The 72,089-nt window shown below is 43.7% G+C and overlaps 2 protein-coding genes and 1 pseudogene across 3 annotated transcripts in view; 1 reads left to right on the top strand and 2 right to left on the bottom strand.

Moving 5' to 3' along the window:
* The window catches only part of LOC112234711 (type II inositol 3,4-bisphosphate 4-phosphatase), a 266,070-nt gene extending 258,078 nt beyond the window's left edge, over positions 1–7,992 (top strand). Inside the window, exon 21 of one of the 2 annotated variants that reach the window (XR_006084508.1) lies at positions 7,027–7,992. Coding sequence is in view for 1 of the 2 variants with exons in the window: in XM_042329620.1 (XP_042185554.1) it covers positions 7,027–7,030 (4 nt within the window). In the remaining variant the exon portion in view is untranslated. The remainder of the gene's footprint in view (positions 1–7,026) is intronic. The other variant, XM_042329620.1, reaches the window with a different exon arrangement.
* Positions 7,993–21,085: 13,093 nt separating this feature from the next.
* Positions 21,086–28,389, bottom strand: LOC112234708 (zinc finger protein 330). The gene is made up of 10 exons (XM_024402958.2): positions 28,272–28,389; positions 27,733–27,878; positions 27,625–27,644; positions 27,162–27,232; positions 26,871–26,947; positions 26,265–26,391; positions 25,990–26,094; positions 25,676–25,722; positions 22,414–22,531; positions 21,086–22,088 (listed from the first exon to the last, which is right to left on the bottom strand). Exons 2-10 carry the CDS (start codon positions 27,850–27,852, stop codon positions 21,805–21,807), a joined length of 969 nt encoding a protein of 322 aa, XP_024258726.1. The 5' UTR covers positions 27,853–27,878; positions 28,272–28,389; the 3' UTR covers positions 21,086–21,804.
* Positions 28,390–38,614: 10,225 nt separating this feature from the next.
* Positions 38,615–64,658, bottom strand: LOC112234707 (annotated as a pseudogene).
* Positions 64,659–72,089: the final 7,431 nt, after the last annotated feature.

The raw sequence follows: 72,089 nt of genomic DNA, 5'->3' as shown, positions 1-72,089 counted from the left end.
GGATGACGACGTTCTGGTTGCCATGGGGCAGGATGAGATGGCTGAAACGTCCCTTTGGGCTGTCCGTGGTCCCCGAGATGTATCAACGTAAGCAACGTGAACTGCTGGGGGACCTCGAGCCTATCGCAGATGATATTCTTGTTGCCGGATGCGGGGACTCCAATGAAAAGGCAGAGCGTGAAAACGCCAACAATCTGCAGTAGGCACTGATGGAGCGGTGCCGGGAGGTGAGACTCAGGCTCAGTGTGCTAAAGCTGCAGTTCAGTTTCATGGACACGAGGGCCTGAGAATAGACCCAGAAAAGACCAGGGCTGTACTGAACATGCTGGCGCCCACGGATGCCAAGGTAGTACAGCTCTTCATTGGATTTGTGACATACCTGGCCACGATCCTGCCCAAGCTGTCTGAAGTGTTTGAGCCACTCCAACGGCTGCTGGACAAGAACAGTGTGTGGCACTGGCTCCCTAAACTTGACCAAGTTGTACAGGAAATAAAACGCCTGAAGTCTATCACGCCTGTTCTGAGGTACTATGACGTCTTGAAACCGGTCACTGTGCAGAGCGACTCAAGAAAGAATGGCTTGCTGCCTAACGCAACAGGGACAGCCCGTGGAGTTTGCTTTGTGAGCATTGACGCCAACGGATCAAAAATAGACAAGGAATGTTTGAGTATTGTATTTGCTTCGTAGAGATTTCATCAGTATCTCTCTGGCAGAGGGTTAATAACAGCTGAGACAGATCATAAACAGTGGTCACTCACCTGTGCCCCTAAGCGTCTCCAAGGTATGTTAAGGCAGCTGCAAAAACTACAACTTGGGTGTCATCTACAAGCCTGGGCCCGAAATGTACATCAGCAACACTCTGAGAAGAGCAACAACAGAAGGCAGGAGGACAGACGCACCACACACACACATACAACACACTGTGAGCAACGCAGAGAGTGAGCAGGCTGCATTCACACACATTGACCAGGCACGGCATCTCAATATTACAAACCACAGGTTCTGTCCGATTTTACACTGAGGTCGATGAAGAATTTACAAGACTTAAAGTCAGTTGTTCTCTCAGGATGGCCAGCTGTGAAAGAGGACACCTCTCTGAGTGGAAGAGATTATTAGTCATTTTGTGATGAAATCAACATGCAGAACGGGGTGCTGTACAGAGGACAGTGTGTTATTATTCCAAGGGCACTGAGGGTGGAAATGTTGAGCCGCATACATGCTAGCCACAATGGCGGAGAGGCATGCTATAGACAGGCAAGTGACACTTTACTGTCCGAACATGAGCGAGGAAATCAAGGACTATGTATCCAACTGCTCAGCCTGAAATGAATATGCACGAGCACAGCAAAACAAATCCACGGTGTCACATGACATCCCAGAGCGCCCCTGGCAAACAGTGAGCATGGACCTTTTTGCCTATGCAGGGAAGGACTTCCTGATCATGGTTGATCGTTACTCAGATTACTGGGAGGTGAAGCCACTGCTAAACGTGTCAGCTGACACAGTGTAAATTCCAGTTTGCCCGCCAAGGGCAACCAGACTGTGTAATCACGGACAATGGCGGGTGCTATGAATCAGCCAGATTCAAAACATTTGCAGAGAAGTGGAGATTCACTCATATCACCTCCTCCCCTCACCATCCACAAGCCAATGGAAAGGCAGAGTCAGCGGTCAAGAAAGTGAAAGGCCTAGACAGTACGGACGTATAGTCAGCTTTTCTGCAGTGGCGCAACACACCCACGGAGGGGATGGACAGTAGCCCAGCATCTCATGTCACACAGATTCAAGTCATCGCTGCCGGTGGCACCCAGCCTGCTGCAGCCCTCTGTGGTTGTGTGTGTCACTGAGAAACGTAGACAGAAAAGGAGGATTGCCAAATCACACTAACGTGGCTGCCAGAGACCTCCCTGATTTGAACGTTGGAGATCAGAATGTGACCGTTATCAGGTGACCGCACAGGACGGTGGCGGCTCGGTTCCTGTCCGAAGAGGGTCGCTCCTCAGTCATTTCTTGTGGACGTTTCTTGTGGATGGCACACTCTACAGATGCAACAGAGTGGACCTTCGAGTGGCAGAACAGGCCACACAGAGGCACAGGGATTCAACTAATTTAACACCACAGCATGAGAAATTTGAGCGTGGTCAGCCAGACTCAGACAGGGCAGTCAGAACTGGAAAGTCTGGAAATGAGGCTGAGAAGCTGAAGGACTGTGAAGAAGGGCATATGGGGGAATGCCATTAATTATGGCTGAATTATCAGCCTCCACAAGGACTGTGAGGGGACGGAGCCCATTGATTTCTCTGCTGCCATTATCCCCTCCTTACTGGGTAAAGAACATTTTGGTGAACCTCTGGATATTGAACGGGCACACAGGTCACTCGCCCATCCCCTGATCAGAACCCACAACCCTTATACGTTTGGTTCCTGAGGTTCCAGGACAGAAAGAAAGTTATGATCCAGAACAACGGGGAGGCAATTCTTTCCAGACATCAGTCCCGAAATGGTGAAACGCAGGAAGGAATTCGAACATTTGAAAAAAATAACTTACCTCCAAGAACATTCCCTTTGAGCTGCTTCAACCTGCAACGATGAGAATCATCCATGAGAGAAGATTCTTCAAAATCACAGAGAAGATTCTTCAAAACGAAGGCGCAACTTTTCTCCTCAGACTGCAGGCAATCGGCTCAGGACATGGTTGATTGGCTTAGCAGACCGGGTTAATTTAACTGCTAGCTGGGCTATGTCCCACTAGCCTGTCTTATTACTGGCATAACCGGTAGGACTACTTTGCTGGATTATACCCTAGTTTACTGACAGATCAATGAGGTAAGATCCCGGGTATCCATGTAAACAAACAATTTGTTTTTACCAGAGTGACATTGTTTTAAAGTTGTTATTTGGAGACGCGTTCTGTCTCCTAGAGATGAATGTACTTTGGTGCAAAAAGTGAAAATCAATCCCAGGACAACAGCAAAGGACTTTGTGAAGATGGTGGAGGAAACAGGTACAAAAGTATCCATATCCACAGTAAAATGAGTCCTACATCGACATAACCTGAAAGGCCGCTCAGTAAGGAAGAAGCCACTGCTCCAAAACCACCATAAAAAGCCAGACTACGGTTTGCAACTGCACATGGGGACAAAGATCGTACTTTTTGGAGAAATGTCCTTTGGTCTGATGAAACAAAAATGTTTGGCCATAATGACCATCGTTATGTTTGGAGGAAAAAGGGGAAGGCTTGCAAGCCGAAGAACCCTTTTCGGGCATCTAGAGATGCTGCTATACTCGGATCGCTCCTCACACTGGCCATGTGAATTATGTTGAATAACCTGTGCAAATGATATTTTCTGTGTAAAGCTTGTTTGAGCGGTGTTAATCAGGCTTGGTAAATATTGTCCTAATCTATTAGCCATCACCTTAGAAACGGATTACTAGTCGGCATTGAAGGTCAAGATCTGCCTATAGGAAGAGGATCTTTATTTTATAACTGTTATAATAGCCGTGGAAAAGGAGTCTGGTAGGCTCTGCATCCCAGCAGCTAAATTTAGAACAATGATCAAGAGAGGAATAATCAAATCCTTACACGCTTCATAAAACTCTGGGGGAAAGCCATCGTCTCCTGGTGATTTTCCAGGTTGGTAGTGGGGATTGTTTTTTTCAATTTCTGTTTTTGTAAAGGGGCGATCTAGTTAGTTTTGGGCTTCCTGTATGAGGTGCAGTAGTTCAATAGTAGATAGAAATGTGTCTCATTGCTGGTTCTGTTCCATCAGAAGTGTGTAACTTAGAAAAATATTGTTTAAATTAATCATTAATCTCTTCCTGGTTGTGAGACACTTGACCGTTCTGTGTCCTCAGCTTTTATCTGCCAGGCCAAGACTTTGTGTGTTTTCTCCCCCAATTCATAATATCTTTGCCTAGATCGAAGTTTTGTATGTACTTAGGGTATTTTATTTAAATGTTTTATTCACCAATGAGCGGTATGTTTCTTTAGAGACAGATTTGTTATTTTTGTAGTAGGATTTAATTATCTAATTCCTTCAATTCAGCATTGTATTTATTTTTGAGACCTTTGGTATAGGAAATTATTTGACCCCTAAGAAAGGCTTTTATTAATGTATCCCAGAGTACAAAATGGGAGAGTACGGACAGTTTGTTTCACAGAAAAACGTAATTTGGTCTCTGATAAATTGACAAAATTCTGCCTGTTTCAAAAGAGTTGGGTTTAGGTGCCATCTATAGGTCCCTTGAACTCCACCCGGCATCCAAACAGAAAGTGTGAGAAGAGAATGATCTGTTTCCAAAACTCTATGGGTTACCTGTACTGATGGGAGAAAATATTAAATCTGGGTATGAGAGTAATGAGGGCAGGAGTAGAATGAATAATCCCAATCTTGGGGGTGGAGCTGTCTCCATGTCTTTCAAATGTAAGTCTTTCATTAAAGATAGAGTGCATTTGGCTGACTTAGTCAACGAGGTTGCTTTTGTTGAGGATCTATCCAGAATAATTTTTTAAGTCGCCCCAACTTAGTGTTCCCTGAAATTCTGCTACCTTGAGGAATATATTTTGATAAAAAAATATAATTACAGTTGAAGTCGGAAGTTTACATACACCTTGACCAAATACATTTAAACTCCGTTTTTCACAATTCCTGACATTTAATCCTAGTAAAAAGTCCCAGTCTTAGGTCAGTTAGGATCACCACTTTATGTGAAATGTGAAATGTCAGAATAATAGTAGAGAGAATGATGTATTTCCGCTTTTAATTATTTCATCACATTCCCAGTGGGTCAGAAGTTTACACACACTCAATTAGTATTTGGTAGCATTGCCTTTAAATTGTTTAACTAGGGTCAAACATTTTGTGTAGCCTTCCACAAGCTTCCCACAATAAGTTGGGTGAATTTTGGCCCATTCCTCCTGACAGAGCTGGTGTAACCGAGTCAGGTTTGTAGGCCTCCTTGCTCGCACACGCTTTTTCAGTTCTGCCCACAAATGTTCTATAAGGTTGAGGTCAGGGCTTTGTGATAGCCACTCCATTACCTTGACTTTGTAGTCCTTAAGCCATTTTGCCACAACTTTGTAAGTTTACTTGGGGTCATTGTCCATTTGGAAGACCCATTTGCAACCAAGATTTAACTTCCTGACTGACGTGTTGAAATGTTACTCCAATATATTCACATGATTTTCCTCCCTCATGATGCCATCTATTTTGTGAAGTGCGCCAGTCCCTCCTGCAGCAAAGCACCCCCACAACATGATGCTGCCACCCCCGTGCTTCACGGTTGGGATGGTCCTTTGATAGGCTGGAGCAGCCATACCTATTCAAGGTCCTTGCTAAATTTAACTTAGGTCCTTTGTTTGCCAACTGGGTTAAGATTTTATACCATAAACCGCAAGCCAAGATCACAACTAATGGTATGATGACAGCCACATTCCCACTCTTAAGGAGGTAGTAGACAGGGCTGTTTACTTGCCCCACTTTACTTTCCCTACTCCTTTTTGTGCGAGCCTTAGAACCCCTGGCGGAGGCCATAAGAACAGATCCTGGCATAAAGGGCTTTCAGGTTGGCCAGATAACACGTAAGATCTCATTGTTTGCAGACAGCATTATTTTGTTCCTCGCTGACCCGACCCCTCTCAAAGCTACAGACGCTTTTGGATACATACAGCTCGATATCAGGTTACATAGTCAACATGGGCTAAAGTGAAATACTTCCACTGACTCGCTTTGACTATAGTGTCTGTGAACGAACAGGTCCCTTCAGATGGTCGCCACAGGGGTTCAAATATCTAGGAATCACAGTTGACAATGACTTAAGAAATGTGTACAAGCTTTAACTACTCTGTCTTGGTTCAGAAGCTGGTGGACAACTTGAATAGATGGATAGATCTGCCTCTTACAGTATTTGGGAGAATTAGCTGTATTAAGATGAACGTTATGCCTAAAATGATGCACCTATTTCAATCTTAACCCATATCCCTACCCAAAAGTTTCTTAAAGTCCCTTAACAAGACCATAAGACAATTTGGATGGAACTGTAAAACTCCAAGGGTGAGCCAGGACAAATTAACATGGGATTATAGTCTAGGAGGTCTCTGCCTACCAAATTTCAAGATGTATTACTGGGCAGTGCAAATTAGATTCATTTCATTCTGATTTGAACCTGAACCAGTCCCTTTCTTGGGCTCAGATGGAAATGTTAGCTCTTAATGAAGAGGTTGGGAGTAATATTATCTACAAAAATGAGCAATCCCGGTACCATCAATTTAGTAAGATCTTGATATGAAATTCGTAAGTTATTTGGTCTGAAACAAGACTTGTCACCCAAAACAACCCTGTGGCAAAACAGACTCCTGCCAATGATCTTGGATAGCAACCTTTTTCAACATTGGCATGAGAAGGAAATAACTGTTAAAGGAATTTAATTCCTATATGTTCATCAACCAATTCAATTAAAAGACTCTGCCCATTTCTAAGAATTTGTAAGATACTTACTTGTATAAAATAGACAGAGACCCGTCTCAAAATCAATCAATAGCGTTTATTCTCGAGAGTACTGATCATAGTACAATATACATCAGGTTATATACTAGAAATGAGGTCATAGGTTTTAAAATGTCCTTCCTCCACTCCAATACAATGGCAGTATAGTTCACAAGCCTTCCCACATTGTCTGCCACCTGTTAAATAATCTACTACTAGCCGGTCTGACGATAACTCCATTTGTTTCTAACAAGGAACAGACAGTCCTTGTTCCAATTCTTGATTATAATTACACACATTATATTCAGTACTATGATTATAATAAGATTCATACATCCATACAGTAACATAGTAGTATTCTGTTTAGTTATAGTTTTAAGCTAAATGTATACATAATTTAGTCATTATTCATCAAAATCCCATGACAATAACGCATTTAGAACATTGTCATATTATTATTATTATACATTGCTTATGTCATTTGAGCAACTGAAAAATAAATACCAATTATCCAATAATCATTTATTTTGTTATTTACAGATAAGAAACTCTCTCAGAAGCAGTCTTGGAGATATGACTTCACCAAATCAACTACTCCATGACTCATATAGATGTATATCCAGTGTACTCCTTGCTAATGCAACAATGCCCAAAACCAGATGTACATAAGTCAAGAGAGTGATGGGAATCCGATTTTAATACTACAATTGATGAGGGGCTATGGTTCAGACCTGTGCCAAGATAGTGTGTCAGCAACCATCAACTCTAGATACAGACTTCTACATTACAACTTCCTCCACCAACTCCATCTGACACCTCAGAGTTTACATAGATATCACCCTGAAATATCAGAAATGTGTTTTAGATATGGAACAACAGAAGGCACTTTTTGTCATTCTACTTGGCAGTGTACTAAATTACAAGCCTGCTGGCATGATGTTTGTGATACCCTGACCTTTATTATAGAGGTCCTTTCCCCACTTGACCCTGAAATATGCCTTCTGGGTAACTTCACAATTGTGAATTTGAGGAATAACTTCCAACATAAAATGTACAGAAATCACCCTTGCCACTGTAAGAAATTGTGTTAGATTGACATGGAAATCAGATTCCTCTCTCAATTACAAGATGGCTCTACAAAATAAGTGTATTCCTATGGAGATTACCTATGATTTAACAAATAAATGTAACTACTTTGTGAAAATACGGCAAACCTTCCTGGACCATATGGAAACACGTCGTTTGGAGTTGGTGGATGTGAGCTTGGAGATCAATGTAGATTGATGTAGCTATTGTCTCTCTGTAATGTACTGTTTCTATTGTAATGTTGGTATCTCTTGTCATTTGTCTTATTTAGTCATTATTAGTATTATTACTATTCTAATTGTATTTCTTTTTCTTTTGTGATTTGTCATTGTTTCAATATTCTTTTTATTCTGGGGGGTGGGGAGGGTTGAATGACCTTTTGTTGTATTTACACTTGCTGTATTGTATTGTTCTGCTGTTAAACAATTAAAAAATAAAATATTTAAAAAGTATTAAAGTAATAATAGTACTCAGAGCCTTTACTCAGTACTTTGTTGAAGTACCTTTGGCAGCGATTACAGGCTCAAGTCTTCTTGGGTATGACGCCACAAGTTTGGCACACCTGTATTTGGGGAGTTTCTCTCATTCTTCTCTGCAGATCCTCCCAAGCTCTCAGGTTGAATGGGGAGCATCAATGCACAGCTATTTTCAGGTCTCTCCAGAGATGTTCCATCGAGTTCAAGTCCGGGCTCTGGCTGGGCCACTTAAGGATATTCAGAGACTTGTCCCAAAGCCACTCCTGTGTTGTCTTGGCTGTGTGCTTAGGGTCGTTGTCCTGTTGAATGGTGAACCTTTGCCCCAGTCTGAGGTCCTGAGGTCTCTGATGCAGGTTTTCATCAAGGATCTCTTGAGAAGTAACGCTTGGCCAATGAATTCAATCTTGGTTTCATCAGACCAGAGAATGTTGTTTCTCATGGCCTGAGAGTCCTTTAGGTGCCTTTTAGCAAACTCCAAGCAGGCTGCCATTTGGATTTTTACTGAGGAGTGGCTTCTGGCAAATCTAACATAAAGGCCTGATTGGCGGGGTGCTGCAGACATGGTTGCCCTTCTGGAAGGTTCTCCCATCTCCACAGAGGAACTCTGTAGCTCTGTCTGAGTGACCATCGGGTTCTTGGTCACCTCCCTGACTAAGGCCCTTCTCCCCCGATTGCTCAGTCAGCCGCACCAATGTGTCGGAGGAAACACCGTATACCTGGCACCCATGTCAGCGTGCACTGTGCCCGGCCCGCCACAGGTGTCGCTAGTGCGCGATGGGACAAAGGCATCCCTGTCGGGCCAAACCATCCCCTAACCCGGACGACACTGGGCCAATTTTGCGCCGCCCATGGGTCTCCCAGTCACGGCCGGCTGCAACAGAGCCTGGACTCGAACCCACAATCTCTAGTGGCACTGCGATGGGGAAATGTTGTTGCAGTGTCATGTACACATTTAAGGTGGCGTTTTAAATACAAAACAAATTACATACCAGTTACATACCAATAAAAAGAGACTAGCCTGCTGGTTTTACTGGGTTGATAGCAACATTAGCCCAGATAGCAATTCAGGAGGGATATCACACCTGGCACAAATTATTGTCTAGTTCTGTTTTTCCTGCCGAGGGGTGCCCTATACCTGCACCCAGAGGGGAGTAGTTTAAAGTCCGGGTACAGGGGGTGGCTTGTGTCTAAAATGATTTTGTGAGCCTTGGGGAGGGCCCTGACCTTAAAGATCTCATCCAGGCCTGTTTGACTCCAAGTACCTTGCTTGCTTTGGTGATAATGCTTCTCAGCACATTTCTCTGGCTGACAGTTGCATTGTCAAACCAACAAACAATACAACAACTTAAAATACTCTCAATAAAAGATTTGTAAAACAGAGTCAGTATAGTACAGTCGTGGTCAAAAGTTTTGAGAATGACAAGTATTCATTTTCATAACGTCTGCTGCCTCAGTTTGTATGATGGCAATTTGCATATACTCCAGAAAGGTATGAAGAGTTTTCAGATTAATTGCAAAGTCCCTCTTTGCCATGCAAATGAACTGAATCCCCCCCAAAAATTCCACTGCATTTTAGCCCTGTCACAAAAGGACCAGTTGACATCATGTCAGTTATTCTCTCGTTAACACAGGTGTGAGTGTTGACGAGGACAAGGCTGGAGATCACTCTGTCATGCTGATTGAGTTCGAATAACAGACTGGAAGCTTCAAAAGGAGGGTGGTGCTTGGAATCATTGTTCTTCCTCTGTCGGCCATGGTTACCTGCAAGGAAACACGTGCCGTCATCATTGCTGTGCACAAAAAAGCTTCACAGGCAAGGATATTGCTGCCAGTAAGACTGCACCTAAATCAACCATTTATCGGATCATCAAGAACTTCAAGGAGAGTGGTTCAATTGTTGTGAAGACGGCTTCAGGGCACCCAAGAAAGTCCAGCAAGCGCCAGGACCGTCTCCTAAAGTTGATTCAGCTGCAGGGTCGTGGCACCACCAGTACAGAGCTTGATCAGGAATAGCAGCAGGCAGGTGTGAGTGCATCTGCACGCACAGTGAAGCAAAGACTTTTGGAGGATGGTCTGTTGTCAAGAAGGGCAGCAAAGAAGCCACTTGTCTCCAGGAAAAACATCAGGGACAGACTGATATTCTGCAAAAGGTACAGGGATTGGACTGCTGAGGACTGGGGTAAAGTCATTTTCTCTGATGAATCCCCTTTCCGATTGTTTGGGGCATCCGGAAAAAAGCTTGTCCGGAGAAGACAAGGTGAGTGCTACCATCAGTCCTGTGTCATGCCAACAGTAAAGCATCCTGAGACCATTCATATGTGGGGTTGCTTCTCAGCCAAGGGAGTGGGCTCACTCACAATTTTGCCTAAAAACACAGCCATGAATAAAGAATGGTACCAACACATCGTCCGAGAGCAACTTCTCCCAACCATCCAGGAACAGTTTGGTGACGAACAATGCCTTTTCCAGCATGATGGAGCACCTTTCCATAAGGCAAAGTGACAACTAAGTGGCTCAGGGAACAAAACATTGATATTTTGGGTCCATTGCCAGGAAACTCCCCAGACCTTAATCCCATTGAGAACTTGTGGTCAATCCTCAAGAGGCGGGTGGACAAACAAAAACCCACAAATTCGGACAAACTCCAAGCATTGATTATGCAAGAATGGGCTGCCATCAGTCAGGATGTGGCCCAGAAGTTAATTGACAGCATGCCAGGGCGGATTGCAGAGGTCTTGAAAAAGAAGGGTCAACACTGAAAATGTTGATTCTTTGCATCAACTTCATGTAATTGTCAATAAAAGCCTTTGACACTTATGAAATGCTTGTGATTATACTTCAGTATTCCATAGTAACATCTGACAAAAATATCTAAACACAATGAAGCAGCAAACTTTGTGAAAATTTATATTTGTGTCATTCAATACTTTTGGCCACGACTGTACAGTCAACATTCAAATATCACAGCTTTCTGAGAAAGTACAGTCTCTGTTGACTCTTTTTGTAGATCAGGTCTGTACATTTTCTCCACTGAAGCTTATTGTCCAAAAGGACACCCAGATATTTATAATCCTCTACAATCTCTATGTTCTGACCTCTGATAGATGTTGCAGAGGTAGGTGTTGTACGCTTCCTGAAGTCTATATTCTGACCTCTGATAGATGTTGCAGAGGTAGGTGTTGTACACTTCCTGAAGTCTATGCACATATCTTTGGTCTTGTTGGTATTGAGAACCAAGTGTGATTCCTCACACCACTGTACAAAGCCATCTAGGACCGGGCCATGATGTTCCTCGTCATCATGCAACAGGCTGATCAAGGCAGTGTCATCAGCGAACTTAACGAGGTGTCTGTCAGGATGTGAACTAGTACAACTATTAGTGTACAAGACGTACAGGAGTGGGGACAAAACATGAGCCTGTGTTGGCGGTGCGTACGTTCCACATGTGGGGACATACTTTCACCCGCTGTGACCTCTGGCTCAGGAAGTCCAACAGCCACAAAACCAGCCCCCCATCTAAGGAGAGGTCCCGAATGAGTCTCTGTGCCAGAATGTAGGGCTGGATTGTGTTGAAGGCAGAAGAAAAGTCAACAAACCGTACCCTGCCATGGGATTTGGCACCATCTAGATGTCTATAGAGCATACTGATGAGAGTAAGAATGGCATCATCAACTCCTCTGCTGGGCTGATAGGCAAACTGAAACGGGTCAAGGAGCTTCTGGGTGGCGCTGAGAAAAGGACTTTTCACAATTTTTTCAAAGCATTTCATTACTAAGGATGTAAAGGCGACAGGGCGGTAGTCATTCAGCACAGAGGGAATAGATGCTTTAGGAATGGGTATAGTTATTGAGTTTTTCCACAATACTGGCACGTGTTGCTAGTCGAGCGAGGATTGTAACATGTCTAAAAACACCAGCCAATTATTCAGCACAGTAGCTCTCCCTATGACTATATCCTCCATAATCTATACTCTCAGACGCAGAGAAGAGACAACAGCTCAGCTCATCAAACTGTCCAATCTCTGGAGGGGCCAACAGACATTGCTCAATCTATGCTTGATTAGGCCCATGTGCCACCCAGCCAAAACGGACTAATACATAAATCCTTTAGCTATTGTATTTTAACATTTTGTGTGAATTTCATACAAGCTTGCAAGTTGTTACATTATTGCTTTGTAACTCCCAGACAAAAATAATATCCTGTAACCGTGTCCCTCGGGGCTACAATGTTAAACGTCAAACTCCATTCTCTTATATGCCAAGGTGGTGGACAGTGGCCCAGCTGCACTCAGTATGTAACCTGACACCACTGGAGGTGAACTGATGGATAGTGGCCCAGCTGCACTCAGTATGTAACCTGACACCACTGGAGGTGAACTGATGGATAGTGGCCCAGCTGCACTCAGTATGTAACCTGACACCACTGGAGGTGAACTGATGGATAGTGGCCCAGCTGCACTCAGTATGTAACCTGACACCACTGGAGGTGAACTGATGGATAGTGGCCCAGCTGCACTCAGTATGTAACCTGACACCACTGGAGGTGAACTGATGGATAGTGGCCCAGCTGCACTCAGTATGTAACCTGACACCACTGGAGGTGAACTGATGGATAGTGGCCCAGCTGCACTCAGTATGTAACCTGACACCACTGGAGGTCTTGATGGTATTTGTGTAGAACAAGAAAGAAAACCAGTAGGTGGCCGTTACAAGCAGACAACTTTAGTGAATTATTTACAGATTTATATTTTAGTCATTTAGCAGACGCTCTTATCCAGAGCGACTTACAGTAGAGAGCATACATTTTATTACATTTTAAATACTGGTTTAAATACTGGTTGTGGGAACCCACAACCCTGGCGTTGCAAGCGCCATGCTCTGGACAAGATCGGCCTATAGTTTACAGCACCATGAACGTGACCATATCCCTGGCCAACGGCAGTAGCTCAGACAGCTTCATCCCAAGGCCGATGTCCACGTACCCCAGACCTCCCTCATCCCCATACCACTCTTCCCGTATGTCCTGCTTGCCCATCAGGAGGGCCCACTGAAGATCCCCACCAAAATTCCACCAGGGTGCCGGTGGAGGGCTGGCAGGTCATCCAAAATAGACAAAGCAAGGATATGTGTAAACTATGTGCTGGTAACATTTGTTCAGGGTTTGGTAGGGCACTGGGTACAAAACATAACAGCCCTGTCCTAGTTCTGTGACAGCATTTGTTTCACCAATAGGGAAAATTATATTGATATGTTTTAGATGCCATCCACCATTGCTTTAAAGAGTTAATGTATAGAGAGAAGCACATCATAGACCAGGGCTATATGTTTTATATGAGGATGCGGGATGTTTTGACATTTTTCCCTTCCATTTCATTTAATTACATTTCTTGCAAAGTTGTTCTTATTTAAAATACTCTTCTTTTTTTTTTTTACATAAATATTATTTGAACCAATCTTACTCTGATTAAGCAATTGATTGTTTTGGAATAGCAGGACATAAAGTACCCCATGCTGTACTCATATTGAAGAGACAGGTTGAAGATACAGGAGGGGGCTAGAGAGGAAGGTAGTCACAGAGAACTTAATCAGACATCGCTCCTAACATTGGTTTGACGTTACTCACAGTGTCGGTGGCTACACATAATGTTGTTGTGAGCGTCTTATAGTATCCTGTTGGAGATGATAAACCAATACCACAAAAGCTTTTAGCAAATACTATATGCCTACATTTCTTCACATTCTGTTATACGGGGTGACTGTACTGATTGCTAGACTGATTAATTGGGACACAGCTCGAATTATAAGCTTGGTTTGTTAATAGGTCACAATTGCATATGTTTTTAGTAACGTTTTCAATAACTTCCTTCTGAAACAAGTCGTGATTGTGGGTTAAACAGAACATATCATCCAACTGTCTCATGAGGTGCACATATAGAGCAACCTGCAGCAGTCCTCTTAGTCCTGAATCATTTACTTGCAAATACACAAAAACATTTGATTTTACTCTGCTGCTACTCGCTGTTTATTATCTATGCATAGTCACTTTACTCCGACCTACATGTACAAATTACCTCGACTAACCAGTACCCCGCGGTTATAGCCTCTGTATTGTTTATTTTGTTACTTTAGTTTATTAGTAAATATTTTCTTAACTCTATTTCTTGAACTGCATTGTTGGTTAAGGGCTTGTAAGAGAATTTCACGGTAAAGTCTACACCTGTTGTATTCGGCACATGTGACAAATACAATTTGATATGTTCATGTTTCCAATGGGTTTGTTTTTTTCCCCCAGTGGTTATGTCAGTGTTGTGTGGTGGTGCTTCCTGCCTGCAGATTTCCCCTCCTCCACTTATCCAGATACACAACCCTGCTCTTAGCTCTCGCATACATGCGGTTGGCTGAGCTCAGTGCTAGTGGGCATGTACTAATGGGCTCCTGTAACCAGAAATAGCAAGATGCCAGCCCGCACGAATCAGCGTATGCGACCCTGAGTAGATTACGTTGAAAATAATGGTTGACCATTTGAGGCTGTCTCTAGCTCTTATTCTAGTTCAATGGGAGCTACATTGCCAATGAATCAATCAGGAACATCACTTGCAGCTTGGGTCAAAGCAGCCAGGCCTTATGAGGAGTGGAGTTTTTATTCAATCAGATCCGCATGGCGGTGTCGGAGGTGGAGCTTCAAATCCACAAGCGGCTATTGGCATTACACCTAAAGTGGACATTGCTCTTAATGCAAGTCCGTGCAGTCAATGGCAATCTCATACAAAAATCCCTGAACACTGGAATGTGAGATGTAATCTACACCTGGATTAGTTTAATAGAAATCCTCATTTAGTTTAAAGGCCCCATGGAGTCTTTGTAAATGTACTTTAAAATCATCACTGTATGTCTAATAAATGAAAAACAACCCAACATTTATTTTTTATCATTTATTTCCCTGAGCCTCCTTTGGCCTTTGAAATGCTCAGTCTGATTGTGTGGGCATTAGGAAACACAATTTTAAGATATTTACATACACAGCCCTGATTGGCTGATAGGATGGTCTAGAGCCCATACCCCAAGCGACTTACAGCTGTAACCGCAGCAAAAGGTGGCGCTACAAAGTATTAACTTTAGGGGGCTGAATAATTTTGCACGCCCAATTTTTCAGTTTTTGATTTGTTAAAAAAGTTTGAAATATCCAATAAATGTCGTTCCACTTCATGATTGTGTCCCACTTGTTGATTCTTCACAAAAAAATACAGTTTTATATCTTTATGTTTGAAGCCTGAAATGTGGCAAAAGGTCGCAAAGTTCAAGGGGGCCGAATACTTTCGCAGGGCACTGTAGGTAGCAATGGTAAACGTGCATAAAGATGGCAGAATTACGGTATTGATTTCGCTCTATCCACGCATACTTTTTAAAACTATGGCGTTTCTAGTGTACTGATGATTTCCAAGAGCATCCATGGGGAACTGAAAGAAATATGGAACTACCCGGACTCTGCCTAGAGCTGGCCATCTGACCAAACTGAGCAACTGGGAAAGAAGAAACTTGATCAAGAACACAATGACCACTGACAGAACTACAGAGTTCCTTGGCTGAGACGGGAGAACCTGCCAGACGGACAATAGTCTCTACAACACTTTACCAATCTGGGCTTTATGGGAGTGGCCAGACGGAAGCCACTCCTGAGATAAAAAATCATATGGCAGCCTGCCTAGAGGCATGTGAGACAGACACTGGTGAGGATAGAGGGAACAATGAATGAAGCAAAATATATATAAATCTTCTTCAGAGTGCAAATGACCTTAGACTGGGTGAAGATTTATGTTCCAACAGGACAACCCCAAGCATACAACCAAAGCAACACTTGAATGGCTTCAGAAGAAGAATGTGAGTCATTGAGTGGCCCAGCCAAAGCCCAGAATAGTCTCATTGAAAATCTGTGGAAAGATTTGAAGTTTGTCATTCATCTAACTTAACAGAGCTTGAGAAAATCTGAAAGGAAGAACGTGAAAAAAATTCCCCAAATCCAGAAGTGTAAAGCTGATAGACATACCCAAAATGACTCAAAGCTGTAATTGCCGCCAATGGTTCTTCTACAAAGTATTGATTCATGGATGTGAATACTTATGTAAATGAGAGATCTGTATTTTAATTTCAATATCTTTGCTAAAATTTAATTATGGGGTGTGTGTAGATGGGTTAGGAAAAAACAAAACATTTAATCCATTTTGAATTCAGACTACTAACGAAACGTGGAATAAGTCAAAGGGTATGAATACGATCTGAAGGCACTGTACTCTTGCTAATGACCATACAAAATGATTAATGTAACTGATCATAACATATTGTTGAATAAACTTAGGTTATGGATTGAGAGATAACTTTCTCATAAAACAAAGGGTTTTCGTTGACAGAAGCCTCTCTCATGCAAATTCCATTGAGTGTGGTGTACCACAGGGCAGCTGGCTAAGGACATTGTTTTCAGTTTTTACAAATGACCTTCCCCTGACCTTGAACAAAGCCTATGTGCCTATGTGCCTGATGACTCAACAGTATACATGACGGTTGCAACAGTAAAATAAATAACTGAGACACGCAACATACCCATTCTAAAACTGACTGGAGCTGTAACTAGCAATAGGCTTGTGCTAAATATCTCAAACTAAAAGCATCATTTTAGGACAAATCACTCGCTTAACCCTAAACCTCATTTAGATCTATTATTGAATAATGTTGCTATTGAGCTAACCGAGGAGACTAAAATGCTAGGTGTAACTCTAAATAACAAGCTTCCATGGTAAAATCATATAGACTCAATGGTTGCTAAAAATGGGAAGAAGTCTGTCCATGATAGGGCGTTACTCTGCCTTCTTGACATCTCAGTCGACCAGAAAGCTCCTACAGGCCCTAGTTGTCGCACCTAGACTACTGCCCTGTTGTGTGGTCATGTGTGGCAAAGAAGGAAATAGGTAAATTGCAGTTGTCCAGAACAAAGCAGCACGTATCGCACTTAGATGTACACGGATGTGTCAGTTTCTCCTGGCTCAACATTGAGAGATTGACTGCATCACTATTGGTCTTTGTGCTAGGTATTGATGTGTTGAAGGTACCGAACTGTCTGTTCAAGCAGTTGGCACACAGTTCAGACACTCATCGGTACAACACAAGACATGCAACAGGAGGTCTCTTCACAGCCCCCAGGTTCAGAACAGAGGCTTGGAAACGCAAAGCATTAAATAGAGCCATAACTACATGGAACTCTACTAGGGTGCCCATATTACTTCCACACCTGCGGTCAAATTCCATGTAATTAGGCTTCTCCAAGCTCTGATGCTGCTGGTCAGTAGTAGCCTACCAAACTTGATAAATGTCTTGTACTCAGCACTCTATTGTCCCTCTAATCACTCTGACATCAATGAAAATCTAATCGAAAATCTAATCAAACACTTCATGAGAGCCCATGAGCTCACGTTGCGCAACATTTCAATAGGCTAATGGCATCAGCTTTCTATAGGCTAAGCAGAGGATGGCATCAGCTTTCTATAGGCTAAGCAGAGGATGGCATCAGCTTTCTATAGGCTAAGCAGAGGATGGCATCAGCTTTCTATAGGCTAAGCAGAGGATGGCATCAGCTTTCTATAGGCTAGGCCTGCTGTATTGATCTACCAACTTCTCTAATATTAAGCACATTGCTTCTCTTTACAACAGCATTATAGCACACCTGGCCTGAATGAAAATGAACCACGGAAAAAGCGTCCTCCCTTCCATATTTAAGTGCATAGATGACATGTATTTTTTTCCCCATGCCCCAGTTGAGACAGGTGCATGATAACGGTCCATTCTAAATCAAAATAAATTTTACACATATTATTTAGTATATGTAAAGACATTCAATTAAAAATAATCTAATCGGTGACAATAGCCTATCACTTGTTTATTTCACCTTTATTTAACCAGGTAGGCAAGTTGAGAACAAGTTCTCATTTACAATTGCGACCTGGCCAAGATAAAGCAAAGCAGTTTGACACATACAATGACACAGAGTTACACATGGATTAAAACAAACATACAGTCAATAATACAGTATAAACAAGTCTATATACGATGTGAGCAAATGAGGTGAGATAAGGGAGGTAAAGGCAAAAAAAGGCCATGGTGGCAAAGTAAATACAATATAGCAAGTAAAACACTGGAATGGTAGTTTTGCAATGGAAGAATGTGCAAAGTAGAAATAAAAATAATGGGGTGCAAAGGAGCAAAATAAATAAATAAATTAAATACAGTAGGGAAAGAGGTAGTTGTTTGGGCTAAATTATAGGTGGGCTATGTACAGGTGCAGTAATCTGTGAGCTGCTCTGACAGTTGGTGCTTAAAGCTAGTGAGGGAGATAAGTGTTTCCAGTTTCAGAGATTTTTGTAGTTCGTTCCAGTCATTGGCAGCAGAGAACTGGAAGGAGAGGCGGCCAAAGAAAGAATTGGTTTTGGGGGTGACTCGAGAGATATACCTGCTGGAGCGTGTGCTACAGGTGGGAGATGCTATGGTGACCAGCGAGCTGAGATAAGGGGGGACTTTACCTAGCAGGGTCTTGTAGATGACATGGAGCCAGTGGGTTTGGCGACGAGTATGAAGCGAGGGACAGCCAACGAGAGCGTACAGGTCGCAATGGTGGGTAGTATATGGGGCTTTGGTGACAAAACGGATTGCACTGTGATAGACTGCATCCAATTTGTTGAGTAGGGTATTGGAGGCTATTTCGTAAATGACATCGCCAAAGTCGAGGATTGGTAGGATGGTCAGTTTTACAAGGGTATGTTTGGCAGCATGAGTGAAGGATGCTTTGTTGCGAAATAGGAAGCCAATTCTAGATTTAACTTTGGATTGGAGATGTTTGATATGGGTCTGGAAGGAGAGTTCAGTCTAACCAGACACCTAAGTATTTGTAGTTGTCCACGTATTCTAAGTCAGAGCCGTCCAGAGTAGTGATGTTGGACAGGCAGATAGGTGCAGGTAGCGATCGGTTGAAGAGCATGCATTTAGTTTTACTTGTATTTAAGAGCAATTGGAGGCCACGGAAGGAGAGTTGTATGGCATTGAAGCTTGCCTGGAGGGTTGTTAATGAATGATTGTGAATGATGCCCAGCTTGTGTGCAGTAAGGCAAGAAACAGCTTGCCTTTTTTTGCTACTTTTTAAATCATAGTCACACCTACCTCATGTAGCCTAGCCTATAGACCTATATGTTTTGATAAGGTTTGTAAAGTGGCCAAATAACTTCTTATACTTGGAGCACATTTAATATGCTTTATAACCAGTGCAGAGCCTAACTGGCATACACAGGATGCGTGTGAGTTTCAAGTTTAATCGCATTTGTCCTCACTATTAAGAACAGTGCGAATGCAATCGAAAAATCACATCAAAACATCCTATCATACTTTTAAAACTCACCTCACTGTGATGATCAATTTAAAGAAGTTCCACAGCAGGCTGAAGCAGTGTAAACAAAATGGACAGCACTTTAAGGTGATAATTAATTCAAAACAACCATATGCATATTAGTTTATGGATAGGTTTATGAGCCCAAGGCCGAATCAATAACCCGAATTAAAATTATGATTGTGCCATTATACAATACATAGCCTACCGCATATTATGCATGGCAGAAAAACAAAACAGATTTAAGATGTCTTTGATACATAATTTGTGGAATTTCTTTCCTTAATGCAGTTGAGCCAATCAGTTGTGTTGAGAAAAGGTAAGGGTGGTATACAGAAGATAGCCCTAATTAGTAAAAGGCCAAGTCCATTTCATAGCAAGAATAGCTCAAATAAGCAAAGAGAAACGACAGTCCGTCATTACTTTAAGACACGAAGGTCAGTCAATGCGGAAAATGTCAAGAACTTTGAAAGTTTCTTCAAGTGCAGTCGCAAAAACCATCAAGGGCTATGATGAAACTGGCTCTCATGAGGACAACAGGAAAGGAAGACCCAGAGTTACCTCTGCTGCAGAGGATTAGTTCATTAGAGTTACCAGCCTCAGAAATTGCAGCCCAAATAAATGTGTCAGAGTTGAAGTAACACACATCTCAACATCAACTGTTCAGAGGAGACTGTGTGAATCAGGCGTTCATGGTTGAGCTGCTGCAACAACAAAAAACCACTACTAAAGGACACCAATAAGGAGAAGAGACTTGCTTGATCTAAGAAAAACGAGCAATGGACATTAGACCGGTGGAAATCTGTCCTTTGGTCTGATGAGTCCAAATTTGAGATTTTTGGTTCCAACTGCCGTGTCTTTGTGAGACGCTGAGTAGGTGAACTGATGATCTCTGCATGCGTGGTTCCCACCGTAAAGCATGGAGGTGTGATGGTGCTTCGCTGGTTTTATATCCTATTCAAGGCACACTTAACCAGCATGGCCACCACAGCATTCCGCAGCGATATGCCATCCCATCTGGTTAGGGCTTTTTTGATTTTCAACAGGACACTTTCTGCTATTTTACCAAGGAGAGTGATGGACTGCTGCGTCAGATGACCTGGCCTCCACAATCACCTGACCTCAACCCAATTGAGATGGTTTGGGATGAGTTGGACCGCAGAGTGAAGGAAAAGCAGCCAACAAGTGCTCAGCATATGTGGAGGTACCACAAGTCAGCACAAAGACAACAGGAGCACTGCCAGTTATTCCAGCGCCATTTCAGCTTAAACATAAAATACTTTAATACACTGAAAACAAACTTAAAAAGACACCCAAAACTATTTAGTCCAATCAACGTTGCTAAATATTGTGTGGCTGTCCTGTTTTCTGTCTGTGTGTGCGTGTGCACAAGTAAAACTAATCATGGACTCACCCACTTGTAGAACACCAATGTCATCCTCATCTTTTTCATGTTGGCACAACGGTCTATGGCTTTGTCTTTGTCATACAGTACACTTTTATTTTTTGTTGTCATAGGCTACCTGGCTAAAATGCTTGCTAGCCTAACGTCCTCGCATTTGCAACAACAAACCAGCTAAGTCTGCCAGCTAATTAACATGAGCCTACATGTCAGGTCAGTGGCACAACATTCATTTATTGTTAGATTATAATCATTGGCCTGTACAGTGAATTAAGTCAAAACCACAAGTCCAAATCCATGGCTTAAGAAAGGGACGATTTTGCAAGCTAATTATATATATATATATATATATATTTTTTTTTTTAATGTATAAAGGGAGGCCAAAAGCTTGCTAGCATCAATCAATCAAATGCTACACTAACAACATGTGCATCAACAGCATCAGATACATGGGCTACACATACTGAGACAGAGGGGTACTGTTTCCCTCGCTCTGATGATTTCTCTGGTGAGATTCCAGCACCTTTGGAATTGACGGAACATTTTGAAAACCCTGAGATACGAAAAGTAAATGTAATCATTTAAAATGTTTTAATGGTCAAATATTTGGGGAAGCCTGGCTTCCATGAATACAACCTACTGTTAACCTGTCTGATAAGTTACATTATTTTAGCCTAAAACTTAAAAAGGATATTTCACCAATGTTAGGCAAGAGCCATACAGAAATGCTGGATTACTGACTGTCTTTTTTAAACATGCTAATGTCCAAATACAGAAACAATCAAGCAGTACACATATGGTGATGAACTATCACTTTAAACATCTTATTACAGTGTACTGCAATGCATTGCACACACACTCCTTGTATATATCTAGTCCCCTCTTCTTTGGGAAGCGGAGAGGTGGAGAGATGTGATGGGAACCAACCTCCGCCTAGGGAACTGCTTCGATCACGAGGGTCCCTTCAATTTTAAGACCGGCCAGAGAGTCAGCTATCTCTTCTTCCTCATCATCATCATCATCATCATCCTCCTCATCTTCCTCCTCATCATCCTCCTCATCGTCATCATCTCCGCCATCTTCTGCCTGATCTCCCTCCCCTCCTCCGGGCGATGACACGTTCTTCCAGTAGGAGTCGTAGCCAGAGGCTCCATAACCTCCATAGCCATAGCTATCCTCGTCAGCACCACTCTGTCGGCCAAACTTTGTCGTACGGGCTGCAGGGTGAATACAGGAATACAGACATGAGCTGAGAGTTGAGTACTAATCCCCATCCAGGGAGTGCATATATACAACAATTAAAAGGTGTTGAATGTGGCGGGATACATTTGAGGTTTAAGATCTGACATCTGCTACAAGAAAAGAGAGTATGAAAACGAGTGATTTGTAATGATGCAAAAATGACTCAATCAACATCTAAAATGATACTACAGTATACATACAACTGCACTGCCAACAGTACTCAGTTTTCCTCTTAATGACTGAAGAGTTTTAATCCATGACTGATTTGAGCACTGATTAGATGTTAGATGGCAGACTCACTGGACATGCTGAGGTCCTTAGTCTCCTGGGTCTCATGGCCACACTTGGGGCAGGGAGGATTTTTACCCTTGTCCTGTTTGAACACCTTACTCTTCACATGGTCGTCACAGAAACAGGCCTGGGGAGGGAGAGACACAGTTCAACCCAAATGGGCCTTGTTACTATAGGTTACAGTCATGTCAAATCCAGGAAATGTATTGCCTGTCCAAATGGTAAATGGTTGTAACTAGAGGGAATACAGCCATGACTGGAAGTGACTTTTCATAGCAGATTAGGAGAACATTTTTATTTTAGCTAACCTTAACCTAATTCTCCAAACCTGCTGCAAAAAAAGTAACCTCTAGTTGTAGCTGTATTCCACTTCAGAAGCCTGGTAAACGGGTGCTTATTTACCGGAAAAATCAACTAATTTAACAGTGCAACTGGGAACCAACACCCTTGCCTTTCTTGCACTAACACTTGCCTTTTCTTACGAGCACCGACTGCTGATAGCTGCTTTAGGACTGATTATCTCACCTAGTTACCTTAAGACGAATGCACTCACTGTAATGCCGGGCGTACACGACACAACTTTCAAAAATCCTAGCAATGCTGAGCCTCGAGCATTAAACAACCGTATTTCCTATAGTAAACCATCTGGCAGAGACGGGTGTCGACACACTACAAGATTCTTCACTCGGTCGGGAGGATTCTCCATACCACGCCGTCTTGCCTAAACAATGTGAATAGATTGTTACCGTAGCTAGCTACAACGAGCTGTGGCTAAAAGCAGCCTCATAAGTTCAGTCAGACAAACACACTTGCCCTACAGTGTTGAAATATCTTGCCAATACATTTTGGACCAAATAACATTCGGTGTGAACTTCAGAGCTGTAACCATTTTACATTTGGGCTTTGGTGAAAGGCAAGTGCAAACCCATACTAGTAGTAGTCATCGCTCCTGCTCGAGCGAGTGCACATTCTGGGTGATGCGAATCAAGATCTTGGTCTTCTTCCCTGGTTATCTCTCATTTGGCTATCGCTGATCGCCGTTCTCAAAACTGGTCGTGGTACAGCTCACATTACAAGAGCGTTGCAGATTTTGTGCCGATAAAACCAAACACGGGATTGGTAGCCCTCAGATTGTGACGCCGACACTCCTTTTAATGTGAGGCGTGTCAGTGGCAGCTACGAGTAGGCGACAACATGGGGATTTTGTCTCCGATCTCAAAAAGTTGTCTGGGACAGCTAAAACCAGGGCCGTGTAGTGTACGCACGGCTCAAGTCGCTCTGGAGAAGAGCGTCTGCTAAATGACTCACATGTACATGTAGATCTCTCGGTCAATGTGTATAGAGGCAACAGCAGTAACAAACAACTACACTGGCATGAGGAACAGTGGGAGAGACAATTGTTTACAACATAACACTGTGTTGATTTAATGCCTTAAGTAGCTTCACATTTCATTGTGTTAAAAAGTGGGATTAAAATAAAAGTTATATTTTTCTCAACAACCAAATGTCTAACATTTAACATGAATAGAAATGATAGTTGTTGCTTAAGTATTCAGCTTCCCAAGTCAATACATGTTAAAATCACCTTTGGCAGCAATTACAGCCGGGAGTCTTCTTGGGTAGATTTCTAAGAGATTTACACACCTGGATGGTGCAATGTTAGCCCATTAATCTTTTCATAATTCTTCAAGCTCTGTCAATATTTTGGGGATCATGGCTAGACAATTTTCACGTCTTGTCTCTCAGGAACATTCACTGTCTTCTTGGTAAGCAACACCAGCATAGATTTGGCCTTGCGTTGTAAGTTATTGTCCTGCTGAAAGGTGGATTTGTCTCCCAGAGTCTCTTGTAAAGCAGACTGAACCAGGTATTCCTCTAGGATGTTGTCTGTTAGATCAATGGTTCTCAATATGGGTCCTGGGGACCCTGAGGGGTGCACATTTAGTTTTTAGCACTCCACAGCTAATTCAAATGATCAACTCACCATCAAGCTTTAATCATTTGAATCAGTTGTGTAGTGCTAAGGCAAAAACAAAATGTGCACCACTTTGGGTCCCCAGGATCAGGGTTGAGAACCGCAGGCTTAGATCCATCCCGTTTCTTTTCATCCTGAAAACCTCCCTGGTATTTGCCGATGTCAAGCATACCCATACCATGATGCAGCCACCACCATGCTTGAAAATAAGGAGGCAGTTACTCAGTGATGTGTTGGATAGCGCGCCAAACACAAGGCATTGCATTTAGGCCAAAAAGTGAATTCCTTGGATCGGTATAAGAATTATTAACTTGACCATTCTTAAAGAGACATGCAAAGTCTGATTTGTTATTGTTACCCATCTACCAATCACTGCCCTTTATGAGGCGTTTGAAAAGATCCTTGGTCTTTGTAGTTGAATCTGCGCTTGAAATTTGGCTTAGGGACCTTACAGATGTTTTATGTATGGGGGACAGAGGAAGGGTTAGTCATTCAAAAACCATGTCAACCCCTATTATTTCACACAGAGGGAGTCCATTTAACTTGTGTGATTTGTTAAGCCAAATGTTACTCCTGAGCTAATTTAGGATACTTCTCAATTGTATTAATCTTTTTTTAAGTTAGAATTGTTATTCCACTGACATTAGAGTATATTGACTAGATTGTGGACAAAAAAAATTACAATTAAATCCATGCTAAATCAGAACATTTTGGGGAAGTGATAAGGGAATTATATGCTTAAAAGGTAATGATTAGAATATTCCACCCTGAAACCATACAATTGTATGAAATTTATTAGAATCATAAAACTATAATCTGATGGTGTGTAGTTTTAGTCAGAATTAGAACAAGGACTGTTAGTTCCTTTTTAGTACGTAAGCAGGGTGCAAGTGTGAAACAAATGATAAGAGGAGCCATCAACAGACAAGCTGGACTACTGTGTTCCTTACAGGACATTGTCTCCACCCATGGAGAAGAGAAACTGTTAGGCTTGCAGAAAATTATGAAACATGTTGCAGATTAAACAGACTGTCTAAGCAAGGCATAGTTTAAGATTTTAACTTGTTTGTGTGTGTTATAAAGACCGGGGTTGCATTTTTGATGTTAGTACATTTTATTCACGAGAACGTTATATCTTTTTGCATAAGAGTCTTTGACTAATTATTATTAAACCCATGGTCTTACAGATCTCGGGGATTGGTCAGAGCTATTGACTGTCAGTTATTATCATTGAAAATTCTCACGACAGGAAGAAATCCAAGGGGTATGAATACTTGGATCTTCATTTTCCATTACCTTGCAACGCAGGCAGGAGTGTTGCCCCAGTCTGTTGCAGGAAGCACCTGAAATTAACATGGGGGAAAACACAGTATACATTAACACATTGAAAATGTTTATTTAAAATCACTATAGCTAGGGATGAACCTTTCTCTAAACTTTCAACTGGTAGAATGCCTACTTTTCTATACGTAACATGGTATTCCTCATGTCTGCCAAAGTCTGCCCTAAGGCTAAACGTCAACAGGTTATAGTGTTGAAACCTCTTCATTTCTCATGAGACAACACAATGTGGATGTTTGACAGATGAGAAAGACACCCGAATTGCTCACATTTGTAAGTCTCCGCCTCCAGTACTTGGCAACTGGCTTGGTGCTCAAACTGGTCATCCTCACACAGGAAGTTGTGGCAGAAGGAGCAACGGTATACCCTTCCCCCTGGGTCAGATAGGAACAAAGGGGGAATGATTACAAAGGGGGAATGATTACAAAGGGGAAACAAGGTGGATGGCAAACAGCATTTGGGTGCATGTACGGACATAAAAAAAGCCTTGTTTAGTTTTGCAGACCAGGCAGGTTGGATAATATTATAAAATGGCATAAGTTACCATGGTCCCATACACAGCGTTCACACTCGATACAGTCGGCATCCATGAGAGGACATGTGCAAGCGTGGGTACTGAGGCACTTTCTCCCGTGGCACACCCAGGCCTCACAGAAGTCACACACTGCCCCCTTGTGGACAGAGACAGCACTTCACATATCAAAAGACATCCAATGATAAACTCATGACTGTAAACAATCTGGGCACATATCACAATGTTAAATAGATGTAATGAATACACCCCTGGTGAAGACCTACGTCTGGCAATGGAAACCATTTGCCATTTAAGAACCAAACGGAAGCAAACAGAAAACGAAACAGGGCGGGACCTACCTTCAATTTGTGCAATAGAAACAAAACATTTTTCATTTGGAGTAAATGGTTACAATTGCAGAATGTTTTGCAACAGAATCGGCATAATGAATACATCCCGTGGTCATATTCACTAGAAACCAAAGGAGGCAAATATCGGGGACTACCTGAATTTGACCGATAAGAAACACTTGTTTTCCATTGCGAAACGTTTTGCTATGGTGTGCATTAATGATTACTACTGAGAATTTATTACTCCCATCTCAATAAAGTTCTTCAAACGGCTCTCATTTCTTACCACCATGCCCATTCCCGTAGCGTGGATCCCTGGGTGCTTGATGACACAGTCTGATGACTTCATGCATTTGGTTTTGCCTTTAGTTGGAATACAGGAAGACAGTATCACAACACAATATAATACATGGTTCTTGCACTCCTATACAAACATCTTACATGTAACATTGTGCAATATATTTCTTTGCCACTTGAGGGGATAAATCAAGTTGTATCGAATTAAGTTGGCCTCAAAGAGCTCAAGGGATTTTAAAATCAGAAACATGCCATGCGTCACAATTTATCTTAGACTCACCACATTGACCGCACTGGGGCAGCTTCTGAACGTTTGCACAGAAGTAGCAGAAAGCTCTGTTCTTCTGCCGTCTTGGGTGTCATTGAAACAGGGGAAAAAAGTGTCAAAGCCTCCATCACCTGTAGATTATAGTTGCTAATAAAGAAATAATGCATCTTGTTCAAATAGTTGAATTGTGTTCCCACAATTTAACCTTTATTTAACTGGGAAACTCAGTTAAGAACAAATTCTTATTTACAATGACGGCCTACCCCGGCCAAACCCTAACGACGCTGGGCAAATTGTGCACCCCCTTATGGTTCTCCCAATCACGTCTGGTTGTGATACAGCCTGGAATTGAACCAGGGTCTGTAGTGATGCCTCTAGCACTGAGATGCAGTGCCTTAGGCCACTGCGCCACTCGGGAGCCCCAATGTTATCCATTAAGATGAATGTAAAAAAATATTGATTGAAGATGTCTTACCTCTGGCATTTGTCACATTCCTGCAACACAAATAATCATGATTTACAGTCATTGTTGGCTATCCATTTCATATTGTGCTGTGATGAGAACATGTATATTATTCCATACCATTGCTGAATTGCAAGGGGACTTTGCAACGTCAACAAAGCCCTTGTTGGCTCGAGTCTGTTTCTCCCGTTCCTTGCGGTTCTCTGCCTTCTTGCGTGCACCAGTCTTCTTTTTCGGCATCTTTCAGTTTCAGTAGCTGGCTTTACCTGAAGGCATGTGGGGATTAGCAAACCACTAACTAACTAACGAACCAAGCCAGCTCAGTCAATGGCATCACACCTTGACAGACTGGACACACATCATTAGTCTAGGTCCTTACGAAAATATAAATGTTTTAAAACTGTATTGGCTAGTTAACTAGGTATCTCCGTAAAAAATGAAAAAAGAAGCTATTTAGGCATCTAACGTTATAACTAAACGTTACTGTACGTGTGCTGAGCAACACGGTTCAAACACGCGCTAACTAGCTTGACTTCATGAAAATACCAGATGCAGCAACGACATGTCATTTTATAATTAACAGATAAAAGCCTTAAGCGATGTGTGCTGTTTATACATTTTTTAACACAGTATAACCCAAAATGTAAAGAGAGATTTACCAGGAACGTTGCAATCCACGGCTGGCTCAGCTGAAAACGGAAGTTACAGAACGGATATTTAGTCCGACCTAGAATTCTTCTCGCCTGAATTATAATCCGCCTTAATCGTTCCTATGTGAGTTCCTATATTTCTATTGTACATTAATTTCCCTTGTGCTCAATGAAATGTTATATTAAAGTATGAATTGTATATTACATCATGGTTTGGCCAATTAATCCTGTTATTATCAACTCTAGTTCAAAAATGCATACTTATTGTATTTATATTATATTCTAAAGTCACTTCAGTCTCCTGCCACCATGACCCATGAATGTTGTTAAAATTAATTGGGTTTTTACCAATGAAGCCTTTGCAATGTTTCTTTCTGTAACGTAAACTACAGTGAATGGGTTCACAATGCCCCAGGAGATGGCAGTAAGTACCATTATTTTCATCACACATGCTTGAGGTTTTGGAGGTTCCTTTAGCCTTATCAATCAGTGGAGGCTGGTGGGAGGAGCTATAGGAGGGCGGGCTTATTGTTATGGCTGGACTAAAATGGACGGTATCAAACACATCACACATATGGAAACCACAAGTTTGACACATTCCATTCCAGCCATTACAGTGAGCCTATCTTCCTATAGCTCCTCACACCAGTCTCCTCTGATGTCTATATTTCACACCAGTAGTTCTCTGTACCCCCCATTTTGTACCTCGATATTATCTGATAGGGGGACAGACAAACATTGATGGCTGATGGTGGAACAGTATATGCTTAAGAACTATACAGGGGAATGTGTGATGGAGGCACTAACCTCTGTTCTGCAGCCAGGAATGAGTGAATGTTTCACTGTATCCAGAACAACATAGGCTAACTGCAGTGGTGCAAAACAATATCTCACCATTATCACACAATGGGTCAGTCAGCAAGGCCCTTGGAACTTAAGTCTACCTCTTAAGGATACGCCCCCCTTTTTTTTCTTTCTAAAATGACATACCCAAAACTAACTGCCTAAAGCAAGGATATGCATATTCTTGGTACCATTTGAAAGGAAACACTTTGAACTTTGTGGAAATGTGAAAGGAATGTAGGAGAATATAACAGAATAGATCTGGTAAAAGACAATACGAAGAAAAAAAAAGTTATTTTGTATTTTTTTGTACCATCATCTTTGAAATGCAAGAGAAAGGCCATAATGTATTATTCCAGACCAGGTGCAATTTAGATTCTGTCCACTAGATGGCAGCAGTGTATGTGCAGCGTTTTAGACTGATCGAATGAACCATTGTATTTTTGTTAAAAATGTATCAAGACTGCCAAAATATGTTTATTAATAATTTTTCATGTTCAAAATGATGCACTCTTCTCAAACATTAGCATGGTATTATTTCACTGTAATAGCTACTGTAAATTGGACAGTGCAGTTAGATTAACAAGAATTTAAGCTTTCTGCCAATATCAGATATGTCTATGTCCTTGGAAATGTTCTTGTTACTTACAATCTCATGCTAATCGCATTAGCCTACGTTAGCTCAACCGTCCCCGTGGAAGGGACACAAATCCCGAAGAAGGTTCTACACCTGGTCTGCAGAACACAGGCCTAACACACCTTCACAGCAAAATAAATAGGCTACAGTACTAGGCTACTACATGTCTGTAAATGTATACTAGACAAAAATATACATGCAACATGCAACAATTTCAACGATTTTACTGAGTTTCAGTTCACATAAGGAAATCAGTCAATTGAAATAAATTCATTAGGCCCTAATCTATGGATATCACATGACTGGGAATACAGATATGAATCTGTTGGTCACAGATAGCTTAAAAAAAAGGTAAGGGTGTGGATCAGAAAACCAGTCCATATCAGGTGTGACCAACATTTGCCTCATGCAGCGCCACACATCTCATTCGCATAGAGTTGATCAGGCTGTTGATTTTGGCCTGTGGAATGTTGTCCCACTCCTCTTCAATGGCTGTGCGAACACGCTGATCCGACGCTGACACGTCGATCCAGAGCATCCCAAACATGCTCAATTGGTAACATTGACTGCAGCACAAGGTGCATCTGTGTAATGATCATGCTGTTTAATCAATAAAATAAGCTTTTTGTGCATATGGAGCATTTGGAATATTTTATTTCAGCTCATGAAACATGGGATCAACATTTTACATGTTGCGTTTATATTTTTGTTCAGTGTAATGGTCAAAGGAATTTAACAATTCCTATATGTGTTCATTAACCAATTCAATTAAAATCACAGTCTGTTTCTAAGACTTTGTAAGATCCTTATTTGCATAAACTGGACAGAGGCCAGTCTACCAAAATGAGCCAATAGCATTTATTCTCGAGAGCGCTGCTCATAGAACCATGTACAACAGCTTATATATCACATATGACGTCATAGGTTATAACATGTATCTCCTCCTTTCGACCAGGACAAAGCAGGTTCAAAAGTTAATTCCAACTCACTAGCACCCATACCTGACACACAGTCTCTGGATTAACTCCTGAAGTCTCACCATAGTTTATTACCACTTAGCAGACAGTTCCAGATAAGGAAAACCTGGAGGGGCTCTCGCTGTCTTATTTGATCGCCACAGAGTTAAAGCTGAGTCGGTTCAAACATAGGTTAACCTGCTATGGCTGCATCTCTTTGTTCTCAATTTTCGCCTGAAGACATACCCTAATCTAACTGCCTGTAGCTCAGCCCCAGAGGCAAGGATATGCATATTCTTTTTATTATTTTTTTTAAACTCTGTTTATTAAGTTTTACACACACACACAGACAGGACAAGCCAAAGCAATATAAATAATATACTCAACTAGAAAAAAAAAGAAAAAAAATACAAAGAAAAAAATAGCTTTAAAGATACCATACTTTAGACAAGTTAAACACACCAGGCAGAAGGCTAAAGGTTAAAGGGCAATCTATAGTACAGGGACAGAGCAAAACACCTCACCATTGTTCCTGTAAACAGTCAAGGGATAAGGGTGGAGAAATGCAACCACTCACAGACAGTCATGGCCACAGACCGACCATCCACTGGACCAAAAATAAAGTTTACAATGCTTTAAAATAAAAAAATAAAATGATTATTCATGTAGGCGTGAACGAAATGTAAAAATAAAAATAACTGGGAAAAACAAGCTCACACTTCAGTCTCTGCCCGGTCAAGATGAACAAGGCATCCGCGGGGCACAATCAATAAGCACATGAACTTTAATGCCCCCCCCCCAGCAAAAACACAGAGAAAAGCTCCTCCAACCCGTCACAGGGGGGTCAAATACAGACTTATTTTAGTTTAAATTGGAATGCCATCAGAGGATGGACTGTTTAAAGTAAGACCGGAATGGAGCCCAAGCCTCATTAAACAGTTTGGGGTTCCCACGTGAATTGAATTGAATTTTTTCTAGTTTCAGAGAGCACAACACATCCCTCACCCAATATTTATAAGATGGGGAGCTGCCATCTTCCAGTTCTGTAGTATTAGCCGTCTAGCCAAAAGAGTTGTATAAGCAACAGTGTCCGACTGGATTCTTGATAGGGGGGTACATATGGGCAGTACTCCAAAAAGGGCTGTAAGGGGAAACGGATCTATAACAGTGTCATATATATCAGAGAAATATTTAAATATTAATTCCCAGAAACCTGACAGTTTATGACAGCCCCAAAACATATGCAACAGTGTGGCTGGTTCCACTTTACACCTGACACAGGTAGGATCAAAATCAGAGAATATTCTTCCAAGTTTGGCCCCCGACCAGTGGATACGGTGAACCACCTTGAATTGAATGAGGCTGTGTCTAGTGCTAAAAGAGGACGAGTGCACCCTGTGCAGCACAGATTCCCAGGCGTCTTCCAAGTTCCTCCCCCAAATCCTTTTCCCATCAAGTCTTTCACCAAAGAAGGGTTCTGTATGTTATGAATGATTGCATATACATCTGAAATTGCGCCCCTAGGAAGCTTGTTCAGCTCCAAGATGCTCTCTATAGCTGTGTTCGCAGGCCTATGGGGAAATCCAGGTGTGTTAGCTTGGACAAAGTTTCTAGTCTGGAGATAGCGGAAAAAGTGGGATTGGGGGAGATTGAACTTTTCCCGCAGCTGAGAAAAAGAGGCAAATGTATCATCAAAAAATAATTGGGCTAGCGAGGAGAGGCCTAGTGAGTGCCAAATGCCAAAAGCCCCATCATTCAAAGATGGAGGAAATAAAATGTTCTGATTGATTGGGCCTGATAGAGAAAAGCCTCGGAGGCTAAAGGCTAAACAGAACTGATTCCAAATTTTAAGAGACTGCTTTACAATTGGGTTGACACACCTTTTGCCTAGGGACACTGGGAGAGACGAGCACAACACAGAGGAAAGTGCTGCAGGTTTACACGATTCAGACTCCATCTGGACCCAGAGTGGTCTAGGGCCAGTAGGATCAGTCTGCAGCCAGTACAGAACGGCTCTGAAATTTGCAGCCCAGTAGTATGTCTGAGAATTTGGTCGAGCTAAACCCCCCAATGACCTAGGCTTCTGTAAATGTTTTCTACCAATCCGTGGTACCTTGCCATCCCAAATAAAATGCATGAATGTTTGATCCAGTGAAATAAAAAAAGATTTTGGAATAAAATTGGGTTTTGAACATTGAAATAAATATAAACATTTGGGCAACAGTCATTTTAATGACCTTAATCCTTCCGATAAGAGAAAGGGGTAGCGAATTCCAAAAAGTAAAAGATTGTTTCAATGTAAGGGATTTCTTCCATTGACGGAGAGGCGGACCAAAGTGCAGCGTGGTTATTTTGATTCATGTTTTAATAAATCACTTCACATGAACAAACTAACAAAAACAAGAAACGTGAAAACCCAAAACAGCCCTATCTGGTGCAAAACACAGAGACAGGAACAATCACCCACAAACACACAATGAAACCCAGGCTACCTAAGTATGATTCTCAATCAGAGACAACTAATGACACCTGCCTCTGATTGAGAACCATACTAGGCCGAAACATAGAAATACCCAAATCATAGAAAAACAAACAGACTGCCCACCCCAACTCACGCCCTGACCATGCTAAATAATGACAAAACAAAGGAAATAAAAGGTCAGAACGTGACAGTATCCCCCCCCCAAAGGTGCGGACTCCGGCTGCAAAACCTTAACCTATAGGGGAGGGTCTGGGTGGGCGTCTGTCCGCGGTGGTGGCTCTGGCATGGGACGCGGACCCCACTTCACCATTGTCTTAGTCCGCCTTATTGTCCGCCTCCGTGGCTTTCTAACCATGGCCACCCTTCTCAATAACCCCACTGGACAGAGGGGCAGCTCGGGACAGAGGGGCAGCAGCTCGGGACAGAGGGGCAGCAGCTCGGGACAGAGGGGCAGAAGCTCTGGACAGAGGGGCAGAAGCTCTGGACAGAGGGGCAGAAGCTCTGGACAGAGGGGCAGGGGCTCTGGCGCCTCTAGGCTGAGGGGCTCTGGCGCCTCAGACTCCGGCAGCAGCGCCGGACAGGCGGGAGACTCCGGCAGCAGCGCCGGACAGGCGGGAGACTCCGGCAGCAGCGCCGGACAGGCGGGAGACTCCGGCAGCAGCGCCGGACAGGCGGGACCACCTGCAGGGAGGAGACAGAGAGACAGCCTGGTGCGTGGGGCTGCCACAGGAACCACCAGGCTGGGGAGACCTTCAGGAGGCTTGGTGTTAGGAGGCACCTGAAGGACCGGGCTGTGGGGGAGCACTGGAGCTCTGGTGCGCAACCTTGGCACCACTTCCCCAGGCTGGACAACTACTCTAGCCCGGACCCTCCAGAGTGCAGGCACAGGTTGAACCGGGCTGTGGGTAAGCACGGGAGATCTAGTGCTTACTACACGCACCTCTCCCTTAGGCTCCACTCCCACATTTGCCCGGCACGAGCGAAGTACAGGCAGAGGACGCACTGCACCCTCCCAGCCCCCCGGAGACACAGCACGCAGAGCCGGCGCAGGATACCCTGGACCAAAACTGCGTACCGGCGACCAGACCCGCTGAGCAGGCACCATACGCCCTGGCTCAATGCCCACACTCGCATGGCACTTTCGGGGCTGCCCTATAGCGCACCGGGCTATGGGCACGTACTGGCGACACCGTGTACTTAACCGCATAACACGGTGCCTGACCGGTAATGCGCTGCTTATAATAAGCACGAGGAGTGAGCTCAGGTCTGCTACCTGGCATTGTACCACACCTCGTCTGCCCCCCCCCAAAATTTTTTGGGGGGCTGCCTCTCGTAACTGTCTCGCTGCCGTGCTGGCTTCGCCAACCTCATTCTCCTGTAACCTTCCTCGCACTGCTCCATCGAATCCCAGGCGGGCTCCGGCACTCTCCCTGGGTCGACCGCCCACCTGTCTATCTCCTCCCAAGTTGTGTAGTCCAGATTCTGCTCCCATGTCCCGAAATCCTGACCTCGCTGTTGCTGTTCCTTCTCCTGCTGCTGCTTTTGCTGCAGCTGCTGTTTACCACGCCGCTTGGTCCTGTTGTGGTGGGGGATTCTGTAAGGGATTTCTTCCATTGACGGAGAGGCGGACCAAAGCGCAGCGTGGTTATTTTGATTCATGTTTTAATAAATCACTTCACATGAACAAACTAACAAAAACAAGAAACGTGAAAACCCAAAACAGCCCTATCTGGTGCAAAACACAGAGACAGGAACAATCACCCACAAACACACAGTGAAACCCAGGCTACCTAAGTATGATTCTCAATCAGAGACAACTAATGACACCTGCCTCTGATTGAGAACCATACTAGGCCGAAACATAGAAATACCCAAATCATAGAAAAACTAAACATAGACTGCCCAACCCAACTCACACCCTGACCATACTAAATAATGACAAAACAAAAGGAAATCAAGGTCAGAACGTGACATTCAAACTGTCTGCTAGAGCAACAAAGTTTTCCTGAAACAAATTGGAATATTTCCTTGTCACTTTAACTCCCAAGTAGGTGAATTGATCCCGGACAATCCTAAACTGAGAACTTGTAAAAGAGCACTTTAAAGCAGCCTTATGTACCAGAAAAATCTCACTCTTACCTAGATTCAGCTTGTACCCTGAGATTGATCCAAACTTTTTAAGAACAGATAGGGCACGTGGCAATGAGGTATCAGGGTTGGAGATAAACAAAAAGGAGGTCGTCAGCATATAGCGAGACTTTCTGCTCCAAGCCCGCCCTGGTTATACCTTGAATGGCATCATTAGAGCGTAGTGCAATGGCGAGAGGCTCGATTGCCAAAGCAAACAACAAGGGGGAGAGTGGACAACCCTGTCTGGATCCGCAATGCAAGGGAAAATAGTCAGAGGACAAGTTATTAGTCCGTACCAAAGCCATGTGAGAAAAATAAAGAATCTTTGTCCACGCAATGAATTTTGGGCCAAAGCCAAATCTATAAAGGGCAGCTGTTAGGTAATCCGACTCAACGCGGTCAAATGCTTTTTCCGCATCAAGTGAGACCACTACCTCCGGGTCCTCCGACGCTGGGGAGTACAGTATATTCATAAGGCGCCTAATATTGAAAAATAAATGCCAGTTTCTCACAAAGCCAGTCTGGTCAGAGTGTATTACTTGGTGCAGCAAGCCTTCCATACGGATGGCTAAAAGCTTAGCTAGGATTTTGTAATCACAGTTTAAAAGCGAGATTGGGCGATAGGATCCACATTCCAGGGGGATGTGTCTTTGTTTTTCTTTAATAGTAATGAAATTGAAGCCTGATAAAGACTAGGTGGTAGCTTTGAAGTATTAAGGCACTCTGCAAATAGTCGAGACAAGTATGGCCAAAGCAGACCAGAAGACGTCCTGTAAAATTTGGTTGGAAAACAGTCCGGACCCGTTGATTTACCACTTTTCATTGCGGGCACTGCTGTTGCAATCTCCTCAGGCTTAAATTCTTCTTCTAGACAGTCATGGGAGTCTGTATCAATTGAAGGCATATTCAAGCCATTAAATGCTTACCATATATGTGTATGGATTTCTATTTGTGTTTTCTCCTCTCTCGAAACTTTATCTATAGCGTTGACTGTCGATCGGATATTAGGTCTTACCTATACAACTATAAGCCATTACCCAGGGGTCATAAATCCCTAGTTAACCTCTTATTTCTGGTTGTGTCGGAGGATTTGTAAAGTACACCAATATCTCGTATCTCCCTTCACTACTTAGGCTTCCCTCTCCTCCTTTTTGGACACTATCCATGTGATGAGTAGGTTAAATTATCCTGTTAGTTATTATTTGTACAAGACATCCGTCCTACCTAACAACACCCATTTAGTATCCCGGCTTAATCTCGGGCGAACGGGCCTCTGTTATTAAGTTTAGTTTTATTTATGGTAGCGCAACTTACCTCAGGTCATCGCGGACCTGTTACAACTGTGTATATTGGTCATACAAAACCCTGTTTATCTGTTTGGAATAATGAAGCTCCTATTGTTGATCAATTCTAAACATTTTTAGAACATCAAATCAAAGATATCTTAAATCATTCCCCCCAAATTCGAGAATAAAGACCATTTACCGTCATCTTGTAGACTGGGAAAAGCAATGTTTGTGAGATTCCGTCACCGTCTCTGTTGGCCTTAGATATTATACCGGCCTGTTTTCGGCGTGCTACCTTCGGACGACAGGGACAGATTTTGGAAATCTGCGCGAAGGACCAAATTGTCAAAGGAATTTAACAATTCCTACATGTGTTCATTAACCAATTCAATTAAAATCACTGTCTGTTTCTAAGAATTTGTAAGATCCTTATTTGCATAAAATAGAAAGAGGCCAGTCTACCAAAATTAGTCAATAGCATTTATTCTCGATAGCGCTGCTCATAGAACCATGTACAACATCTTATATATCACATATGACGTCATAGGTTAAAACATGCATCTCCTCCTCTCGACCAGGACAAAGCAGGTTCAAAAGTTCATTCCAACTCACTAGCACCCATACCTGACACACTGTATCTGGATTAACTCCTGAAGTCTCACCATAGTTTTACAGTTCCAGATAAGGAAAACCTGGAGGGGCTCTCGCTGTCTTATTTGATCGCCACAGAGTTATAGCTGAGTCGGTTCAAACATAGGTTAATGACCTCTTTGCTTACTTTAGACACACACACATACATTCCTTCTTCCACAATGGTTATCATTTCCAATTACCCCATATCCATGCTACAGAACCTCTAATCCCTACTGGTTAAGTTTCTGAGTAGAATTATTTAATCATTCATGTTAAACCTTGATAAAATATCTTAACAGTAATCACTTACACATGTATGAGTTTTAGCGGTGTTCCCATGTAGGCTAAGTAGTACTAAAACATAATTATCTCTCATTCTTTCCACTAGAAGTATCCCTGTCCTCCCATGAGTGCCCTAAAATTTCCAACCTGGTTCTCCTTTCCAGAAAGCCATTCTTATGTGTCGGGCTCCTGAGTGGCACAGTGGTCTAAGGAACTACATCTCAGTGCTAGAGGCGTCACCACAGACCCTGGTTTGATTCCAGGCTGAATCACAACTGGCTGTGATTTGGAGTACCATAGGGCGGTGCCCAATTGGCCTAGCATCGTCTGGGTTAGGCCGGGGTAAGCCGTCACTGTAATAAGAATTTGTTCTTAACTGAATTGCCTAGTTGAATAAAAAAGTGTAACTAACCGTATTAGGTGGCTCAAATTACAATGCTATGTGAGAGGGTGCGATGGCATCCGCCAAACACAGATTTGTCCGTCAACTGCCAGATGGTGAAGCATAATTCATTACTCCAGAGAACGCATTTTCACTGCTCCAGAGTCCAATAGCGGCAAGCTTTACACCACTCCAGCCGACGCTTGGCATTGTGATCATAGGCTTGTGCGTGGCTGAGCCGCTGTTGCTCATAGACGTTTCCACTTCATAATAGCAGTGCTTACAATTGACCGTGGCAGCTCTAGCAAGGCAGAAATTTGACAAACTGACTTGTTGGAAAGGTGGCATCCTATGACGGCGCCACGTTGACAGTTACTGAGCTCTTCAGTATGGGCCATTCTACTGCCAATGTTTGACTATGGAGATTGCAAGGGTGGGTGCTCGATGTTATACACCCGTCAGCAATGGGCGTGACAGAAACCACTAATTTGAAGGTGTGTCCACATACTTTTGGCCATGTAGTGTAGTATGCTAGTGTGCATATCGTAACGAAACAGCAAAGACCAGCTTATATCGTTGGAACATATGTTGGTCATTTACATATTGGCCAATGAATCATGTCAGAATAAATCATTTCAATAGCATTGGCTCACCCTAACGGTATCAGAGGGTTGACATAAACATTATTGACAATAACGAAATAGAAACCAGACAGCTTCACCACAGTTGGAAAAACTTGCAATAAAATGTATTGTACCTCACAATCATTAACTCACACACGTGCAACATTGTACTATAGAACTGTACTGTATATCATTAACACTGCCAAAAATATTTACATATTCCTCTATATAACAAAATAGCAATACTGTAGAGTTCTGCTAGATATAGCATACAACATTTTCGTAACATTCCCCAAACCCACAGCTGGTATACAAGTCTAGATAAAATAACACAGACTCTTAAACAGCACATATACAGTGACAATTATGTAATGTGCCATTTCCAATATTGTAGCCATCTCTCTTGAAAACATGGTTGTGTCAACTGTCAACCGCATTTAAGGTCAACTGTATTCAAAAGATGTTTTGTGCCATTTTGTTGTAGTATACAGAACTCTCCTTCAAGTGAAAAAGTGCATTCTAGGTAGTACACAACTGGTACACAACCAGTTAAAGACAGAGAACTAAAAGCTATATTTAAATGATGAGTTTCTATTATGTAATTTTATGTATACCTGACATAATTATACCATCATTGGGGTAAACAATAACCTACTATAAAGATTATAATATGTGCATTCATTACTTTATATTTGGAAGAACACCCCGGTTTCTACAAGTGTTCATTACGAATATCACAGATATTCATTCAAATTACGTTCAAATCAAGGCCTTTGCTTCTTCATGGTCATTAATAAAAAGAGTTGTTGGAATAAGTGGACGTAAGAAGTTTGAGAATGAGAGAATGACCTTTCAGGAAGTGAAGTCAATTAAACACGACCCCTTACATGAAACAGGAAGCAATTAAAGGCTTTTAAATGTTCTGGCTTCACACAAGTGAAGATGTCAGACACACACACACACACAGTACAATCAGGATCTATCAAAACCCTCCTTCTGGTACAAAATGCCCCCCGAGCTTAATTGCTTCCTCTTATCTTGTCCCCCTGTGCAATACAAACAAATGGGCACATGGAAACTGTGTGGTGTGGTGTGTGTGAAACCAACTCCCAGAGGGAAATCAAATGCTGTTAGTTGTTTCTAGGGCACTCAGCCCATAGTATCAACTGTAGAGCTGTGTGGAGAGGCTAGATGAGACTACCATATTTTAATGGATCTCTAGTATTCTGGCCAAGGATACCATGAGTTATGGTGGCGCACATCTCCATGACTCAATCCCCATTCTCTTCCCTTCTCCCATACCGTGCAGTTCCCATCACTGATTTAAAAGCACTGGATTGGTGTAAACATTGGCTGGAGGGCGTTTCCACCATTATAAAATCCATTACGTGAAGTGTGCACACTTAGTGAAAAGTGTGGAGAATCGGAACGCAAAAAGTGACCATAACTGAGAAGAATATGCTTTTAACTGAGGCATGTTCAATGCATCACTCTTCAGTCTCCATTCAGTCGGTTAATCAAATATACATTTATGACGCTTATACAATATTAATCACACAAATGTAGTGTATTTCACAAACTGATACTGCAAAACAAAGCTCAATGTAAGGTGTCTGACACACTAGGCGGGCATACAGATGTACCTAATAAGCATGGGAGATATCAACATACTCCCATAGATTCTGTAATCCTTCTCTAATTGACATGGACATGTGGGGGTTATGGGTAATATGAGCTTCTTACATAACTGGGAGTTGATTGGTTGTTGATTGGTTGGCGGCCTAAAGGAACCAATGATTAAATGAACGAATGCATAGTAAGGAAGAGAAACGCAGTATCAAATAGTAGATGCTCGATGACAACAGTGGCCTTGTGCCATTTCATGCAGATTTTAGCCCGAAAATCTAATCTATGTTGCATATTAAAGTAATATAAGATGATCATATGTTAAGGATGAAAGTACACATTTGTAAATAAATGAATGTGTTGAGAACCTTGAGGGGACTCCAAAGAAGAGAGGAATCAAACTCAAATAAAAAATGGCCTTTGAAACAATTACAGAGCAGTAGTCAAAATCGGGGGAGGAAGGACATAAACCATGAATTAATACATGTCATTCCAAATGCATTAGCGTTACCAGTGAGCTCCTGAAACCAGGCAACTATTCTCTTACTCCATTTCTCCTGGACTGTAAACATTTACCTCCATTTTCTTTTTCTTACAAAAATAAACTTATTTTCATACTAAAATAAATGTTGTTCGTCAGACTTTCGTTTCCCTACACGAATATACAAAAAAAACGGCCATTTTGAAATTCATCATAGGAAGAAAAAAAAGTTTTATCCTCAGAAGAAATTACTAAGAGGTACAAACTATCTGCAACAGGGTTTAGTCAACTCTTTCATAATGAATTCACAGTCAACCAAAGCCACAACCAATGCATGTTATTCCTTCACCAGGGGGCTATCTAGTCTCTCTAGATGGACCAGTTGCTTCCCACAATGTACCAATGTTCCAGCATACTAGTGCGGTTGCCCTAGGTCTGGGATTTCTCAGACTAGGGGCTATCTAATACACCGAGTTCAGATATAGTCAAATGTCATTTACTTTTATCAACAGACAACTTCGATGTGCTTTTCACTATCCAACCAATGGGTGAACTCAACAACACCCACAATGCCATCTTGCTTTGGCTTCTAGAAACAGAAGCAACATCAATACAAAAAACTAAAACTGCAAGAACTTGGCACAGAGCAAATGCACATCACTGCAGACACACGTTATGTTAGGTAACAGAAGATTTCACCACATGCTATTGGGTGGCTCGACTGGGAGATGACATGACATTAAAATGGAATTAAATTCCCATCTGTTCTTCATGAACAAACAGCCACTACTATTGCCTCCTGTTCGGTGTTACTGGCGGTGCTAATAAAGCTTTAGCAGTTTGAAACAGGGCTGTAGCTGATGTCATCATTACAAATCTCCATTACCGTGGGCTGTGATTGTCAACTTGTGTGGTAAAACAAACTCGTAGTTGGTCCCCACAACACATGGTGTACAGTACTTCAGAAGTGGAAATAAATGATAGTCCTAAAGACCCCTAAATTAAGGATAAGGATGCAATTTAACAATCGGATATTCAGAAATGCTTGACAACATGTGCATAGTATAAATGCTACAATACCAACAGCGTTGAATGTTATGGAAATTATTTCAAGCAGAGATGGTGAAAAAACATCAGCTTCAAGTTTACCACATGTAAATGCTGGTCACTCAGAACACGCACTAACTGTTTATGACACTCAAAGCCCATGCTGCAGGAGGCTTATATTGACCATATACAGTATAAATAGATTTTCCTATAACGAGGTGTAAAGATTTCCGTGTTTCATTCTGGAATACGTTGGCAGTGATGATCTCGTAGAAAGAAATCCAAAGTCCAAATCCAATGTCCAAAGAGTCAATAAAGTGATGGTGACATGGAAACAACTAACAGAGGTGCTAAACTATACCCCCAGTCCAGAGGCTAATGACAAGAGCTGTGATTGGCTGCCTGGTTTCCATGGGTACTGAACGTGACAGCAGTCAGAAAAGGGAGGCAGGACAGGAGGAACCTGTAGATGAGGCAGTGGGGACAGATAGGTGTGTTGCACTGCTATGGGTTATATTGCTTGCTTGTCTCTTATTTATTTGGAGCCACTACCTCCCATCAGGGGGCCAGGCACTGCCCCTTCGGTCACGTTTCTCATCTCCATGTCAAACCTGTGAGCTTCCTTCCTACTTGGCTCTGATTGGCTCAGGACTTGACCTCGTCGCGGTCGTGTCCGAGGGAGAGCTCCATGTCGGAAAGACCCACCTCCACAGCCAAGATAAGGGAGGTGTCCGAGTCGCTGCTCAGTGGGGGCTGGTGCTCACCTGCAGGGAGAGAGAGACCGGTCAGCACAGACACAACATGGTGGTCACCTTTTAAAGAGAGGGTGATACAAGTAAACCTGAGTGGACCCAAAATGACGGTTAATGTGCAGTAGAAGAGACAAGATGAGGCGACTGATGAGGGCATAGTAGGGAACCTGACGAGATGTAAACTGCTCTGTAAGTGCTGTGATGTCCACTTGACTAAAGACAGACTGCACGACACCAGGCCTTAGGAGATAGCAACGCTACACAGTCAGATGAATAGAGAACAACTAGAGAAGTACAGGGGACCATCAATCTACTTCACATATGCTCTCTATGGACTAACACCACCCCTGTCCCACTTTCCTGCAGAAAATCTGGCCTTTTTTTGGCAACATGCTGTAGCACGGTCCAAAGTGAAGGATAACCGTAATAAGTTAACAGACAGCACTCGCTGTTTACCCTGCTGGGCATGGCGTGCACCGCGATCTGTCACTGCAACACGGCAATTCAGCAGAACACTGATAGATCAGATCCTTCATCTCAGAGCGGTTGTCAGGCGGCACCGTGAGCTAGTTAGCACCGCGACAAACAAACAACAGAACTCCCATTAACTCCCAGCTAATTGATGCAGGAAGAACAGACTGTGTGACGGGCTGATAATGAGTCTCACTTGACAACCAACACAACAGAACTAAACAGTGTGTGTGTGTGTTTTAATTATACATCATCCATTTCCAAATACACTGGCATAAGCTATTTGAATTACTTAGTGAAAGTGGAACCAATTTTACAACGATACAAGTTGCAAGCAGGCACCAAACATGAGCTGCATCCTCAAGGAGGTAAATGCCAACCTAATACTAATATATAACAGTTCAATCCTATCTGTCCATGGCTCCATTTTGTCATGGTTATATAAAGGCAAGGAGGGAGGGAGAGAGAGGGCAGGGAGTCTGAAGGCGTGCCCTGAAAGGCTCTGGCACAGCAGCAGGAGTTCAGGCTCTAAGTGATGCCAGCTGCTATTCACAGAGACTGGTAGGGAACAGCGAGAGAGAGAGAGAGAAAGACTGGTGAGGAACAGTGAGAGAGAGAGAGACTGGTGAGGAACAGCGAGAGAGAGAGAGAGAGACTGGTGAGGAACAGAGAGAGAGAGAGACTGGTGAGGAACAGAGAGAGAGAGAGAGACTGGTGAGGAACAGAGAGAGAGAGAGAGACTGGTGAGGAACAGACTGGTGAGACAGAGAGAGAGAGACTGGTGAGGAACAGAGAGAGAGAGAGAGACTGGTGAGGAACAGCGAGAGAGAGAGAGAGACTGGTGAGGAACAGCGAGAGAGAGAGAGACTGGTGAGGAACAGCGAGAGAGAGAGACTGGTGAGGAACAGCGAGAGAGACTGGCGAGGAACAGAGAGAGACTGGCGAGGAACAGAGAGAGAGAGAGAGAGAGAGAGACTGGCGAGGAACAGAGAGAGAGAGAGAAGAGAGAGAGAGAGAGAGAGAGAGACTGGTGAGGAAGAGAGAGAGAGAGAGAGAGAGAGACTGGTGAGGAACAGAGAGAGAGAGACTGGTGAGGAACAGAGAGAGAGAGACTGGTGAGGAAGAGAGAGAGACTGGTGAGGAAGAGAGAGAGACTGGTGAGGAAGAGAGAGAGAGACTGGTGAGGAACAGAGAGAGACTGGTGAGGAACAGAGAGAGAGACTGGTGAGGAAGAGGAGGAGAGAGAGAGACTCACTGACAGGCAAAGACACATCTCAGACTGGTGAGAGAGGAACAGAGAGAGAGACACCTCTTAGAAGAGGAACAGCTGCCAGGAAGAGAGAGAGAGAGAGAGAGATTATAACATCACTAGTGTGAGGAACAGAGAGAACCAGATGAGGAAAGAGAGAGAGAGAGGGAGAAAGGCTTAATTTGCCTGTATGAGAGATGTCACTTCAAATCAGTAGTATAGTCAAAGCAGGAAGGAGTTAGAGCTCTTGCCTGAGAGAAATATCTTTAGAGATAAACTTCTGGGCATGGTCTAACTGAGCCAACAACCAAAAACACATCCCTAAACTTAGAGAGAGTTTATCAAAGGAGAGAGAGACTGCGTTACTCTTCAGAGATACCATTATATGTACAGCCTTCCTATTTCGAGACACTGTGAATATGGGCCTGGAGCTTTCTTTCTCCTTACCCCAAATGTCAGTTTGAGAGAGAGAGAGAACCAGAAAAAAATAACCCATCTGTTGAGAGTGAGAATACTGCGATCGAGACAGCTGAGAGAGAGAGAGACAGAGAGAGAGTCAGAGAGAGAGAGAGAAAAAAAAAAGAGAGAGATCGATAGAGAGAAACAGTCTGAATGTTATTGGGAGAAAGGAAGAAAGTAGAGGGAGGGGAGAAAGGAAGAAAGTGTGTGCCTGCCCCTGTAACCATGACAACCCCTCCAGATGTGTTGATGTGTGTCCAGTGGGGGTAAGCTATCACTGGGAGGAGCCAGGACCCTGTCTCAGCACTGCAGACTCGCTCTAGTACACAGGCAAACACACATCTCATCATCTATTCTCTCTCTCTCACACACACACACACACACACACACACACACCTCTTAGAAGCCAGGCTGACAGACCTATGGCTGCCAGGAGCCTCTGTTAGCAGTGCTACCTATCTATTATAACATCACTAGTGTGATCAAACAATTTTATCAGATAGGAAAGACCAGGAGCACTTGGTATGACTCAGCTACGTGGAGGCTTATTTGTCCTGTATGACTCAACATGAACAGCTCTGCTGGTTGTCACTTCAAATCAGAGAGGTATAATGCAAAGCAGGTTCAAGGAGTTAGCCAGCTAACTTGCCTGAATATTCTGAAATATCTTTATATATATTTTTATAAAGATAAACTTGAAATGGGCATGGTCTAACTGAGCCAACAACCAAAAACACATCCCTAAACTTAGCTTTCCTACTGAACCAGAAAAAATAAACTGTTACTTCTGGTTGTTTATCAAAGTCAGCTGGCTAACTTCTCCTACTTAGTAGTGTACCCCTAAGACATACTGCGTTACTCTTCAAGGAGAGTACTGATCTAGGATCAGTTTAGCAGTTTAGATAGTAGTAGATACCATTATATGTACAGCCTTCCTATTTCGAGACACTGTGAATATGGGCCTGGAGCTTTCTTTCTCCTTACCCCAAATGTCATCCCCCTCAGTGCGCGCCAAGTTTGTTTTACTGCTAACCATGTGTATGTGACAAATAAAATTTGATTTGATTTGATTTGGTGACAGCCAGACTACAATAAGGCTAAAGGCCTAGAGTGGCAGTACTGCCATGCCATTCCATAAGCAATGACTCAGCCCGATTGGGCTCTGCGTTTTGCGCAACCCACAAATCACTCTCCCTGACATCGCAGATCCATCCTGGGGCTTAAAATAAACAGCAGGTGGGGGATTTTGAATACGCTCCGGGATGGAACCGAGAAAGCGAATATTTAACACAAAGGTAGGTGTGACAAGCAATGCCAAGGCTCGAAAAGGGGACAAGCTGTGCACAGTTGAAGGACATACAGGCATGTAAACTCAGTGTAAAAAGTGTTCAACTACCTTGAAGGTAGAACATTGACTGGCATTCATGGGAGCGCAAGAAGTCGGCTTGTGTTATGGGAATGAGGGAGGGATAAAAAAAAAAGTACAAGGTTCTCCCTAGTTTTCTAATGTTTTGAAGGGGCTCAGCAGGTTGACGCTGTCCAAAGTGTTTCCCAGGTCTTTAAGGTACAGTAGAGGCCTCAGGAAGCTAATAAGACTCTGTCACAAAGGCAGCAGTAACTTGTTCCATTGGCACAACTGACTCGAGAGGCGAGCGTTTTGGTCGGAGGCCCCGCCAACTGCAGGTGGAATTTCAGCACGATGGGCAGGACAGGAAGTGGGCCACGCCAGTGTCAACACACTCCTGCCCCACTCTCCGACTGCATGCGACTGCAGGCAGACACACACACACCACCTAATAAGTTCCATGTGCTAACCAGATGTTAAACAAACAGGCTAACTCAAAAAACACAATGTGCCTATCAATGGCTCAGTGCTGTAGTGCCTTATGCTAATAAGTTGCTAATAGCAAGCATGGCAACCTTAAAACATACTCTGATGCTACGTATGTAAACCATGCCAATGCATTTGGGTTAGCTTGTGACTTGGAAAAAGGGAGCACTATTCCTTCTCTGGCCAGGGACCAGTGAAGCAGGTGGCTGGCCAGTTCTGGCCCTGGGCTAGCTAAGCCACACAGTACAGCAGCCCTGGACTAGCTAAGCCACACCAGTACAGCAGCCCTAGACTAGCTAAGCCACACCAGTACAGAAGCCCTGGACTAGCTAAGCCACGCAGTACAGCAGCCCTGGGCTAGCTAAGCCACGCCAGTACAGCAGCCCTGGGCTAGCTAAGCCACGCCAGTACAACAGCCCTGGGCTAGCTAAGCCACGCCAGTACAGCAGCCCTGGGCTAGCTAAGCCACGCCAGTACAGCAGCCCTGCATTAGCTGGCCAGTACAACAGCCCTGGACTAGCTAGCCACGCCAGTACAGCAGCCCTGGACTAGCTAATCCACGCCAGTACAGCAGCCCTGGACATAGCTAAGCCACGCCAGTACAGCAGCCCTGCGCTAGCTAAACCACGCCAGTACAGCAGCCCTGGGCTAGCTAAACCACGCCAGTACAGCAGCCCTGGGCTAGCTAAGCCACGCCAGTACAAGGCTGCATTTGAAATGGTACTGGTATTACCTATATAGTGCCACTACTTTTAACTAGAACCCTATGACCCCTGGTCAAAAATAGTGCACTATCTAGGTAATAGGGTGTTGTTGTGGACGCACATGTGAAGAACCAGGACATTGTGGTCTGTTAGAGAGAGCAACTACTCTCTGTTCTGGTGGAGACAGAGAGGACACTGTGGTCTATTTCAGAATACAGTACTCCTCTTATATCCCACCATAGCACAGCTCTGAACATGACTGGTATGTGGGAGTGTTCTGGTGTTCACTGGTTTGTGTTGAAGAAGTACAGTGAGTTGAAGAAGTTCTGTTAGTGCTGGGATGGAACCAAAGCATAGGTGTGTGTGAGAGAGTGTGTTACATGTATATGCGTATATATGTGTGTGTGTGTTGATGCCCGCAAATGTGTGTGTGTAGGTGTGTGTGTGTGTGTGTGTGTAGGTGCATAGGTGTGTGTCTATACTCACTGCTGGCGATGTGTCGGCTGTCCCCAGCCTGTGGTAGTGTCTCGTGGGCGTCGTGGTAGACCTGAGGCAGCCCTATAGTCCTGTCCATGTCCACCATGTCCAGCACCACCGAGCTCTCCTCCCCGTTCACCGTGAAGTCTCTGGCCCCTGTGATTGCGTTGGTGGGCGGGCCTCCCACTGACATCTCATAGTCTGGCGGAATGTCATCTCCACAGTCAAAGTTGGGCTGAAATCAATCAATCAAATATAAACAAAAACTTTCCAAAAAACAAAAACTTTCCAAAAATAAAATCTCTCCAGGATCAGGGTTGGGAATGAAAGAGAGATGGATAGATGTTGAAAGACAGAACCTCCTTACTGGTATTCCCAGCGCTTTGAGGATGTTCATTTTACACATGGGACAGGTCCGATGGTCCAGAAGCCAGGGGTCCACACAGCTTTTATGGAAGATGTGCCTGAGGACAGAGTCACACACACGAACACGCACAGCCTTGATGATGTCATCCATAGTAACAGTCTCCTTGGTAACATAGCATCACTCACCATGCTCTACATATGCTCTCAGGTACAGAACAGTAAATTAATTGTGGCATATTAATGACTACCAATCATTCCCAATAGACCTACTGCAACACATGATCTATAGGAGACAATGATAGTAATGGGTGTCTGCTCTCTCTAGTTACACTGAGAAATGGGAGAGGCTGTCGTACCTGCACGGCAATATCCTAACAACATCGTTCGCTTTATAGCCCTCAATGCACACAGCACAGTTGTCAAAGTCAGACTCCGTTTCCTAGAACACCAAACACACAGGAGACATTTGGTTGGTTGTCTAGTCTCCTTTTCATTTCCTGGAAGGTGAATAAAGCAGAGCGGATCAAAAGCCATGCAGCCTGTATAATTCATTCAAATTTAAACACACACACACACACACACACACACACACACACACACACACACACACACACACACACACACACACACACACACACACACACACATACACACACACACACACACACACACACACACACTACACACTGTAAAACACAAAACAAACACACACACACAAAAAAAACGAGTCAGTCATTATCATTGGGCTGATGGAAGTTCATTACCAAATGCTGCGCTTAGCAGGAGCGTGAGGAAACGGTTCGCTTCGGTTTAGAACCATATCACTGCTACTTAAATAGGTGGTTTTGTAAACACTTTACTTGAAGAAGGTCTATACATAAGGCATTCATAACCCCTTCATGAAACCAGTCATGAAATCTTTATGAGTGTGGCAGTATCATTCATAACAACCTTCGTAACACATTTATCCAACATCATAGAAGAGGTTAGTAAAGAACGCAGCCAGGTGTACCTTGTCTCCTTTCCTGATGGTTCGTACTTGGAGCTTACTGATGGCCTTCTTGGCTGCGTCTCCGAGACGTCTCTGCTCATAGAAGATCAAAGAATAACAAAGAAGGTGGGGGAAAGATAAGCAACCCAACCTGGCAACCCAAAAGAGAGAAAAGAATGTCTGGAATTTCCTATATATCCAATAACCGCTGACAAGGCAAGGAATGGACACGTTTCAAGGTTAGAGAAAGGGCCTGAGATGCACTGTCTCCATCTGAACCATATCACTGGTTAATAGATCTGAAGGAGACGTTCTGAGAGGCTGTGTAATGTTTTAACACGGCCGGATGAACAGTCGCTTAGTGATATTGACATAGCAGCGTCTCTGAGCTGACAGTTAACCCCTTGTTGCAGACCAGAGCAGAACACACAGGCCGAGTCAGGTCACTGAGTTGTGCAAGGTACGAAAAAAGGGAAAGAGAGAGAAAAAGAGAGGGAGGGAGCGATAGAGAGCTAAATGCATGAGGGAGGGAGCGATAGAGCTAAATGCATGAGGGAGGGAGCGATAGAGAGCTAAATGCATGAGGGAGGGAGCGATAGAGAGCTAAATGCATGAGGGAGGGAGCGATAGAGAGCTAAATGCATGAGGGAGGGAGCGATAGAGAGCTAAATGCATGAGGGAGGGAGCGATAGAGAGCTAAATGCATGAGGGAGGGAGCGATAGAGAGCTAAATGCATGAGGGAGGGAGCGATAGAGAGCTAAATGCATGAGGGAGGGAGTAAGAGAGCTAAATGCATGAGGGAGGGAGCGATAGAGAGCTAAATGCATAGGGAGGGAGCGATAGAGAGCTAAATGCATGAGGAGGGAGCGATAGAGAGCTAAATGCATGAGGGAGGGAGCGATAGAGAGCTAAATGCATGAGGGAGGGAGCTCTAGAGAGTCTAAATGCATGAGGAGAAGATCAGAGAGCTAAATGCATGAGGGGGGGAAAGATAGAGAGCTAAATGCATGAGGGAGAGAAAGAAGAGCTAAATGCATGAGGGAGGGAGCGATAGAGAGCTAAATGCATGAGGGATGGAGCGATAGAGAGCTAAATGCATGAGGGACCCATGGAGCCCTTGTTGACAGAGAGCTAAATGCATGAGGGAGGGAGCGATAGAGAGCTAAATGCATGAGGGAGGGAGTTTAGAGAGCTAAATGCATGAGGGAGGGAGCGATAGAGAGCTAAATACATGAGGAGGGAGCATAGAGAGCTAAATGCATGAGGGAGGGACCTAGAGAGCTAAATACATGAGGGAGGAGCGATGAGAGCTAAATGCATGAGGGAGGGAGCGATAGAGAGCTAAATGCATGAGGGAGGGAGCGATAGAGAGCTAAATGCATGAGGGAGGGAGCGATAGAGAGCTAAATGCATGAGGGAGGGAGCGATAGAGAGCTAAATGCATGAGGGAGGGAGCGACAGAGCTAAATGCATGAGGAGGGAGCGATAGAGAGCTAAATGCATGAGGGAGGGAGCGATAGAGAGCTAAATGCATGAGGGAGGGAGCGATAGAGAGCTAAATGCATGAGGGAGGGAGCGATAGAGAGCTAAATGCATGAGGGAGGGAGCGATAGAGTGGATGATAAATACTAAGAGACATTGAGAGAAAGGTAGGCTGTTAACCCTCGTCATCTAGGTCTACTCTCACTGTGGAAAAGAACTGCCTCAGACCAGGCCACTGCCCACAGCTGCTCTCAATCAATCATCAAGGAAAGTCATTGTGACATCAACAGAGAACAGATTTGTGGTTTCAGGCCTGGCGAGTTCTTGGAGTGAATCGCAATTCAACTCCAGCAGGTATGAAAAAAATCAAAAAATTGTCACCATGGTGCCCATTCCCCTTGAAAACCCATGTGGTTGTCTGTAACATGTGTCAACATCGGACAATCTTAGAAAAAGGTTTCTTCAGCTGTCCCCATAGGAAAACCCTTTGAAGAACCCTTTTTAGTTCCATGTAGAACCCTCTGTAGAAAGGGTTCCACATGCAACCCAAATGGTTTTACCTGGAACCAAAATAATTCTCCCTGCAACCAAAAAGGGTTTTTCAAAGGGTTCTCCTATGGGGACAGCCGAAGAACCCTTTAAGGTTCTAGATTGCACCTTTTTTTGTAAGAGTGTGGGCCACGGTGTGTGCATTGACTACACAGTCCAACAGCACTACACGGTTGACGGTCCAACAGGTTTCCGCTAGCAAACCCAGCTGTCGCGCTATTTTTAATTTTGGCCTTCATTTCTGGATGGAAAAAGCAGGGAAAGGTTTAGAGTAGACGAATCACCTCAGAGAAAAGCAACTGCTCTACATATAGATATCGAAAAAGTATGTTCATACTGTGGTCAAACTGCTAGTTTACGCTGCCATTACGGTCATACCATACCTGGTTGCGGTCACGAGCGTTGGCATATCTGAACCGCTGTATATAGTAACAGACAACCTGTGTGTTATCAGAGACACACTGAAATACAGTAGGATGACATTACCAACCATGTCTTAATGTTATAATCCCTTCAGACGGTAGGTTACAATGCTACACTCAATACGTGCCTCACATTGACCCCACATTAACCCAGTACCCCCTGTATATAGTAGCAGACAACCTGTGTGTGATCAGAGACACACTGAAATACAGTAGGATGACATTACCAACCATGTCTTAATGTTATAATCCCTTCAGAGGTGAGTGTACAATTGTAACCAACCACATTCCTCACAAACCCAGTACCCCCTGTATATAACTCGTTATTGTTATTTTGGTGGACTACATTCATGTGTCTGTACAGTGAACGTACCTGATTGCGGTCGCGAGCGTTGGCGTATCTGAACCGCTGTATATAGTAGAAGATGAGCCATGCCAGGGAGATGATCATCAGGACGATGAAGGAGATGGAGACAAACACCACCGACGTTCTGCTCACATACTTCTGAAGGTTCCTCGTTCCTATGGTGATGTGCATGGTCACCGTGACGTTGCGTTCTAGTAGAGCAGCGATCTCCTGACCCTTGGGTTCCGGAATCATGATCGCCACGATATCCCCCGTACCTGTTGGAATAGGAATTTCCAGGTGAACAAAAAAGAGCAGTCGTTGGTAAAGTCAATCAAATATTTATCCGGTTTGTTAAAAGTTGCAAACGGAAGACATTTATAGAGCAGAGCAGAGAAAATGTCTAAACGGGCCTCTTGGAGAGATGAAAATACAGTGCACTGTGAACACCAGGCTGGTTTTCTACAAAAATCCAACCAGCTCCTGCTACTGCAGCGCAGCTGTGCCATCAGAGATTTGGGTTGTGTGATCCGGCACAAAAGCGTCACGGGTTAGGGAGGGTGATCTCTTCCTGTGGTGCGCGCTAACCAAGGTTGCCAGGTGCACGGTGTTTCCTCCGACACATTGGTGCGGCCTTTGTCTATCGGAGGACGCATGACCAACCTTGGCTGGTACGGGAAGTGAGACAAGATTATAGCTACTAAAACAATTGATACCATGAAATTGGGGAGAAAAATGGGTAAAAAAATAAAAAATAATAGTGAAAAAACAATGTATCCAACCAACTACTGTAAATATGTTGTAGTTCATTGGAAATAAACTTAATAAAGGATCTGTTGAGACAACCTACACATCCATATTCATATTCATGTGCCAAATTTTTTTTTGTATAGGACAGAGATCTGCAACATGTGGCTGTGGGAGTGCATGTGGCTCTTTAATTGCTCCTTGATGGCTTCATTAGATCCCATTCATTTGTATGGGATTTGAAACCTCTCTGTGGAGGTATCAGACCCCTATTGTGTATCAGGGTTGAGCTAAACTATAAATAACCTGTATTCACAGAACACTGTCTGTAGAACACCGTGAGTAATTAGCATTAGGCTAGCCTACTGGGAGTTCATTCAGGCAGAGACAGGACGCAGAGCTAACAAAACAAACCCCTGACTCTCCATGTCTGGGTCAGAGCCCTGTGGCCCTGTTCAGAAGGGAGAAAACGTTACAGATTTAGAACGTATCTGTTGAACAGAAATGATTTGTCTGTCACAGAGTAAGGAATCATATCAGCTCTGTTCATTAGCTGACATTTCTATCAACAACGTTTTGAACATTTCACATCCCTGGTGTCACAATACCAGACCGCTTTGATAACACAGTCCAATTGACAATTAGGTCAGGCCCAGCTGCCACTAAAAAGGTTTGATCGGTAGCTCATTTAGGGTCAAACAAAGTACAACACCCCCCAGACACTCTACAAGGGAACATAATTTCATAGCAAAGGCATTAGTTCACACCACCAGATAGTCAACAGAGTGGAAAATTGTAGGATATTTTAACACTTTCACAACTGAGTTGAAGGTTGTTGAGTTGAATGTTATCAAGGTCATGGACAACAGAAGTGCCACTTTAACACGTTGTGTTTTAACACTTCAGTTAACTCCTTTCAGAGTTGAAACTAGCAAGTTCTGACAGGGCCTCCCACCAGACATTATTCTCATCCTCACCTCTCATCTAGCCCCTCTCCCTATGGCCTGTGACCTGACACTTCACAAAATCCTCAACCGTCACACCAAAAGATACTAGAGCTTCAATACACCCTTTCTTCACACAGAAAATTAAAATTACAGTGATAAAATATCCTTCAAGTAGGCTAAGTCCTAAGCTAACACACTAAATAAACACAATCGACATCCCTCAAGATTTCAAAATGGTCGCCATTCACGTTCATAAGGAGCAGGCCAAAAAGCTTCAGCGAGGCAAGACTCCGAGTGCCTTAACTTGCAGCTACAGTATGTACTGCCTACCTGTCTCAGACACACTTTAACCACTGACTGAAGCATTGGGAGGTGAGGTGAGAGTGATAGATAGGAAGTATAGCCTATCAGAGGTGTCTGAGTGGTTTAAAATCCCAGACAAGAGATTACACTTCATGGTCACTCCATCTGCAGCCACACATTGATGTGGGATGATGTCTGTGTCGTCAAGTGCCTAAGTGACTCATTAGCCTTTGGAACTCGGTGACATCATTTCCTCTAGTACTCTGCGGCCTTGTTACCGTGGCGTCTGTGCGGAGCCACAGGAACACAGAAGCCCCAGGGTGCTTCACTTCTTCACTCAATCTATCAGTAATTTCTAAAGGAGATGCTCGTTCACTCGGCCACCACCGCCGCCCAGGCAGCCCGGCCAGCCACAGGCCATTGTGGGATACCCTCGGCGGAGGTCTGAAAGTGGCCAAGGCCATTATATCACCATACCCTGGGGATGGATAGAGAGAGAAAGAAAAAAAGAGAGAAAGTTGGCACCAAGCAACACCATATTATAACTGCAGAACAGACAAAAACAGGTTGGAAAAAGCTGTGACTGAATAAATAAAAGTAGCTGCAAAACTTTTAGCCCAAGAAAGACACAAAGCAAGCAGCAAGGCATTCAAAAATGGATGACTGAGTCAACCCACTCACTAATGAATTCCGGATTAGAAAAGGAACATTGGACTTTACTCCAGAGACTGAAATATATTCACTAACAAATGCGGATTTAAAACCGCCAAAAATTGGCATACGACAGTCGGCGCGTCCATAAGGCTAAGAGCTAAGCTTCCCTAATGTAAATTGGCAAAATTATATAGCCTAATTATCTTATCCTGTCGATACAGACATTAATAAAACAATTAAAAAATAAGCTACTACACCAGAAAGCATGATTTGGCCACAGAGGATCATTAGCTTCTTTAAAAACATATAAGCTGTGGATCCTCGATAAAACTGACCATCCAGATATTCATGTCATTTACAAAATAGCCTACACTCTATCTGCAAATCATGCTCAGTGCCATCAGTTGTCACCAAAGCCCCATATACTACCCACCACGACCTGTATGCGATGCCCTCCAGTCACCAAACCCACTGGCTCCAGGTCATCTATAGTCTTTCAGCCCTGCTTTATCTCAGCTCACTGGTCCCATAGCAGTATATTTCACTGGGCACCCCTAACCCGTAGCATGCACTCCCAATTTTGGGCACCCCCCCTTTGGCCACCTTTCCTTCCAGTTCTCTGCTGCCAATGACTGGAACGAATTGCAAAAATCACTGAAGCTGAAGCCTCATATCTCCCTCTCTAACTGTAAGCACCAGCTGTCAAATTAGCTCACAGGTCATTGCACCTGAACATAGCCCATCTGTAAATAGCCCATCCAACTACCTCATCCCCATACTGTTATTTTATTTTTGCTCCTTTGCACCCCAGTATCTCTACTTGCACATTCATCTTCTGCACATCTATCACTCCAGTGTTTGATTGCTAAATGGTAATTATTTCGCCACTATGGCCTATTTATTGCCTTACCTCACCTAATTTGCACACACTGTATTTAGACTTTTCTATTGTGTTATTGACTGCATGTTTGTTTATGTGTAACTCTGTGTTGTTGCTTGTGTCGCCCTGCTTTGCTTTATCTTGGCCAGGTTGCAGTTGTAAATGAGAACTTGGCATCAACTGGCCTACCTGGTTAAATAAAGGTGAAATAAAATGTAAAAAACGCATTGCCTACAGTCAGAAGGCGCCGCAATTTGGGCAGCGCCTGGCAAATAGCCACATAGATGATTGTTGAGTTGCGAATGTCAGTGAAAAGTAGAAGCCCAGCCAGGCATATCGCAATATTTCAAAATCCAATTGAAGGAAAACATAATTTGGAATGCAAATGTCTATTGCTGTAAAGAAAAGACAATGAAAAGATTAATCTGTCTTTTAGTTATCAAAATTCTCAATTTAATTGAGTGAACAGTATAGCCTTTCTTCTTAGCACCAGCCGAAAGTTTCAGTCATATTCCTGGTGAGTGCGCATATTCACTCTTTCATGGTTGGGTATGTGCTACTTGAACGTTTGTTTTTGGACAATAATTTCCTCCGCCAGGTTAGATGAACGTCATAATTGTATGCATCTACCCTTCTCATAGGAAGATTAGATGGATCAGACAACATCATTTTAATTGATCTGTTTGTCAGTGTCAGCAGAGTAGGCTACTTTTGTCATTTTTTGTATTACTAAAAAAAGATTCTGCTAATGTCTCCAGTCATACAAAGTGTAGTAGAATTGCATGACATGTGTTCATAAAAGGCCAAGATGTTCCTGTGCAAAGAAAGAAGAACAGCCATGCATTCAATGATTAAGTTATATTATTAGCCTAAATTACAACTATCCAATCAACTCTTCACATTTGGAATAGTAGGCTATTTTACATAAGTCTGCAAATATGATGATGCATGGAATGCTTTATTATAAAAGGTGCATTTTTCTGGTGAAAATCTGATTCCCCAAACCTGAAACTCACAAGCTGCCTATGGGATACGGCATGCAAATTTTCCTTGGCAGGGTTGGCATGACTCACATCTGTACGGGTCTAACAGTGAGAATAGGTCAAATTAGAGTGGGTGAAAGAGGGTGGTCAAAAGACAGGGAAGAGATGGAGGAGACAGAATACAACTCGTTTCTCTGTACTCTCGGTCGGTCGCCATGGCGCCCAGTTTCATGCCGCGATCCTGGAAATAAACCTCGAGGTATGTGTGTGTGACGCAGGGACTGATCCCCCATGGACAGCACACATTTCATATGGGAAAGGTGCAATGCATTATTATGCTCATAAATCTCCATATGTAACTAGTTCGTCATAAGAGTATACAGCCACAGGTTTATGGGGAGAAAGGAGAGCAGATCAACAGATAATCTACATAATAATAATCTTTACTAGCCCAACTCTTCGTATGGGTCCAAAAGATACAGTTTGAAGCTTTTTCTCAAAGGGTATCTCTTGAAACGGAAGTTAAAGGTGCTACTGGCAGTGTGCTTTTTTCGGCTTCAGATGGCCTAATTGTTTCCAAAAAACTAAAACGACTAGACTAAATCTAATAATACACAGTGGTCTAATGAAATAAGCGCATCAGGAACGAAGAGCTCCGGAGCCAATGTCCTGGCATAGACGGGGCCTAAATCACATTGTGACGTAACAGTGCACAATGGGTAGTAGGCTGGAGGCTACTGTGTTACCCTGCAAATAGGGTTTACACACAGCAAGGCACAATGCATTAGGTCCAAGGACGTCACATATAGGCCTATATGCAAACAAGCGCGCGCACACACACACACTGAATTAGAAGTTGGCTGACCATGGTTTGTTCATACAAACGTCACATATAAGCCTATATGCAAACAGCACACAGACACAGTTGGCTGAATTCATACATGCAGCAGCAACGGTAGCCACTCTTAATGCAATCAGCGGCAGAATCACCGACTGAAAAACAAGGCTGTGTGTGCACGGTAAACAGATCTCACGGCTGCTAATACTATTATGTTAACACTGAGCCCTACACCCTGACAAACGCTACACAGCTTTCAAAAAAAAAATCAATGGGCTTGCTAACCTAACCAGATACCCTCAACTGATGAATAAAAAAAACTATCTGCATAAAAATCCAACATGGATGACAAAAGATTAGTAGCAACACATGGCCTCAAGGAGTGGATTAACTTCTTCACCTCTATGAGCCTTGAGAACAATATGGCCATGGTAAGGGAACACATTGACAAAGTTCTACATCTGCAAAGCTGCTTTTGCACACTGGCCATGCTTCAGCTGTTAAGTATGAGATCTAAAGTAGGTAGTGCAGAGTAGACTCAAGGTTTTAGCCATCTTTACCATCTGGGTGGGATTTTGGATTACATAGACTGGTCCCTGATCTGTTTGTGCTGTCTTGCCAACTCCTATGGTCATAGTCACATCAATAACCACAGGAGTTGGCAAGACACAACAAACAGATCTTGGACCAGGCTAAAAATTACAACCCAGATGAAGGTGACAAGAATACAGACACAAAGATATTCCACAAGGGGCAAGATGTTATACACATTTTATCATTACTGTCTGCAAGTAGTTGGCGAATCCATTTCATTTAGAAAGAGAGAAAGAACAAGAAAACGGAAATAGCTGCTTCTAAAAATCAAAGCAGTGTGTAATATCAACCGATGGCCCGACAGAGGCTGAACTGGACCAAAATCTCTCCTCTTTGTGGACACCCTTTAGCAAGAATGGTGCATAATCAATGGTGGATAATAAGCCAGGATGGTGCATAATCAGCCACGATGGTGCATAATCAACCATGATGGTGCATAATAAGGCAAGCCAGGTGGAATAGAGAGTGAGTGAACTTTTTAGAGTTGATTTTTAGAGGAAGGGCGCTAACCTGTTTAGTGCTGCTGAGGATTAGCTTTTGCTAGCAGCCTTGAGGGCAGCATAACCTGCTGTGTAGTGGATAATAGTATTTGGTTAGCTGTAATTAAACAGCACAAATCCTCATTCAATATCAACGGTGTTAGTCTGTCCAGCAGAAAATGTGCATAAAAGATATAAAATAATTCATACATGTAGCCACTGAAATTTGCATAGCCAAGATGGCCGACAAAATAACTGCCTAAAAAACCATGGTCAGGCAAAGGATCTGGCAGAGGAAGGGAGCCACGTCATACAGAAATCTAGTGATTAATTCCAGCTCTCAGAAAATGTCTTCCACATGCTCATTGCTCTCCCTCCATATAAAAGCCAGACTGCAAATGTCTAGTCTTTCATAAAGATCAGCCCTGATAGGATTCATGTGTCCTGTCCACACAGAGGTCTGAGTGTTCTCATACAAAAAGGCCTTGTATGCGTTCTTTGTCACAGGTGGGGCCAACCTAATTAAGATGAGAGAGAGAGAACGAGATTCTTGGCTCTCGGTTACCCTGGCCGATACAGTCCACTTCTGTTGGCACCGAGAGGAGGACTGTTCTTTTCTCGCTTTCTTTTAGTCCCCTTTCCCTCATCATTGCTCTCTCTCTCCCCCATCCCTATCTGTTCGTTTCAGGGCTGGGAGTATGAGTCTTAGCAGCCCCAGAAATAGCAGTCTCCTCTTTTCCGTAGGTACCCAGGGACTGCTGGCCTGCTGTACCCTCTCAGCAGGAAATGTGTGTGTGTGTGTGTGTGTGTGTGTGTGTGTGTGGTGTGGTGGCTCGTATCCACATGCTTCCCAGACAAAATAGTTTGGAAGAGTTAGTGCATATATAATGCCAACTTTTTGTGACGTTTTGTTCACTTCAGTTGTTCAGGCATACAATTTTTTTGCCGAAGTCAGTAGCCGAAGTCTACACCCCTTTGTCGGTGATTGGTCAATAATAGGGATTCTTCAATAAAGTCTTTGTTGTTTTCGAGAGATGCATTTTCAAAAAAAATAAAATAAAAGAGACAAAACATCAAACATCTTAGATGTAAAATTGCAAGACTAAGATCCCCTCAGCAAAAACTTCAAAATGAATAACAGATTTCTTGAGTTATTTTAGATTAATTTAACTATTTTGAAGAAGTGTATACTGGCTATGGCTTCTCAAAATTGACAAACAATACTATTGCCGCTTTTTTGATAATTTTTCAAAAGAGGGTCTTTTAAGGTAATATACAAGCACACTTGTTCGGTTCACCTAGCCGAGCTCAGCTGAGCTGAAGAATGCTGACGCCTTAACAGACATCTCCTGGGCTGTGCCAGCCAAGCAGGGAGGGACGCAATGGGGGGGTCGCCAGGGGTGGCCACCCAACCCCCAAACCCCTCTCCTCGGCTGGCCCCATGTGTCTGAGGCATCTGGTAGTGCCTTCCATCATCTCTCCTCACTTCCCCATTAGGAGCCAGCATGCAGGCACGCCACTGTCCAGTCCAGGAGATGATGCAGATAGGGCTTGGAATCTGTCAGAGACTGCCAGTGAATGTGAACAAAGGGGTTTATATGAATGTAATGACCTGTTTTAGTCCACATGGCGTAATCCTCAGTTAAAAGAAGGCAAAACGTCAGCAATGGTAACCATTCCATTAATGCCAACCCTCATGCAACCCGATCACCTGCACAGCTTGGATGCCCATACAGACAGACACCACTCTGTACTGGTTGGAGGTGGTGTGTCAGTGCTTTTGCAGCAGGCTAATGCAGTTTGGCAGCGTGCTAACAGGGTGATTGGGCTGACAGGTAGTGTATAACCTTTGTGAAGGAGGGTGCTACATTTTACAGCACGTCGTCAAACCAGTCGCACAGTCAGGTTGTGTTAAGACACAGACATGGTTCGTTTAGTTTCAATCCATTAACATGATTTGTCTCAGTAAACAGAGCTACAGTAAAGACAAAGGAGTGTAGCCGAGCTCAAAACGCATGTGGGCAACCACACACACACGTCAGTCATACAGTGCTTTCGAAAAGTATTCAGACCCCTTGACTTTTTCAAAATGTTGTTACATTAGCCTTATTCTAAAATGGATTAAATCGTTTTTCCCCCCTCATCAATCTAAACACAATACACCATAATGACAAAGCAAAAACAGGTTTTTAGAATTTTTGCAAATTTATATTAAAAAAACCCAGAAATATCACATTTAAATAAGTATTCAGACCCTTTACTCAGTACTTTATGAAGCATCTTTGGCAGCGATTAAAGCCTCAAGTGTTCTTGGGTTTGACGCTACATGTTCAGCACACCTGTATTTGGGAGTTTTTCCCCCATTCCTCTCTGGAGATCCTCAAGCTCTGTCAGGTTGGATGGGGAGCGTCGCTGCACAGTTATTTTCAGGTATCTCCAGAGATGTTCGATCAGGTTAAATTCTGGGCCCTGGCTGGTCCATTCAGGGACATTCAAAGACTTGTCCTGAAGTCACTCCTGCATTGTATTGGCTGTGTGCTTAGGGTCATTGTCCTGATGGAAGGTGAACCTTCACCCCAGGCTGAGGTCCTGAGCAGGTTTTCATCAAGGATCTCTCTGTGCTTTACTCCGTTCGTCTTTGCCTCAATCCTGACAAGTCTCCCTGTCCCTGCTGCTGAAAAGCATCCCCACAGCATGATGCCGCCACCACCATGCTTCCCCGTGGGGATGGTGCCAGGTTTCCTCCAGATGTGACGCTTGGCATTCAGGCCAAATCGGTTTCATCAGATCAGAGAACCTTGTCATTTGCTTTTTATTGAGGAGTGGCTTCCGTCTGGCCACTCTACCATAAAGGCTTGATTGGTGGAGTGCTACAGAGATGGTTGTCCTTCTGGAAGGTTCTCCCATCTCCACAGAGGAACTCTAGAGCCCTGTCAAGGCCCTTCTCCCCTGATTGCTCAGTTTGGTCAGGTGGCCAGCACTAGGAAGAGTCTTGGTGTTTCCAAACATCTTCCATTTAAGAATTATGGAGGCCACTGTGTTGTTGGGGACCTTCAATGCTGCAGACATGTTTTGGTACCCTTCCCCAGATCTGTGCCTCAACACAATCCTGTCTTGGAGCTCTACGGAAAATTCCTTCGACCTCATGACTTGGTTTTTGCTCTGACATGCACTGTCAACTGTGGGACCTTATATAGACAGATGTGTGTCTTTCCAAATCATGTCCAATCTATTGAATTTACCACAACTGCACTCCAATGAAGTTGTAGAAACATCTCAAGGATGATCAATGGAAACAGGATGCACCTGAGCTCAATTGAGTCTCATAGCAAAGAGTCTGAATACTTATCTAAATAAGGTGTTTTTTATTTGTAATAAATTTGCACAAAAAAAATCTAAAAACCCAAGTTTCGCTTTGTCATTATGGGGTAGTGTGTAGATTGCTGAGGAAAACAAAATATTTAATACATTTTAGAATAAGGCTGTAATGTAATAAAATGTCAAGGGGTCTGAATACTTTCCAAGGTACTGTATATGAAGACTAGACTGCATGTGAAAAGATAAGGAATGTGGAGAGAAGGTATTGATCATGGATGATCAGGGATAGAGAGGAGAGGAGGGTGTTTCGTGTAGGACGGACTCATAAGATGCCCGAACCCTAGGTTTCTCCTAAGATCTTTTCCTTTGCAGCGATGGTGAAAGAGTTTAGAGTGGCCAGAGCCCACCACCACCAAACTGTCACTTGCAGAGCTATGGGGGCCTACCCAGCCTAGATATGAAAGAGAGAGGTCGACAGTAGAAACTTGGCAGCCAGTTAACACCCGTTTTCTCTGTTAAAGCCTTCACTGCTGGCTCCACTATTGGACCCGGACCAGACACGGAAACACCTTCGACTGAGGGATAACATACCCAACTGATTAAAATGTCCATTGGATGTGCTTGGGATGAAATGGCTGACTCAGATATTCCCATGGACAGACTCTCCAAGCTGCGTCTTAAACATGGTCACCCATCACTACGCAGTGATAGTTAAATTAAAAGCACGTCATGAAATCAGATGTCATAGTAACCGCCACTTTCTGTAGATGTTCAAGCCAAGGCTAAACAGAGATGACTCAATTAGTACATTTGAATTAGTCTGTCGACCCCATTAATACACAAAGTGTATTTATGTTACTTCAGTGTCACCATTGAATTGGGTAGGTTTTACGAAAACAAACAAACACTCTTCTACATGCACACACACACTAAGTTGACAGAAGCTGTTCAAACCAACAGGTACAAATTTGTCTTTCTGCCCCTGAACAGGCAGTTAACCCACTGTTCCATTTAGGCAGTCATTGAAAATAAGAATTTGTTCTTAAACTTGCCTAGTTAAATAAAGGTACCATTTTTTTTTAATGCACACACACTAAACAGAGGCTGTACCGGGGCAGCAGGGTAGCCTAGTGGTTTGTAACCGGAAGGTTGCAAGTTCAAATGCCCAGGTACAACAGGCAGTTGAAAATAAGAATTTGTTCTTAGTATTAAAATAAAATATGGATTGCCATTTGGATCTCTTCAGTTTTACAACCCTAAATCATTTTGGGTTTGAAATCATGTGCTAAATCCTTCTTTCATTAATATTTGTCCACCCAAAACTAAAATCCTCCTACTTCCTGTCCCCCTCTGCTCTTTGTCCTGATTCTTTCCTACATGGCTCAGGGTGAGAGCAGGAGAGACAGGCTCTAAATTGTAAAAAAAATAATAATAATCTGTCTCTTCATCTCCCTTCATCTGCACTGATTGGAACATACCTGACAAGTGAAAACAATAATGGTGGAAGCTCATCATGAGGCTGGCTTTCACCTGGTCAGTTGTCAGTGCTGAAGAAGGACAGGGAGCGAGGTGAGGTCAGATTTTGATGCGGTCAAGAATGAGTTGAGAGAGAAATTACAGGAGAACTCTTTAGCTTACACAACAGCCTCAGCCTGGTCTGAGCCAGTACCATGCCAACCCCGGACTCAACATTTGGCCCAGTTCAGAATCAGCAACAATTAGATATGCATTCAAATTAGATATAGGCTAAAATGTATAGGGAATGTGTAGGATATCAGAGCTTGACTGATGATTATCCCAATGCAGTCAGGAAACATGCATCAATAGTCTATAAGAGCTGGTGGATACAACTCCCAGAGGGTCATGGTGAGTTCATGCATGGGCTATGCAGCATAATATCAACATATATATTTTACACAAGTTTGAGGCCTGCATTCCCTTAACAAGTAGGCCTAAAATCCAAAATCTAGTTTTGTAGGACAATGAGCTTACATCTTGTGCATCAAATGAACAATGTGGACTGCATCAAATTTGAGGCACAACTGGCAGCAAATTCTTTGTTGATTAGTTCAATATATAATAGTGAGTTTGACAGTTTTGAGCTTGTAGCTTACGGACATGAATGCCTTGCCAGTCTTCAACAGCCTAAAACAGTGTGCCATTGCCATAACGACATGATAACAGGGCAGAGTACTTGTAAACTGTCACTAAGTCACAACAGTGACAAGTACAGTGTCTCATACAAGTGATACAGTGCATCGCATACAGTCATGAAAGCTTGATGAATTGCTCCCCGAAAGTGTAGTTTACCTTGATGAGGCATTGTTATGGTATCGTTGATATTAGTGGAGCCCACGTTATAAATTATGACTGCAGATGCGTTGTGGAATGCAGCGACGTTGCGAATTTTATCTCTGAATGTACAATTCCCCGCAGCTATCAACGCCATCCAAGCATTGTTTTGATAAGGCAGGGGATACTTAACGTTCGGGTCGCAAGCTTGTCTCTCTTGCAAAGCAAAGCATCAACACTTGCCCTCTTGCTTCTTTCTTGGGGGAGTGCTCGCCATATCTTCCACACTCAGTCTTCTCTGTTTTGATTTCTGAAGTCACGGGATCCACATAAGTAACGTTGACAAACGCGGTGTACCATTCTTCTTTCTCCGCCACCGTAAAGTCCAGGCACAGCAAATGCACGAAGCAAAAGGATAGCAGCCATGTTGAGAGAGCTAGACTGCGGCAGGCTTGGATGAGGGACATTGCCATGTTCAGTCCGAGGATATAGCGAATGTTTCCCTCTCCACCAAGCCTAAAAGCTGCCTCTCGCTGGTAGCCTCCCCCCTTTCCAAGCTCGACGACTACGATTTCGGACTACCCTGAAGTTGAAATACTTGAAAAGTGATGTAGTGGTTAAAGGTAGCTTCTGGTTGTTGACAGAAATGTTTTTAAACAGTTGGTTGTAAGGCGTGCTTCTCCACCCTGCCTACTGCTACCTAAGCGACCGGCCTGCAATGTTGTTATCAGTCAGCTGGACAAGCTTTTTAAACATGTGACTTGGGCGGGGATCACGAAGATAGTCGAACCTGTCCCCCATAATAAAGGCTAGTGTTCGCCGATACAGGGATCGGCAATAGTTCCTCGTGAGAGCCAGTTTCATCATAGCCCTTGATGGTTTTTGCGATTGCACTTGAAGAAACTTTAAACATTCTTGAGATTTTCTGGATTTACTGACTTTTATGTCTTAAAGTAATGATGGACTGTCATTTCTCTTTACTTATTTGAGCTGTTCCTTCTATAATATGGACTTGTTTATTTGGTACCAAATAGGGCTATCTTCTGTACCCCCACACACACACACACACACACACATAAACACCCCCACAACTGATTGGCTCAAACGCATTAAGAAGGACAGAAATTCCATAAATGTACTTTTAAGAAGGCACACCTGTTAATTGAAATGCATTCCAGGTGACTACCTCATGAAGCTGGTTGAGAGAATGCTAAGAGTGTGCAAATCTGTCATCAAGGCAAAGGGTGGCTATTTGAAGAATCTCAAATATAAAATATATTTTGATTTGTTTTACACTTTTATGGTTACTACATGATTCATTATGTTATTTCATCGTGTTGATGTCTTCACTATTATTCTACAGTGTAGAAAATAGTCAAAATAAAGAAAAACCCTTGAATAAGTAGGTGTTTGAACTTTTGACCGGTATATATATATATGTATGTATGTATGTAATATATATACATATTATGTAATACCGGTATATATATATATATATATACTTGCAATAGGTAATTACAATATTTACCCAGCAGAGGGCAATGTTGTTTACTTGATTACAGGTCACAGATCACGCACACAATTTACATTGGGGGTTTCGAATTACAGGTTAATATTGTCAGGACACGTTGCAGAAAAATAACATGATCATAGCCGTGGGTCTGTGACCTGTAATCGAGTAAACATTGCCCTCTGCTGGGTAAATATTGTGATTACATATTGCAAGCGGTTCTTCAAGTTGACCTCAAGAGAGCACTGTATCCTGCTACATGTCCATCATCATGCTAGCCTTTGGAAGAGAGAGAATACAGAATGAGTGCGTCATAGGCCCTATATACTTCCCAATTAATCACATTCTTTCCAATGAAAGGAAGTCTAGATTAATGCAGTCTAATAATAGTTTCACATAAACTCAAAACAAATGTTATTTGTCACATGCTTTGTAAACAACAGGTGTAGACCACCAGTGAAGTGCTTACTTACGGGCCCTTCACTTAGCAGCAATGCAGAAAGGAAGAAAATAGAGGAATAATAGAAAGTAAAACACACAATAATAAAACAAATAATAAATACACAATGAGTAACGATATACCCGGGGTACTAGTACCGAGTCAATGTGCAGGGGTACGAGGTAATTGAGGTAGATATGTACATATAACTAGGAATAGTGACATATAATAAACAATACTATATACTACATGTACATACAGTTTGTGTGATAACCAGCTATAATTAGACCCAGGAACATGTACAACACATGACGAGGGCTAACAGATATCACACACACACACACACTGTGAATAAGAAACCCTGCTATATGTGTTTTAGTGTAAACAGCAACCCCATGAACAGAGACAGTATATTATTATATGCATTGAACTGTATTCTGGAAGGTTCAATAAGTCAAGCTTATCATGTTAGGGCATCTGACCAGGGTCTACAGTGTTGAGGTGGCTCTGGGTAAATCCACACTAGCATACCACCTGAATGCATGCCGAATATGGCTTCATGCTAAGAGATATGTTAGTGTGGATATTGGAACCGAGCCATACAGTCTCAGGCTTGTTGCATTGCCACTATTGATGTGTAATTATTCTGAACGCCCAAAATACTGCAAGTTATCAATATGAAGTTAGATTTGAACACAAGACTCGTAACAAACGTTTTATTAACCATGGAGAAATGTAGCCATAAAACAACATGTGCTTCTGTGAAACATCTGATTGACCACATATTTCGTGAACACGTTTCTGGACGAGGCTGGATACCAGGAGGATCTGAGAATGACAGACTGTTGTTTAGTACAGTAGCCTACACACACACCATTGTGTTCATATGGACAGATGGAGATAGATACAGTAAACCTACATGAGGTCAGATGAGATGGTATATTTCCTCTAGAGAGTATTTTTGTACAGTAATAAGGTGACAGGTCGTTGCATTTCCACAGCACAGCCTTGGGAAGGGAGATTTCACTGGAAATAACTAGGCCATGTCTCCATCTAATCACTTTCCTTACCATTTTGAAGTAGGAAACCTAAAGTATTTTATGCCATTGCCACCACATATGAAATTACCAAATCTATTCCATTTGATCTGGATTTGCCAAGACGTAAAACTATTGACGTAATACTTGAGTCAATTCAATCAAACCCACAGTGCAGTATTTGTACAAGACCGTATGAATTTGGCCCTCAGTCAGTGGTCAGATGCCTTGGTAATAGTAAACAAATTGTGAAATATATACAGTGCCTTGCGAAAGTATTCGGCCCCCTTGAACTTTGCGACCTTTTGCCACATTTCAGGCTTCAAACATAGAGATATAAAACTGTATTTTTTGTGAAGAATCAACAACAAGTGGGACACAATCATGAAGTGGAACGACATTTATTGGATATTTCAAACTGTTTTAACAAATCAAAAACTGAAAAATTGGGCGTGCAAAATTATTCAGCCCCTTTACTTTCAGTGCAGCAAACTCTCTCCAGAAGTTCAGTGAGGATCTCTGAATGATCCAATGTTGACCTAAATGACTAATGATGATAAATACAATCCACCTGTGTGTAATCAAGTCTCCGTATAAATGCACCTGCACTGTGATAGTCTCAGAGGTCCGTTAAAAGCGCAGAGAGCATCATGAAGAACAAGGAACACACCAGGCAGGTCCGAGATACTGTTGTGAAGAAGTTTAAAGCCGGATTTGGATACAAAAAGATTTCCCAAGCTTTAAACATCCCAAGGAGCACTGTGCAAGCGATAATATTGAAATGGAAGGAGTATCAGACCACTGCAAATCTACCAAGACCTGGCCGTCCCTCTAAACTTTCAGCTCATACAAGGAGAAGACTGATCAGAGATGCAGCCAAGAGGCCCATGATCACTCTGGATGAACTGCAGAGATCTACAGCTGAGGTGGGAGACTCTGTCCATAGGACAACAATCAGTCGTATATAGCACAAATCTGGCCTTTATGGAAGAGTGGCAAGAGGAAAGCCATTTCTTAAAGATATCCATAAAAAGTGTCGTTTAAAGTTTGCCACAAGCCACCTGGGAGACACACCAAACATGTGGAAGAAGGTGCTCTGGTCAGATGAAACCAAAATTGAACTTTTTGGCAACAATGCAAAACGTTATGTTTGGCGTAAAAGCAACACAGCTCATCACCTGAACACACCATCCCCACTGTCAAACATGGTGGTGGCAGCATCATGGTTTGGGCCTGCTTTTCTTCAGCAGGGACAGGGAAGATGGTTAAAATTGATGGGAAGATGGATGGAGCCAAATACAGGACCATTCTGGAAGAAAACCTGATGGAGTCTGCAAAGACCTGAGACTGGGACGGAGATTTGTCTTCCAACAAGACAATGATCCAAAAGATAAAGCAAAATCTACAATGGAATGGTTCAAAAATAAACATATCCAGGTGTTAGAATGGCCAAGTCAAAGTCCAGACCTGAATCCAATCGAGAATCTGTGGAAAGAACTGAAAACTGCTGTTCACAAATGCTCTCCATCCAACCTCACTGAGCTCGAGCTGTTTTGCAAGGAGGAATGGGAAAAAATGTCAGTCTCTCGATGTGCAAAACTGATAGAGACATACCCCAAGCGACTTACAGCTGTAATCGCAGCAAAGGTGGCGCTACAAAGTATTAACTTAAGGGGGCTGAATAATTTTGCACGCCCAATTTTTCAGTTTTTGATTTGTTAAAAAGTTTGAAATATCCAATAAATGTCGTTCCACTTCATGATTGTGTCCCACTTGTTGGTGATTCTTCACAAAAAAATACAGTTTTATATCTTTATGTTTGAAGCCTGAAATGTGGCAAAAGGTCGCAAAGTTCAAGGGGGCCGAATACTTTCACAAGGCACTGTATCTCTTGCAGTAGCTGACAGCTAGCTGACTGTCAGAGTCCTTTAAGAACAGTGGGTTTGGAGTCAGGCGCAGAGAGCAGAGGGTTCGAATGAATGTATATTTTATTCCCGGGAAAAACGGTCACGCCAAAAACACAAGGCACATCAACTGACCGGCCCATACACAGGACTCAAAATCCCAGAAAAATTAAATACAATACAATACAACTAACAGTAAAGCAATCCCGCACAAACCTAACCGGCTTAAATATACAAAAATTAAGAAACACAACGAACAGAAAAGGAAAAAGGGATCGGTGGCGGCTAGTAGACCAGTGACGACGACCACCGAGCACCGCCGGAACAGGCAGGGGAGCCACCTTCGGTGGGAGTTGTGACAGTACCCCCCCCTCCCTGATGCACGGCCCCCGCAGCGCTCCACCACCGGCCTCGAGGACGACCCGGGGTCAAGGCACTGGGCGATCCGGGTGGAGGCGGTGGAAGTGGAAGGCACCTCCGGCACCTCACCTTCCTGCAGGGGACCAGCCACCACCGTCCTGAGGAGAGACACATTAAATGAGGGGTTAATACGATAGTAAGTAGGAAGCTGTAACCTATAACACACCTCGTTTATCCTCCTCAGGACTTTAAATGTCCCAACACACTGCGGCCCCAGCTTCCGGCAGGGCAGGCAGAGGGGCAGGTTTCGGGTCGAGAGCCAGACCCGGTTCCCGGTGTGAACACGGGGCCTCACTGCGGTGCTGGTCAGCGCTCCTCTTCTTCCGTCCACTAGCCTATTTTAATGATTCCTGGACGGCTCTCCAGGTGTCCCTCGAGCGCTGCACCCATTCCTCCACCACAGGAGCTTCGGTCTGGCTCTGATGCCATGGAGCCAGGACCGGCTGGTAGCCCAACACGCACTGGAACGGAGACATGTTAGTAGAGGAGTGGCGGAGGGAGTTCTGGGCTAGATCTGCCCATGGGACGTACCTCGCCCACTCACCAGCCCGTCCCGGCAATACGACCGCAGAAACCTATCCACATCCTGGTTTACTCTCTCCGCCTGTCCATTACTCTCGGGGTGGAAACCCGAGGTCAGGCTGACCGAGACCCGCCGCCGTTCCTTGAACGCCCTCCAAACTCTGGACGTGAACTGAGGACCCCGATCAGAAACAATGTCCTCAGGCACCCCGTAGTGCCGGAAGACATGGGTAAACAGAGCCTCCGCAGTCTGTAGGGCCATAGGGAGACCGGGCAATGAGACGGCAGGACTTAGAAAACCGATCCACAACGAGCAGGATCGTGGTGTTTCCCTGAGACGGGGGAAGGTCGGTGAGAAAGTCCACCGACAAGTGCGACCACGGCCATTGTGGAATGGGGAGGGGCTGTAACTTCCCTCTAGGCAGGTGTCGAGGAGCCTTGCTCTGAGCGCACACCGAGCAGGAGGAGACATAAAACCTCACGTCCTTTACCAACGTGGTTCACCAGTACCTCCCCCTATGACTCCGCACTGTCCTCTCGATCCCAGGATGACCCGAAGAGGGTAGTGTATGGGCCCATCGAATCAACTTATCACGGACACCAAGCGGCACGTACTGAACACCTGCTGGACACTGAGGGCGTAACGCCCGCTCGATCTCCGCGTCCACCTCCCATACCACCGGTGCTATCAGACATGAAGCTGGGAGGATGGGATCAGCTCGATGGACCACTCATCGGTGTCATAGAGGTGGGACAGCGCGTCGGCCTTCGTATTTTGGGAGCCTGGCCGATATGAAATCGTAAAACGAAAACGAGTAAAGAACATGGCCCACCTGACGCGGATTCAATCTCCTCGCTGCCCACATTACAATGGTCAGTCCAGATGAGGAAATGATGCTTAGCCCCCTCAAGCCAATGTCTCCACACCTTCAGAGCCTTGACTACAGCTAACAACTCCTGGTCCCCCACATCATAGTTCCGCTCCGCCGGACCGAGCTTCTTCGGAAAGAAAGCGCAGAGGTGGAGCTTTGGTGGCTTACCCTAGCGCTATGATAGCACGGCTCCCACCCCAGCCTCGGACGGGTCCACCTCCACTATGAATACCACAGAGGGGTCCGGATGAGCCAGCACGGGAGCGTTGGTGAACAGCTCCTTCAGGCGACTGAAAGCTCTGCCCGCCTCAGCTGACCAGCGCAAGCGCGCCCCCCTTCAGCCACCTGACCAAAACCCCTGATAAAACTCCAGTAGTAATGGGCAAACCCTCAAAACCGCTGCACCTCCTTTACCGTGGTCGGAGTCGGCCAATTACGCACAGCTGTAACACGGTCACACTCCATCACCACCCCAGAGGTGGAAATGCGATAACCCAGGAAGGAAACGGCTTGTTTGGAGAACACACATTTCTCAGCCTTGACGTACAGGTCATGCTCCAGCAGTCGCCCAAGTACCTTGCGCACCAGAGACACGTGTGCGGCGGGTGTGGCAGAATAGATCAGTATGTCATCAATGTACACTACCACTCCCTGCCCGTGCAGGTCTCTGAGAATCTTGTCTACAAAAGATTGGAAAACGGCTGGAGCATTCTTCAACCCATACGGCATGACGAGGTACTCATAATGGCCAGACACGGTCTTCCACTCATCTCCCTCCCGGATACGCACCGGATCCAGTTTTGTGGAGAAACGCCCGCCGTAAAATGATTCCACCGCCGTGGCGATGAGAGGTAGTGGGTAACTAAAACCCCACTGTGATGGAATTTAGACCTCTATAATCAATGCACGGACGCAGACCTCCCTCCTTCTTCACAAAAAAGAAGAAAAAAAAAGCCGCTCCTTATGATTCCCCTGCTTTACCATGTCCAGTGGAACCATGGCCTCCCTGACCAGCCCTGACCCTAATGGTCGGCTATCTAAGGAGTGCACGGGGAAAGGTTGGTCTAACGACACCAGGGGAATCCGTAGCCTTAATACTAGCCCACGATCCATAAAGTTCCAAGCTGCGCCTGAATCGACTAGCGCCTTATGCTGTAGAGAGGGAGAAAAACCTGAAAAATAAATTAGTAAGAACATATGGCCAACAGGTAGCTCTGGGTGAGTCTGGTGCTGACTCACCTTGGGTGAACGAGGAGTGCTCTGCCTGACTTCCCTACTCTCAGACGAGCTCCTCCAGCACCGATCGGCACTGTGTCCTCTCCGACCACACCTGGTGCAGAAGGAGCCTCCTCCTCTGGTCCCGCTCGATGCGGCCCCCCTAACTCCATGGGGATTGGAGCGGGAGGGCCTGGAGGTGGAATCAACAGGGCCCGTTCTGGACGCCCGCGGGCAGCCAGCAGGTTGTCCAGTCGGTTGGACATGTCAATCAGTTCGTCGAGGAGAGGGTGGTGTCCCGACAAGCTAGCTCCCTGCGGACGTCCTCCCAGAGACTACAGCGATAGTGGTCCATCAAGGCCCTG

This window comes from Oncorhynchus tshawytscha, linkage group LG11, assembly GCF_018296145.1.
Source record: "Oncorhynchus tshawytscha isolate Ot180627B linkage group LG11, Otsh_v2.0, whole genome shotgun sequence".
Taxonomy (NCBI): Eukaryota; Metazoa; Chordata; class Actinopteri; order Salmoniformes; family Salmonidae; genus Oncorhynchus; species Oncorhynchus tshawytscha.
This window is presented reverse-complemented; position numbering and strand designations above follow the sequence as displayed.

Excerpts from the sequence above, each read along its gene's own strand:
- LOC112234708 (XM_024402958.2), bottom strand. The coding sequence starts at position 27,852 with ATGCCGAAAAAGAAGACTGGTGCACGCAAGAAGGCAGAGAACCGCAAG. Across the intron at positions 27,233-27,624 it reads GAATGTGACAAATGCCAGAG|ACGGCAGAAGAACAGAGCTT; the intron begins GTAAGACATCTT and ends ATGACACCCAAG. Across the intron at positions 22,089-22,413 it reads TAAGGACCTCAGCATGTCCA|CCCGTACGACAAAGTTTGGC; the intron begins GTGAGTCTGCCA and ends TTCACCCTGCAG.